A 72,089-nucleotide genomic window follows, 5' to 3' on the forward strand; every position below is an offset into this window, starting at 1 on the left:
TCGTACTCCCACCGCCGCCCCTCGCTCCTCCGATGCAGGGTGCGGACGCCCCTTAGAACAGCCGACGCCGTCGCCGCTGGTGGCCTCAGCGGTCACCTCTTCCCGTGGAGCAGCTCGCCCGGTCCCGGGCAGCAGCGCCTGCGGGGCGCGGTCGCGGCCGCTCGGCGGAGCGCGCCCCGGGGGCGCCCACGGGAGACGCTCCCACCCACGCGTGCCCGGGGCGCTCCCGCCCCTTCGCCTGCCGCCGCCTGGCGCAGCCGCGCGCACTTACACACCCGCACACTCACACTCACGCACACTCGCTCAGGCCGCCTGGGCTGCAGATCGCCGCTCCTCGCCCGCCCCGCCGGTTCGCCTCCGCTATGGCAAGCCCCGGCTCCGGCTTCTGGCCCTTCGGAGCCGAGGAGGGCTCCGCAGCCGCCGAGACTCCCGGCACAGGTAGGGGGACGCCGAGCGACCGGGCGGGACCGGCCCGACGGAGCCGCCGTGACAGCGCTGCCCGGTCGCCGGAGCCCCCTTTGTGACAGCTCGACCGGCGGGACGAAGCGGTGCGGGCGGCGGGGATCGACGGGGACCCGAACCCGGGCCAGCGCCGCGGGGCTCTGCGGGGCAGGGGGTTCCTGGGGAGCGGAGCCGGGGGTCGGGCGAGACGCCCCCAGCCCACGCCCGTCCCCACGGACCCTCCGCCCGATTTTCTCTTACAGCCAGAGCTTGGTGTCAGGTTGCCCAGAAGTTCACGGGAGGGATCGGAAACAAACTCTGCGGTAAGGGCAGGGAGGCCCCGGTAGCCCGCGGCGGGGGCGCGGCTGCGCGCCCGCGGAGCGCCGCGGGACCTGCCCCGGGCCGGGAGGGCGGGGGACGGGGGTCGTTGCCCCGGTAATGAGGCCGTGTGTCCGTGTCGCTGTCAAGCCCTGCTCTACGGAGATGCCGAGAAGCCCGTGGAAACCGGCGCCAGGGCAGCAGCCCCGGGGGTAGCGGAGCCGAGGCCGACCTGCACCTGCGACAAAAAACCCTGCGGTTGCCAAAAAGCGGACGTGAATTACGCCTTTCTGCACTCAACAGGTAACGGCGCTCCCGGGGCACGGTGCTTCTCTAAACCAAGAAAAAAACAGCGGTTCGGTCGGGAAATTGCCTTTGCCCGCGTTGCGCGGAGGCGTGGGGGGTCCGGCGATGTCTGGCGGTGCGCGGCAGAGCTCTGCGCCCTCAGCCCTGGCCCCCGCCGGACGAAAAATCACTCAAACAACAAAAAATCCCGAAAAGAAAAACCCAAAGCAGTAAAATCCCTCGTACTGGAGCCCGCAGCTTTTTCTTTCTATGAAGCACTGTCAGCGTCGACCTTTCGTTGAAGACCCTGCGATGTAATTAAGGTTGGAGGGGAGGAGGGAGATAGCGCTCTCCTACTCATTTGCTTTATTTCGAGATATTTTTGCACTTCATCTTTTCTGACCTTGGAGGTAGCGTCTCCGCCAGTGAGTAGATCCCAGCTCCCCGCCGACATGCGCTGGCCAGGAACTCTCCCGCTTGTTCGGCAGCCCGGGACCCCAAATTACGGGCTTCCTGTACAATCTGGCTTTGACTGAGCCATCGCTATTAAACAAAAGCTTTGTGTACACCGACAGCCCGTGCAGCATTGCCTCAGAAAAAGCCATTAAATTATCAACAAGTCACTTGCATAGGAGAGTCACCACGAAGGTATTTTATTGCAAGGCAAATGACAGTTTTTAGGGTGCTGCTTGTAGCAAATTTTGCTCAATCTTTATTTCCTACGAGATTTCTTTTCCCTTTTTTCTTGTTTCCCTGCTCTCGCTATCTTAAAAATTGATGTGAAATATACTGTGGACACAATTGGCCAATTTAGATAAGATATTAAATCTTGTGATTTCTCAGAACATTCTTCGAAATACAACCTTGCCAATTTGCTTATTAAATGAAAACAAAACTTTTTTCTATTGGCTACAGTGTAGAGATTTTTTAAAAATAAACGGGAGAACGCTTTGTTCAAAATCTGTGCATGTGGCCATAAAACGAAGTTAACTTTTACATTTCTCCATTCCCAGATCTTCTGCCGACATGCAATGGAGAAATAACTACTATGTCTTTCCTACAAGACGTTGTGGACATTTTACTTCAGTATGTGGTGAAAAGTTTTGATAGATCAACAAAAGTTATTGATTTCCATTACCCAAATGAGCTGCTCCAGGAATATAACTGGGAACTGGCAGACCAGCCACAGACCTTGGAAGAAATTTTATTGAACTGCAGAACAACTCTGAAGTATGCAATTAAAACAGGTAATAGCAATGCTCATTTTCCACCCTGTATGGTCTCATCCATTGATTAAAGGTGTCATTTCAATTTAGCTTGAAACGTTAAATATTGAAGCAGCAAGTGTATTTTGTCAGCTCCAAGCAATTTCTAGCAGAGACAGAAATCGTTTTCCAAAATGATAAAACACTCCAGCAGCTCCATCTCTGTAGCTGTCAGTGCAGCCTTGCACACCCTTTCCGATGTGAAATTAATGCGTCTGTGCCTAGGAGTTGCCGAGTGTGCCACCAAGCAGACTTTGCATCACCTTCACCACTTTCTGCCGTTCCTTTTCATCCATTTCACGTGTGATGCCCCGGCGATGGCCTCTTGCTCCCTGCAGAGCGGGGTGCGGCGGGCGCGGAGCTCGGGGCAGCGGGGAGCGGGGCAGAGGGGAGTCCCTGCACGGGGCCAAGCAGGGACCAGCCCATTTGACAGCCGAAATCGCAGTGGACGGCCTGTAAATTCGAGCTCTGAGCGGCCATTTGCCGTGTCTTTCACTTTGCCTGCAGGACATAAAATAAAAAGAGAATTTAGCAGAATCTTGCACAGAAATATCGAGGATTTTGTTTCAACTTTATGCTCAAGCAATAAAACCAAAGTCCCATTTGTTTTAACAGCCATTTGTTGTTTTCCCCTGGGGAAAGCAGGGATGGGTTGACTCCTGCCTGCTTGGGATCCCCCGTTAATCGTGCCTCCCTGTGGGCTTCGTGGAGGGAAGGCAGCATGGGGCTCGCCCAGGCGTGGGGAAGCGCCCTACTCCGCACCGGGGCCACCTTAAATAAACTGCGGCGGAGCAGGCAGAAAGCGGAGCCACAATTAGGCTGTCATTGAGAAATAATAGGGAGTCCGGGGAGCTCTTAGTGGGAATTTGAATTACTGAGAAATTGCTTAAAAATAAATGTGAAGCAATTACCGAAAGAGACAAAAGGCTGATTTGTGACTAGAGGTTGAGTGGAGAACAAAAAAAATTCTCAGGTTTTGAGAAGAGAACGGGGCAGACCGACCCCGGTAAATATTGTGAGGGGTCTGTGTAATCCTCCTCGTTTAGGGGTGGAAATGACCATCCGCATGTTTTGATGCATAGGTCGGGTGCTGTTAAGATGTTTGTAAAATATTGGATTAAATAGTTAGGTAAATGATTTTCAGAGGAACAAAGTCGATCAGTCCAGTGATGGGTGCGATGTGTCTGGATAGGGCATAGGAAACGTGTTTGCACAGAATGATTTAGAATGTGGGATCTGTGATTCTGGGAAATTAAAAAATAGGGTTTCTTAGGTGGTTTTCATTAATTGTTTTTCTTATAGCCTGTTTTCACATATTAGTCCCATTTAATTCTGTGCACCCAAAAAAAAAAAAAAACCTTTAGAGCAATGTTACCATTTTTCTTCCTCTCTGTAAATATCGGAGACTTTCCCATCTTGGCATTTTATAATTTGTTTTAATGAAAATAATGTTTTTGAAGCCTGAAAACGGCTGGGGGGGAGAGGGGGGTGTGAAATGTGGCTGCGTGGCGAGGTTCAGCCCAGGGGGTGCAGAGCCGCCTCGCTTGACTGCTGCTGCTTCTCAGCGCCCTGGGGTGACAGCCCCAGCCTGGGAGGGGGTTCACGAAATGCATGGGATTTACACCTAGAGTCCTTCGGCATGTGCTTCGGAGTAAAACACTGCAATTACCCTCAGAGGAAAGACAGTATGGTGCGGTTTCTGGCGGCAGCGTCTGCCTCCACTCCTGCCGCAGAAGCCCCTCGGACATGGCCCCTCCTGGGCAGCGTTTTGCTTTAGGGCCCGGGAGGCTGATTGAAAAATAAATTGTATTGCATAGATTAGCCTCACAGCTGGATACCCAGGTCAAGGGATTCGACGAGGCAGATGGCTGATTTTCCGGCCGAGGGGCAGGTGTGGGTTCCTTCCAGGTGTTGCCTGCATGCCACGGCTCACTGGGGTGCCCGGGGAAGCCACACTTTCTGCCCCCTTACCAGCAGAGACGGAATTCTTGCTGAGAGGATGTGAAAGGCAGTTGCTGCGAATGCAGGAAAAGATGGATGTGAAATTCAGTTACTGTGCGCAGTACAATTGAAAAGGGACAGGGGAATTGAAATACGAGCGTTTAAAAATGGCTTGGAAATTCCAGGAAGGGTGCGAGGAGCTGGTTCTGGCCCAGCCTCGCTCCCTGGCAGGCCCTGGTGCTGGTCGTGCACCCAGTGAGGCTGCAAGCACGGCCAGACTGGGTGCTGCCAGCCGTGCCGTTATCCGTGCTGTCTGGCCGTGCCCAGCCTTGCTCGTCGCCTCCCTGTGGGCGCTGTGGAGGCCGAGTGTTCACGCTGGGCGTGCCCGTGCCTCAAACCAGTGCAGCTGGGAATGTGTTTGGGAGGGTGTGTGGGGCAGAGGCACGCCCTCAGTAGGGAAAGCCAGGCCCCGGGTGTCCCTGTGCCTTGGCCCTGGTTCTTGGCCAGCATCTCCCGATTTACTCTGGGATATCTGTGAATTCATTGTGTATTGCTAAACAAACCATTAAGTAATAATCTCCTATTTTCACCTCGACCAATTCTTCACCCTGTCACAGTCTCTTTTCCAGTACCTCTTTGTTCCGAATCAACTTCAATAAAGGGTGTGTATTTCAGGAGAGGCACCTGGGTAGAGATTTTTGAGTACCTCTCACAAACTCTTCTTACCTGGCCAGTGGAGCCTGCATTCTAAGCAAAGACTCAGTTTTCCACGGCCATCCAGCCAAGGGAAGAGAGCTAGCTCACGTATTGGTGTCACATGGACGGACAAACCCCTGCAGCTGGGGCACGGGTGAGGTTGGGGCAGTACATTCCGTGCCCTTCCGTGTTACAGCCGTGCTGCAGAACGGGCGGGCACGGCGTGCAGCGGGCTGTGTCACAGGTGTGGGTCCTGGGGCCTCTCCCAGCAGCAGCAGCAGCTGCTCTCTCTGTCCTGACATCTCTCGATGCAGCGCTGCTCCCTCCACCTCACTCGTTCCAGGGTAGGGCTGCCCGACCCCCGCGTGTGCCCGAGCCTGTTCCTGCGGCGGCTCCCAAAGCAGGTGGTGTGCTGGGAGGTTGGCTTGAAGAAACAAGCAGTGACAACAGGGCTGTCGCCTGGGGCTGAGTGTGGGGCTGACAGAAAACCGCTGAGACACTGCAGCAGCAGACACAAATTCTGTTATTCCCGGGCTTTTCAGCGTGGATTTATTCCCGAAACAGGAATTTTTGTAACCTTGAGTCTTCCTGTAGCCCTGATCCTCTAAAGACTTCTAGCTACTAATTTTCTGTTGCTTTCAGGTGAAATTTTTCATCCAGCTGTGATACGGGACCTAAACTGTAAATATGGAAATCTCTGTCAAAATCCCTCCGTCAGGGGAGGTGCAGGCAGAGCTCCTGGAGCAGGATGGCTGAGGCTGAGGTGGTGGTGATGGGGTGCGCATGTGTCTTAGGTCCACCAGCCCCACTTAGGTGTGTGAAGAGCAGGGAGCAAGATGCAGTTCATTCTGCTGGATCTGAGCATCATTCCTCAGTGCTCAGGGGCTGTGGCTGCCTGTCTTTGGCGGCACAGACCAGGGAAAGGAGGCAGTTCCTGTCAGTGAGAGTGGGGAGCTGGGTGCAAAATGCAGTCAGGCTGGATGGCAGTAGCTCAGGGTTGGTCTCAGGTTGAGGGCACAGGCAAGTGGAATTTGCACGTGTGTCCCCTGCCCCTTATCCTCAGCTCTGGTCTGCCTGCTCAGCTTGATTACTCTGCCTTTGTGTGCTGCAGGGTGGGAGCTGGGGAGCAATTCCCCGTGCTGCTCTGCCAGCCATGTGTCCATGCCTGATAAGAGGCCACAGGAGACCGAAGATAAGTTTTCTCTCAGTGCTGGGTCTGCATTTCCTCAATCATCTTGCTCTATCTTTTGTTTTCTCTGAAGGCAATAACAGTACATCGTCTAAGGGTCAGGACAGGTGTTTTCCAAGCAGAGGCTGCCTTCCTTTGAGCTGGATGGCATTTAAGTAATTGTGGACCATCCATAATTTGTACCAGTAATTATGCCACTTATCAGGGGCTTGCGGGAAGGAACTAGTAAAAATGGAATTTTGATGCTTCCTGTGTTTGATGGCTCTAGGCATGTTTTTAAGGAAAATCTCTAGGAGGATTTTAGAAAAAAAAATCAGGAGCCAATTAGATTAACTGAGTAAAGAGTCTATCAGCTCACTGAATATAGTCCTGTGCATCATTCTGCTGTGGCAGCAGTGCTGGTTTTCATGGCATTTGATTAAAATCACAATTGCAAGTAGCCAGGCTATTTGTAATTGCACTCTGACAGTGAAGGAATGACAAGGACCACCACCTTCCCTGCCATCTTCATACAATCATCAGCCATTGAGTCATGTGCAAAGCAGTCACCGAAATACTCCATTTTCTCATTTTGCTCTGTCTATTACAATCATTAGCCATTCATCACTGATGTTATATGTCCTGGCAAGCTTTTCAGATGGTGTCTCATGTGTGCCTTTCAAACCTAGTCAGGCAAAACCATATCCAGTGACAACATGTGACACACAAACGGGAGCAAACAGCTATTTTTGTGAGGCAGCAATGTGCTAATTTTCAAGGCATATTGAAAGGATAATAGGGAATGTGTGGAATTCATTATTCTGCGTTGAGTATAATTACTCTGGTTTTACTGACTTTGGAATGAGAAAGAAGAGAAATTATCATGCCTTTTTCAAGAAATCTATTTACTGCCATTTGCTTTGTTTCATACCTTGAAAATGCTTCCTTTTCTATAGAAATATGGAGGTAAATATACTGTTCAGCACTGAATAGTTTCATTCAGAGTCATCAGCCTTTTGATAACATTTTCCATCTTATGCAGGGCACCCTAGATATTTTAATCAACTTTCAACTGGATTGGACATGGTTGGATTGGCAGCAGACTGGCTGACATCAGCAGCAAATACTAATATGTAAGTAGAAGGGGTTTTATTTAATATATAGGTATTTAATAGAATTTCACAGTTATGCTCCAAAATACTAGTTTCTCTATCTGAGTGAAAGAATAATTTTATGTTAAAATTGCTGGAGAAAAACTTACCTGCTTTTAAAATGGTTACAACAGTTATTTTTAGAAAGACGTTCAACGTTGTCCTGTAGCCTGTCATTTACAAAATTTCATCATCGTGATATGATGTTGTTCGTGCTACCTCCCAAAACACACAAAAAAATGTATATACAGGTTAACATTTTGCATGCATAAATATGTAAAATGAAAGGGGTGCTGAGTGAGCAGTTGCACCCCTCATTCATAGAGGGGTTATGTACAATCCATGCCTAGAGCCAGCAAAGCTATTGCTTTCTGTAAGAAAGTGATGCAGAATTTGAAGGGGGGGGGGGGGTTCACTTTGGGGTCAGGAAGCATTTTTGTGTACTTGCTTAGCTGCATGCACTGTCTGGCTGTTATGAATAGGATTGCTGACATGTGCCTCCAGACATGCACATAGGTTTGTGCAGGCAAAGGGCTCTGCTCAGCATCTCTTGGATAAAGGGCAAAGCCTTGAACCTGGGAGAGGTGGGCAAGATTTTATTCACTGAAGAGGGTGGAAATGGGTTCTCAAACGGTCCCTGCATTTCTTCTTCTAGACATTAGATGTCAAATCAGAAGGAAGACTGTGGCAAGTATTGTGAAACAGAACACTACCCACTATAAGATAGAGTATATTTTGGCTATAATGTAATGTAATATTGGAAAAATATGTGTTAGTGTTGTAGATGAAAGCATTAAATACGGACATTACTACATTTCAGGTTCACCTATGAAATTGCTCCAGTGTTTGTACTTTTGGAATATGTCACACTAAGGAAAATGAGAGAGATGGTTGGCTGGCCAGGAGGCTGTGGCGATGGGATATTTTCACCTGGTACATAACATTTCAAGCTTTCTCTATTTTTCAGACTGTGGTATATGCCATCCCCTGTAGCTAAAGAGTAAATATAATTAAATATGCATGTTTGAGAGGACACTTGCTAGTAAACACCGGTGGCCTCTTTGAGATAAAGTATTGCATGTTTATGAATTTCAGGGATGTGATTATGAGGGTCTGTTTGAGAAAATTGCACTGCATGATGAGCAGCTGTAATGGCACATGGGAAACATAATGAGAAGAGACATTTGCCTTGCAGTTTTGCTTTGCCCCCACTTTCTATGGATTCCATGAAATAGAAAGACTGTTGTATTAGGAACGGAGGGAAGAAACACAACAAAGCTCTCCATCACCACAGGGGAAACTGGAGCAAATAGGGAAAGGCGTAACATCCCTGCCAGCATTAATAGAGTCAGTAAGACCCTGCCAGCATTAGAGCATGCTGATAGCTTTCCATGTGAAGCTGACCTGTTTTTCTCAGTGGGGTACTTGGGTGGCTAGTTAATCTGAGTGCTTAAGGGCTTAGAAACCTGGTTCCTTCAGGGCAAGTCAATTTGGGAAAAAAGTTAGTGTAGAGAAATCATTGACAAACATTGTTAAGACTTCTTTATTTTTTTAATCATTTCACTTATTATTTTGATTTATACTTTTTGTCACCTCTTCTCTGACTCTGTAATTTCATTGCTCAAAAATTTTGGCCTCTCTATCTTAAAAAATTGCAAAATACTGAAAGAATTTACATTGGGTATAATATCTTGGCTAGTCAAAAGAGAATGGACTGTTAGCTGTTGAAGAAGAAACGTTTCTGGAAGGAAAGTCAGTCGACCTAATGGAGAAAGAAAGAGTGCACGCTTGAGTAGAGGAAAGGCCTCACTGGTAACAGCCTAGGACATTCAGCTCTCTGAGGCCATGAAGGTCAGGCAAGGCTCATCTTCAGCTTCTCACATCTGAATCCATACATGGGAAGTGGTATGGGAGTTTTATTCTAGTCCTTCCCACAGATGTAGACAAATAGGTGAGAACAATCAACATTGCTTTTTCATGAGTTCTTACTTAAAAAGCACTGGGAGCAAAAGCTCTGACAGCTTTTATTGTGGTGCTTAGAGATCCCCCTGAAAATATTGGCCTCCATCACACCAGGCATCTAAGTGTGTATCATGAGTCCAGGACCAAAGTGAAAGCTTTTGGAAACTGAACAGTGGTTGGTTACCAACCCTGAGCTGACTCTGTACAGCTGCTCTTAGTTCCTCACCTTCCCACTGTGCTGGTGAGGGACCTGCAGCATGAGAGAAGAGCAATAGCAAGGTGCCCACCCAGCTCTGGAGGGCAGAGCTGGGCATGGCAGCAGGCTGGGTGAAAGGCTCAAGTGCGTGTGCCAGATCTGCTCAAGTCTGCCAAATCGGGTAGAGACAGTGTCAGTCAGGAAAGGTGTGTGCCTCAGGAGGAGCTGCTGGCACCGCAGGGCTGCGGAAGGTGCTGCCTGGCAAGGGGACAGAGTATTGCTGGTGTGTGAGAGCTCAGTTCATTGAGCTGAAACCTGTGTGGGGACAGGCTCTCTGGCAGGCATGTACCTGCCCTGGCATTTACAGGGTTGCCCGCTTTCATTCTTTCTTTCTCTGCAATTCTGGTTTGTGCAACGTGCATCTTTCTAATTTTCTCTCTTAAGGCAGCAATACTCAGTTCTGAAAAAGCAGGTTCTGCTTTTTTAGGCAATAATCAAAATAGTTTCTATGCAGTTTTCTTACTTTATGGCTTTAGCTGAAGACCTTACTGTTGCAATGAAAAAGTTCTTTCTCTCTGCATTCTCTGGAATGAAATATACAGTATCAATACATGTGAAGCATAAAAGCCTGACTATTTTCTCCAAATTCTATAGGTCTGTTTCATTAGCTGCAGTTAACTGTGAACACAACTATGAAATTAAAAGCAGAATGCAGGCTTTATACACTTTTATAACCTTAATACACTTAAGGTTATATGAGTAATTAATACTAATAGGAAATCCTGGTACTGAAGAAACTTAATATTTCAGTCTTGATTCTTTTGACACTGAGCCAGTTACTTTGGACAAGATAGGCCAAATTGCTTCAATCTAGTTCAGTCACCTAAATCATCAATAGCAGCTCTTGCATGACATCTGCATTTTTTAGGGACAAGTACCTGAGCATTTCCTCTTAATCTCTCCATTTCTTGTTTTGTCATTTCAAAGAAGAGGTGTAGAAATACATTCATATCTCTCAAGATAGTTGAAAGCGGAAGAAAAACCTGAGCGTGTACTGCCCCATATGCCAGCAATGCCATTTTTCTGTGGCATTTTCCCTTGGATTCAACAGGAGGGCCAGTGAGGTCAGGGGAAGCCCACAGCAGGGCAGCAGGGCAGCCTCACTGCAAGAGCAGAGATAGGATTCTGATTAGAAATGAAGGGCACAGCCTGTGTGGGCTGTGGAACAGTATATATCTCCAGTGAGATTAAAACAAATCTTGCAAAAGTCAAAACAATGTTAAATTTGCCAGCATAGATACCCAACAGTGCTTCCTTCATCTGCTCAAAGGGTGGATTTTATCTCAATTTGGCTGTCCAAGCATTGGGTGTCTACCCTGGGCTAGTTACAGCAGCTCCTGTGTATTCGAGGGAGAGTGGGGCATGTGTCTGCAGGGCAAATTCCACCTACTACAGACACCTGCCATAGGATGAGCTGAACCATCCTCTGGAGGTGCATATCTTGTGGTCTTTACTCCATTTTTAGATGGATGAATGTTGCAATAGTTGAAGTCTTCCTCACTGGCATTTCAACCTGTTCATTTAAAACCTTTGCTTTATATAAATACATGTGCATAAACATGGATACATAATCAATCTCTGTATATATATATATATACAGGATAAACCTGATGGATTTCATGTATACGTGTCTCTGTGTGTGTCTGTGTGTGTGTGTGTGCATACAAATGTAAAAGTTCTCAGCTTCTGCCTCAGGTACTGCATTATATTCCCATTGTGCTCATGCAGCATTAATGTAAAGCCAAGCATTGCTTCACTGTAGACACAGAGATTCAGTTTGTAAAAAATCTCAAAAAGGAAAAACAGACCACTGCCGAGCTGTAGATCTGATACCCATCTTGAAGTGGATTAAACAGCCATCTGGAAATAGCTATTTTAAGTGAATGTGTATGCCAGTGATTTTAAGGCAAGCGTTAGGCAATTTAACCTTTTCTCCTTGTTCCCATCAGAGGACAATTAAAATGAAAAATATTTGTTAGAATGACCCATTTTCCCTTCTCTTCCCTCCTCCCACTCCAGTTATCCAGAAGATAGTGGCTGTTGGGTCTCAGTGGGTGGGTTTGCTCAAAGCTGGGGCATGAAACACCACCCTGATTTTGGGCAGGGCGAGCACAGATTAGGTGGCACTTGGAAATCCCCTAGGCAGTTGCCTTGTGGGGACATCTGCTTAGGAGATGGAATAGAGTGGGGATTATGTGTTGATGGCACATGGAAAGCTAAGACTGGGAACTGATTGAGAGATGGTAGTTAGAATGAGTGTGAAAGGAAGCGTCATTTTTTGCAATGGTACTTTTTGAATAAGTTGTTATTTGTGTGTAGTAGATCCTTTTATTACACAGCCCAGCTGTAAGGACCATCAGGAAAAGGAATCTGTGTTTCTGCCACGAGGCAGAGACATTAGCATTAGAGTTAAAAAAACTATAGCAAGACTTGTTTGTTCTGAAATGATATTACAATGAATAGAAAAAGTAACAGTATATTACTGTGGACTCCAGGTGGTGCCATATCTAACATGTATGCTATGTTGATTGCACGTTTCAAGATGTTCCCAGAAGTTAAAGAAAAAGGAATGGCAGCTATTCCCAGACTGGTTGCCTTTACATCAGAACATGTATGTGTTTCAGTTTTTTTCTATCTGTTACATCTGCTTGTATGAATTTATGATGAAGAAAATAGCTGAACAGGAATTTGTTGACAACTGTCTTCATTTCTGTTATTCCTTCACTGGGAATAAAAGCATGGGAAGAGGCTGGCTTTTTGATCTATAGAAGGATGATCTCTCTACTTCTCTGTGGCTGAAATCCAGGCAGAGCAGTCTCTGCAAACCACTGCCAATTCTTTGCTCTCACTTGTGTCTGTATAAATGTTGATGTGGGTGGTAAGGACCACATCAAATGAGGGGAGATCGTCATTGGGCTTCAGCACTTTCTGCCAGGAATGTCATCTCTTTGGGTCACTCTGGGGCAACAGAAAATCCTTTTGAGTCAAAATCTTTCCATCTGAAACCACTCCTGCTGTTATTTAATGAGAAGGTGATAACATACATGAAGACAGTCATATGGCATTGCTCTGTGTGTGTACAGCAGAGCAGCTCCAGTATTTGTTAGGCAACTGGGCTGCGCTGTGAGTTTCTGCCTGTGAGCAAAAGCTTCAGCACACAGGGGTTCCTCACAGGCACTGTTGGGACCTGGCCGTGCCAGAGGCAAGGGGAGGTGGGAACAAGAGAAACAGGAGTAGTTTTCGTGAGAGAGTTCTTCACTCTTTGTACAGCCATATGGAAGCCTCTGTTGGGAGTGTTGTTTTTGGGTTTACGACCATTTGAAACTCCTTGCAGCTTAGAGTGGAGAATGTGGGTGCAGGAGGAAAGAAAAGAGGAATGGAAAGATAGCCCAGGAGGGGCTGTGGTCTGGTTTCAGGCTTCATTGTCCACTTCTAAATTTTTCTCCAGCTGTGTGGGCTCAGGCAGAAAGGACTCATTTGTGGCCAAGGCTCAGTAGGATACTGTCCATGTTGGGTAACAATGTCCTCCCGGTGCCTATTTTGACTTACCATAGAATGTGCTTCCACTCTGTGCAAGTGTGAAGAACAAAATCCCCTAAAAATTGATCACAAAAGTGCAGGAGGAAATCTCTCCAAGGATGCCTTTCATAGCAGTAGGATGGGATGAGATGCAATACACAGCTGTGGGCTCCACACTGCAAGATTACTGTTCCCATAGCAGTTAAAGAGGACAGTCTACAGATGAGTAGCAACTTTCCAAGACTGGATGTACAGCTAAAGACACATTATTCATATGGAAGCAACAAGCCTAAGTCCTGCAAATAAGGTTCAGTGTGATTATTTAAAGTAACAAATCCTATTAATCATTAGAGAATTTAATTGTTTTCATAGCGATGGAGTGTTAAACAATGACCCAAATTGTGCTATCAGTCACGAAATAATGAAATGAGCTCTAATAATTGTGTTTTCATGCCAGGGAAGAAGCAGTTACCTTAGCAAATTAAACATTCAAAAGTCAAATATACTAGAGAATTCATAGGATGGCATCTGAAACCCATTGCATTTTAAAAGTTTCTTGAAATTGCAGTTTTGTCCCTTCTTCAATCAAGCTTTATAAAAAAATATATTCTTATCTTCCAGAGAAGTTAAGAAACTGCACTGTGTGAAGACAGGTCACTTTAACCCTTAATTGCCCAAGGGATATGGGATCATGGTTTAACCCTCAAAACAGCAGAAGCTGTTACAGAAATTACAGAGGCCTAGAAGTACAATCCTTTTTAAGATAGGAAGTGTCATGCAGGAACCCGAACAGACACTTAAGATATGCAAATGTAATTTATCTCATTTATCACATCATGCAGATGATCTACCTACTTTTAGCCTCCTTGGCCTGACTGAGGTTTCTCCCTGCCACAGTTGGATGCTCTTGAAAGACAATGGCCTTGGAATAAGCAGACTGTAGAATCATGTAACACCCTGATTAGGTAGGGATCCATCAACTCCAATTCCTGGCCCTGTGCAAGACACCCCAAGAATCACACCATGTGCCTGACAGCATTGTCCAGAAGCTTCTTGAACTTTGTCAGGCTTGATGCTAGTGATCATCTTACTGGAGAGCCTGTTACAGTGCTCAACCACTTTCTGGGTGAAGAATCTATTCCAGATATTAAACTTAAACCTCCCTTGATTCAGTTTCGTGCCTTCCCTAGTGGCCTGTCACTGATCACGAGAATGAAGAGGTTAGTACCTGCCCCTCTGCCTCCCCTGATGAGGTTGTTGAAGACCACAGCGAGGTCTCCACTCAGTCTCCTCCAGGCTGAACAGACCAAGTGACCTCAGCCACTCCTCATACGGCTTCTCCTGCAGACCCTTCACCATGTTCAGGGGCTCTCCTTGGGCACCCTCCAACAGCTCAATGTCTTTTTGATTGTGGCACCCAAAACTGCACATAATATCAAAGGTGAGGCTGCCCCAGCTCAGAGCAGAGCAGGACAATCCCCTCCCTTGCCCAGCTGTGCCTGATGCCCCCCCGGACAGGGTTGGCCCTCCTGGCTGCCAGGGCACTGCTGGCTCATGTTCAACTTGCCATGGACCAGGACCCCCAGGTCCCTTTACGTGGCACTGCTTTCCAGCCTCTGATTCCCCAGTCTCTACACACAACCAGGGTTGCCCCATCCCAGGTGCAGAATGCTGCACTTGTCCTGGTTGAAATTCATATGGCTGGCAATTGCCCAGTCCTCTTAATTTATCGAGGTATCTCTACAGGCCCTCTCTGCCCTTGAGGGAGTCAATAGCTCTCCCCAGTTTAATGTCATCAGCAAACTTACCTAGCATCCCTTCTAGTCCTCTGTCCAAGTCATGAATGAAGGTGTCAAAGAGTCCTGTCGGAACCCCAGGTGTGATAGGTCACCAGTCTGATGTCACCCCATTCACTGTAACCCTTTGTGCCCAACCCATGATCCAGTTGCTCATCCATCGTGTAACAGGGCTGTCCAGCTGTGAGCTGGATGCTTTGTGCAGGACACTGTGAGAGACAGTATCAAAGCTTTGCTGAAGTCCAAAATGGTTACATCTACTGGCTTTCCCAGATCAGCTCGGTGGGTTACCCTGTTGTAGAAGGAAATCAGGTTTGATAAGCAGGACTTTCATGAAGCCATGCTGGCTCTGACCAATGACTGTGTTGTGCTCCAGGTGTTGTGCTTCAGTAATTCCCAGAATACTCTTTCCTGTGAATTTACCAGCTACTGAAGTGAAACTAAAAGGCCTATAGTTTCTGGGGTCTTTCTTCTTTTCCTTCTTGGAAATTGGGATGGTGTTCTTCAGCTTCCAGTCATCTGGGACCTCTTTGGATTCTCAAGACCACTCAAAAAATCACCAAGAGAGGCTTTGTGATGACTTCAGCCAGCTCTTTGAGATTTCAGACCCAATAGATTTGTAGGGATAAGGCCCCATAGATTTGTAGGGATCTAGCTGGAGCAGTAAATCCATAATACCATTTCCCTGTGCACTACATGCATGGTGTGAAAGTAAACAAAGCGTAAAGTAACTGTATGTGTTAAGAAATTCTGAGATTTTGGTTTTGAAATTTTCAGTCAGATGCAAAGATTTCAATATCAGCAATTCTCAGCGAAGAATTTCAGCATCCCAGATGAGACTCTGTTTTCATTACCACCAGTCTAGAGCTTCCTATACTATAAATGAATGAAGTTGTGTCACAGTTGCCACCACTACTACTGTAATCAGAATCTGTCTCAGTCTGATGCTATGATAGGTTCAGCTGCAGTGTGGGAGAAGGGAAGGGAGGAATAATTCACAGCTTTTAAGTAATGACCTCCCTAATTTAGGAGTGCAACATGTTCCAAAATTAGGAGCCTCACTCTCTGCACAACCAGTGAAGAGAAGCACCTCTGGAGAGAAACTCAGAGCATCCAAATTAGGAACCTAAATATTCCTTCATTTAAATGTTCAAAATCACCTTTGGGAGGGCTTCACCTACTTCTGTGCAGTAACCATAAAGAGCCTCCTCATATACACAACCTACATTTGGTGCCTAAAATAGGTCATGTGATTATTCCAACTATGCACATTCCCAGCCAGCAAATCTTACCCAAGCCACAACTTAGCACACTCTGCTTCTGTTAGTTTCTGTTTCACCAGTGATGGTTAAGTACCCTGGAAAGTACCCTGAGTTTTCACTGAGATGCACTTGTACTCAGGATTTAATTCAGTCCTCTGTATTCATCAGGACATCATCAGTCTTCTTTCATTTGCACTAGTGCAGGAGCAGTGATGTCCTTCAGGGCAACTGTTCTGGACTGCACATGATGCACGAGACCTTGACTCAGAGGGGAAAAAGTGATGGATGCTAGTTGTAAAAACCTATTTCAGTCTATCGTTTCAAACACAATGAAAAATCTGAAGTGAAGGCCTTCTCCTGTGTTCCAGCATATCAGCTTTAGGCTGCTGTAGCTGTTCAGAGTCCATCCCTTTTTCAGCATGAGGAAAGCTGCTGAAAGGGATAGCCACCTTCTCAGAATATTTTAATTGATCCATTTGTCTATGAGGCAAGGGCTGTTAAAATTTAACCCATTCCCTATTGTGATTTTGACCTGCCTAACCACCACTGTCTTAAAGAGTATGCAGTAGTAGCTGGAAATAGTATGGAGCAGGGATTACACCTAGCAGGCAAAAGGGCAGAGTCATGCTGCCCTGAGGAGGAAAAGTGTGCCAAGGGGCAGTTTAGCTGTAGGGAACTAGGTGTGTTCAAGTCACAAAACAGCCTTTGGCACTCTTTGTTGATAGTAAGAAAATAGCTTAAAGAGACTTGCAGAATTTCTGTGGACTTGATTAATTAGGGACTGTGTAGGCTTAATCCACCATTCAAAGAATGAAAAAAGCGCTGGTCATAATTGGAAATATGATGCTGTTGTACACCACGACAACACAGGGCTCCAGAAGGCTGAAAATGACTCCTTTATTTTTGGGATGTGTCTCCCTTATATACTTCTTTACAGAGACATATTTGATTGGTGACAAGAAGACAAACCTCTTCAATCACATTGGTCACACCAGAGGGACATCAAGAAGAAGTCCCTCCCAGAGAAGAATGAAAACAAAGTACAGTTTACAAAAACACTTCTCTTGTTTACAGAAAATTCCCTGGGAAAAGAATTTCAGAAAACCAAAACATCTAAGGCATGAACCAGGGCTACAGAAAGACAGAAATTTTTTCATCTTCTCTGTTCTCCAACCCAGCAAGACTGTTCTCATGTAGCTCACAACAGCTTTCTTACTTTCCTACTCATCTAGAAGCCCCCTAAGAAGAAACATCTTGTCAGGTGTTCAGCGAGGGAATAGCGACACCATTCCTTATTATAGGTTTAGAAAACAAAATGCAGAGTTAAGAACTGGCAGCTGATTGATTCTGATCTGGCAGTAAGGGACCTCTTCACCCCGTTAGAGACCACAGAGGACACAGAAGAGGTTCTCCTTGCCTCTGGCATCTCTCCATCTGCACTGCTCTTGTGCTGAAATAGCTGCTGCTGAAGACTTCACTAGGAGTGCAGCTCTGGCATGTAGCAACTGAAGGGGAGGGTCTATTGGCTCTCCAGGTATCAGCTGTGTAGATAGCTGGACACACTTGGAGGGACCTCATCCTCTGGGTGAGGACTGGGAGAGGTGTCTTGTCTGGGGTGGTGGGGGAGCACCCTCCCAGCAGTAGCGCACTCAGCATCCACACAGCAGCTAGATCAGAGGAGGCGCTTAGCAATAAATCACCTCTTCAGCTTCATGCATGCCATTTTCCCTTTGAGGACAAGCCCCATTAGTTGCAGGGAATGTGTCAAACGATTCCAGTATCTGTGGGAAAAGAGAGGCTTTGGGAAGTTTTTATCTGAACAGTTTCAGAAGCCTACTATGAAGCTTCTTGGTGCTGATGCAGAAGGAAATTTAAAAATTACTTCTGTGTCTGTAGCTTGATAGACCATTTCACACAAGATATAGAAGATTTTGGGTTGGGTTCTGTGTAGAATGAATGCAAATCTGATCTCTAGTCAACCACTTCCATGATATGTAGTGTCGCCCTCTGTCCCTGCAACTTAGGAGATGCTTTGCAGAACTGCCACCTGCCAGAAGCAGTCCAAGGGGTGTTGTATGAGGTGCTGTTTCAAGAGAAAGATTTGAGGAGCCCGGAAGTCCTGTTTTCTAGTTGGTAGCATAGATTACAAAACTGTGAATTACACTCTGGGCATACAGAGGAAGTAGGAATTAGATTTCTTTCCACCTAAGGAAACTTAAAATCAAACTGATGGATTCTCACATTTTTTTCTTTGCATTACTTTCTGCATTATAAATAGAAAATTATTTTTATAGTATTTGAAGCCAGGGGGAAGCAGTGAAAATTTGATCTTATTTGAGGAACAGCTTAATTCAGGTAACACCATTCAAATCAAAGTAAAAGCATTTTCTAGAAAAGTAGTGCTCTAGTGCACTGAAGGAGAAAATCGTCATTTGAGTCTAATCCTTCATCTGGTCAATACCTTGTGGTTTTACACGGCCACAGTATCCTCCTGAATTCAGCACAACATTTCTTATCACATACAGTGCTGCAAAACTATCTGCACTAGAAAAAAAACAGATGAGGCTTTCTGATTAGAAAAGCAGCATGAAGTTGTGTGTTTCAAAAATGCCAGAGATGTATACACTAGTATGTTCAGAAGTATTAATATCCTCATTTCTCTAACAAGGAACTTTAAAAACTGAACAGCAATAGTAAATGAAAACATAACAAATATATCTCTCATTACAGTGTATTTAAAATTTGGATAGGACACAGTATGCTCTTTCTGTAGGTAATTGAAGGAGAAACTGTAGCTTGAAATTAGATGATAAAGATAGGATTCATGTTGCTTAATGTTAATCACTTAAAGTGTAAACATTTAATCTGAGTTAGTCTATATACTTTTTATGGCCGGTAAAAAAGAGCAAGATCTGCAGAAGACAACTCACCTTAAGTCTAAAACAGATGCCAAAGCCTTAGAAATCAGCGTGCCTTCTGGAGGTACCATTTTCCCCCCCACTTTTGTGGGAGCCCAAACAACAAGCCTGGGCTAGCCACACATTTATAGATTATTAAGAGAGAAACAGCCCAGCCTACGTATCCAGGAATTGCACAATGCTCAAAGTCCAGGAGAGGTGAAGAGGAAAGTGTGTTCACCACCTTTGCTGGTGAATAGGTGATGGGGTGAGCCTGGGAGTCCAGATCTCCTGGGCACCAGGCTGCCAGTGACTGACCTCAGGGGAGTTTCAGCTGCAGGATGTCTTAGCTTGCTCAGCATTTGGGAACTGATTACTGATAAGCCACCTCCACAAAGCTCATGCCACTCTGAATTTATGTAAGCAAGGAGAAACAGCAGTCTGAAAAAACAGCCATGCCCTGTGGGGCTCATAGCATTAGGATGGTTCTTTGTGACAGCTTCAACCATGCCAGATGATGAGCAAGTAATTTAGCAAGCTATAAAAATAGAGGCATCTCTATATTGAAGCACTTTAGATAACAATGCTGTACTTTTCAGCATCATAGCATTTTTAATTATTCTAATTCTTCCATTTTCCAGAGGGCCTATTAATTATTGCACATGTAATACATTTCCACTGTCTCTAGCTTACAAAACTAACCATGTAAAAATGACTCTCTGGGGAACAAACCTGTACCTAACAGCATTTGAAATTTTAGATAAAGGGAAAATTCCCCTGGCTCAGAATCACCAAAATTTTTTTCTGACCATCAATTTTTGTCTGACCACTCTTACTCGATATCTTTTCCTTCACCACTGAATTTTACCACATTCTTTCTGTACAGAAATTAGGTTCCTCTCTATTGGGGATGTATTTGCAGTATTCCATGCACCCTTTGCAGTGCATGAAGAGAGGGAAGGAGGAAGCCAGGAAGCCAAAGTGACAGCCCATTCCCAGCTGTGTGTCCTCCTCTATCTGAAACTCCAGGACACTGGTGAAACTCCAGACGTTCCAGCTTTTCCAAACCTGGCTTTTTCTTCAGGGCTGGCATCAGGCAGCCTGCACCTGTCCTCCCTTTGTTCCCTGGTTCTCCCACCATAAGGCTTCAGATCTGTGTAACTCTTACACAGCTGTGTTGTGAAAGATGGTGTTCAAGCTCCCTTCTTGGCATGTCTGAAAAGTCTGTAGTCCTGGTTTTTTCAAAGGGGTCACATTTAGTGCCCTTCCTTGTAAGTCCAGTTAAATCATCTGTGAATAGTCCTGTCATCAGGTTTATTTCTGCAAACCTTTTCATCTCTTCGACCTTTATAGTTTTCTGTGTTTACTATTATATTACACAGGCAACCAACTTTCAGCACTGTCACAGGAATATTAAAGCAAAGTTTAATACTTATCATTGTGAAAGTTTTCTTTGGTACTACAACTATTTTTTTTCTATTTTGCTTTCATCCTTGGTCTTTCAGAGCCTCTCAAGCACTCGGAGTAATTCCTGTGGTGTTGCCCTAAAACCTGAAAACATTACAGCAGTCATATACCTGTGACTGTATACACAGATTGAGCCATTTCATATTTAGAGTTTGTCTAGAAATTGTAATTGCATTTGCCCTTCTGTGCACAGACTTCTGTATTTCTTCCCAATTTATGTGTAAACCAGTTTTGGTTCCTGACCACTGAATTCCCTTCAGTCTGTAAAAAGCCTTCAGGCGACTGAGCTATCAGCGCTACATTCATTTTTTTTTCCCCAGTGCTCTTTTAGCAGTGCCATGAGACTTCTTAGCAAGGCAGCTGAGCTTGGCCATATTCCAGTAGATGCCTTTGAGCGCATGGGCTTAATTTCCTTCCTCATAGTAGACCATTTAAATCTGTCTTTTCTTTTTTAAGGTACTTTGAACAGTTCTGTTTTTCAGTAGAAAAACAAATTGCAACAATAAGTATTTTTTAACTAGTGTGGGGTAAGGAGCAAAATTAATGAATGTATGTCATGGGCTCAAACCCCAGTGAAATATTTCTGTGACTATTCACTCCTAAATATCTACCTGCATTTATATATTTGTGCCACCCAGTATTTGCACATCAGTTTCTGTAATACCTGAATGACAAACAGATTAAAATTTTTAAGTATATGAATTCAATTCTGTCTTCATATGGCATATCAGTGAACTGTCATTATGCTGGCAATATTTTTTCTCTGTTTTCAATTTTTGCAAAGTTCCAATATACTTTCCTACACTTGGGAATTTTTTCTAAGCCTCCTCCTGCCAATGGCCATGTCATGGCCTCTCCTCCTCTCCACTCTCAGAAAGTTGCACTGCTGCCCCATAGAGGCGCACTCTGCTCGCTCCCTGCCACCAGGGCTCAGGGCCGTCCACAGTGCTGGGAACAGACTTTTGTATTTGATATTTTGAGGTGTGTGGATTGGTCACAATCCAAGCCTTCATCTACAGTTCGTTTGTGCTGGGGAAAAGCCCACTGAATTCAGTGAAGCTGATGAAACTCATGGAAATGCATTTGTTCAAAAATTCAGTTTTTTGAAGTAAATAATATGCCATGAAAAATGTCGGTGTGGTGGCTGACCACTGATGTTCAGTGTTTAAATACCTCCTAGCATTTTGTGACTCCCAGCTAGAAAAACAACAGAGCAAATTTCAAGATGAACGTACCAATGACCAGTGGCTTTAATAGGCTGGTTGATGTCTGGGTGTTAAACATCTGTAGTGTCTGGAGCACTGATGGCTGCAGATGTTGTACACTTCCCATTCTCACAGGGGGTATCACAGGACTTTGTTCAGAGAGAAGGGGTAGGAACTTCTTCACCTGATATTGTTCAGCACCCACTCCAAACCAGCCACCTTACGCTGGGTGAATCTTTGCCTGGAGGTGCCTGTTCCCCACAGAATGCTGTGGAAGCCTACTTGATGATGCCAGCTTGGTTAGGCTACCTGCAAGGAACCGAGCCTAGCACAGCAGAGCACTTAAGCACAGGCACAAATCCCCTGTGGCCCATCTAGCTGATGGGTATGTGTTTAATTTATCATCAGTTCATGCCAGAGTCAGACCCAATGTGTGCATGCTTGCATTTCGGAGTGTGCTTAGTTCAGGGACTAGGGTGGTTTGCTGTACTAGGACTTCAAAAACTGATTTTACATCTAGCCAATGTGTTCAGTGGCTGCTCAATACACATTGTACACTGCAGCCATATTCCACAGGTAAAAGCCGAACCAACTCAGTGCATTTAAGAAATAAATGTAGCATTAAAACTATTTACTTGAGGAAGCATTTTCAAATTGTCCATGTATCACTGGTGAAACATGACTTAAGAGCTGTCTGAACTTCTTCAAAATCTCTGGATATTGAAAAAGTCAACAGACACCATGAAAACGTTAAGAATTTCAGCCAAAATGGTGAGAATACGGGCATATTAAAAAAGGAATTTGTACTGGAAACTCTTAACCATAGCAATCTTAACCATAGCAGTCAAGACTCAATAAAAACTATTCCCTGATAAATTTTTAAAACACAGAGGTTTTTTACTTCTTCAGTTGGATGTACATGTTGCAGTTCTACTACTCTTCTTCCTCTTTCATTAAGTTGGTTTAGAATTACTGTAATTTTCAAAGTGTTCATTATGTATAGAGCCCTTTAGCATGCAGTAAATCTGTGCCCTCATGGCCTTTAAGTGAAGTCCATTGTGCCAGTCTCTTCCCTCAACTCTCTGCTGTTTGCAAATACTCCCTTGACAAAGCAGTAGTGATTACTTCTTTCCTTTGTGATCTGCAGACTAGATCTTCCTTTCTTCTTTAACTTTCTGGACACTTAAAAAGCCTTGTTAGGTCTTTATCTTCTGGATCTTTTTTGTAGTGTTACATCCTTAGCTAATGGTACTGTAGTATCTGAAGAATTTCCATTTTTTATTGTTTCATAATCTGTAGTTAAAATTACTGTGGACAGTATTGTTAAGAGGCTGGGTTTGAATTAATACAAAATCAGATTCTTGGCGCTATAATTTGATATAAAACTGTTGCATTATCATAATCACTGGGGTTTAATTTAGAGTTATACACCCACACTGGCTCGGGAACTAAGTCCTATGAGCACGAGAAAATGAGGCCAACATGCACTCCAGTATGCAACTTCCACATTTTATTTTGTACATACACATTAACTAATAATCTTACTTAATAACCCTGTTCTGATTTTAAACTTCAGTAGGTCTGTTTATTATTAGGAGTTACTACTGGCTTTCACTGGCATGAGATCACAATTAGGCTTCCTATATTCATTTCTCTCAGTGTATTATTTGGGCAGAAGATACATTGTAGCACATTACTCTGAACATCACAAACTAAATGAATTCTCTAGGTAAGACTATTTTGTTTCAGTAAATCAAGCTCATAGCTGAATCTCTACAAGCAATAGAAGCTGCAGGTATGCATCAAGGTTCAGCATTGACAACAATCGTGTGTGTAATATTCCAGGAGTAAACCCAGTTTAGCATGATTGCTGTTTCTCCACTTGATGGAATTGACCTGCTTTGAAGCCTCAAATTACAGTGATCGGTTTCCAAAAGGGCTCTGAATGTAATTATTGCCTCCTGGGACTTCTTGCTGAAGGGTTTGCAAGAGGGTAGTGTTTTATATTAAATTCAATAATAAACGATAAAACCAATAAATAATAATAAATATATTTTTTCAGAGTCACTTTTCTGTGAAGAAAGGAGCTGCAGCCTTGGGTATTGGTACAGATAGTGTGATTTTGATTAGATGTGATGAAAGGTAAGTAAAGATGTCACATACAGCTTTTTTTATGGTACATAACAGAGGATCATCAGGTGCTCGTATCAGAGAGAGTGTAGGATGTGGTCAGCAGCTGGTATAATCTGTCATAGTACTGTCATCTTCAGCAGCTTTACACTAATTTATCCCATTCGAGGAACTGGCTCTGTTAGTAGCTTCTTTATGGGTCCATTTTTGGAGATCATAAAAAATCTTAAAATTTCCTTTCGTCAGAAGTTTCTGATATTTTTTCTCCTTCATTCTGATGTGAAACAGGATATCAAACTAATATAATTCTTTACATTTGGTGCTAAGAAACCAGGAGGAAGCCTTTTTTGACCAAATCAGACTCTCAGTTTTGATGCATTAAAATGAGCTGAAGTGGGCCTTTTATAGGAATAAAATATTTAGGAGCATTTGCTAATATAATTCTATTACTTCATGCCCCCACCATCCTTCTCAGCTGGATTGCATTTCTCTCAGTGCCCTTGACAGGGACATGTTTGTGATAGGATGTGAAGAGAAGGATCTTGGCAGCATTGTGGGAAGCATAGGCTGAGGATGGTGGTCCGTGGAAACCAACAGCACAGGAGGCAGCTAATCTGCAGCTCACCCAGGCTCTGAAAAAGGGTGGTAGATAACTTCTTGCTTAACTCACCCAACTAAGAGGTTTCAATTCTCTGTGAAAACCCATTTTAAGAAGAAGATATATTAACAAAATCAACATGTTATGATAAAAATTTTCTAGTTTAGGGAAAACATTTTCTATGGGACAAACAATTATTAGAACAATTCCTGTTGGTTCTATTGAGTCTTTCCAATAGAAAATGCTATTTTAGTCCCTCATTGTTATAAGGTATTGAATCAATTATGTTTCTAACAGAAATGGAAGACTTTGCTACTATCAAAATACTCTGCTCCCACATTAAAAACCAAGCATCAAATAAGCAATTTACAGTGCTAATCACAGTGCCTGCATATTGACTTATGGTCCTATTATCTCTTTATTAACAAAAGACTGAACACACCTTGAAGAAGATTTAATGACGTCAGAACAACCAAAAACATATCAAAATAAATCCCCAGTTGTTTCTATTCACCAGAGATGGATGTGGATCAATGAAGCCGTGTCTTCTTTTTCTTCTCGTGCAAATTCAGTGTGATGGTTTTCTGTGAAGACCACAATGCTTGGCCTGCCCACGCTGAAGTAAACAGCAGGATTCCTCTGTGTCTCTCAGACAGCACAGGGACAGAGCAGATTTTTTGCACAGGATGTGGTTTGATGTGGTTGAGAGGACCCTCTGTGAAAACGTGGGCCTGTGGAAGGGTGAAGGAGCACACTGATAACTTTTTGATGTTTCCAGTATGACAAAGCATACTTCCTGGTGGCTCTTCCCCATTCTGACCCACACCTGCCACGTTTGCCTTGTTTGGCTGGTAAAACGTGACATTGCTTGGGTATTGCACTCTCTGGCCATGAATACCTGCAACTCTTTGATGAGACATGGGACTGGATAATCACTTGCTTTGGTAAAAAAATTTGGGCAGTGAAAACATCGGCCCTGTTCTGTGTACATTTCTATGCACAAGCTTATTAAATCAGAAACTATTAAAGATCAACATCTAAATTATGTTTTGAGGAGGAACTCATTGCTCTCCTTTGACATGGTTTTATTTTCTTTATTCCTCAAGTGATCCCAGGAACTTCTTTTGAGGATAAGACTACTACTGCTTTTCTCTGAACATATACATGTATCTGGGGGGAGCTCACAAGGAGCTGAATACTCTTTAGACCTTCCTTGCAATTCTGCAGGAAAAATCAGGGTTAATTTTTAGATTTTTGGAGCTTTTTAATTTTTGTTATTCTGTCAGTATTTTAGTGTTTTGAATATGCAGGGGAGATTTTGCAAAAACCCTCAGTAGTACAAACCCGTTTCTACTGAAATAAATACCATCTGCTTGTAAGCTATGTGAGGATGGAAAACTTTCAGAGCCAATAGCATCTTACTACAATAAATTAATAATTTTTAAAAAAGGACATGCATCCAAATGTCATGAAAACAGTTCAAGGGTTTTTATGCAAAATGAAACTAAAACTGATGGGTTTATTAGTTTCCACGTAACTTCATTTGAAGCTTTAATTAGGGTTCTTTTTTTAATAGCAGCAGGAAATGAGGGCCATGGGAAAGAAAAAATATGAAAAAAATCTTTAAAAATTTATATCAGTTTAAATATACAACATTCAAAGCCGGTGAAGACTTTATTTCTGTAACATGGGAGTCTATCATGTTTGTATTGCTGGTAGTTGTACTGCCTCTTCTTTTATAGACTTGCTTGTGTCTAAAGCAAAGAAAACCATAGCCTTAATATTCAGTATCAGCACTGTTTTGTGTTGCACCTAGTTTATTTACAGGATTTCCTAAATTAGCCTTCAAACCTTACATGACTGAGTCTGAATCTGAAATAGATGGTTCATACTGGAGGTGTTGCAAATACAGTCAGTACAAAGAGCCTGACAGGGCATTTAGCGAGTCTAGACTGGCAGCTTCTCACACCCTGCTCCCAGCAAATGCAAACATGTAATGCACTAAACCGTGGAAAAGTCACCCTGGAACGCATTCATCCCCCAAAGGGAACACAGAGACAACTGCTGACAGCACAGCTGAGTTGCCCTGCTCAAGGCCGTGCAGCTTGGCAGGCATTTTCTGTGCCTGCTGAGAGAGGACCGTGGGATTTGGCACCCAGTGAACTTCTTGGGGTGCTGGGCTGAGCCTCTCCCTGGAAGGCCTATCCCCAGGACTGTAACGTCAGACAGGACCGTAACTTCAGACAGGACCAAGAGGCTCCAAGGAGCAGCATCAGTCTTTAATGGGGTGGCCACAAGACAATTCCTCTGTTACCATCACCATATTGATGCAAATGTCTTGACTAAATAATTGGGGTAAAATCTCAGACTAATGGACAGAGTCTTTCTGCGCTCTTCAATGCAGCACAACCCTTGGGCAAAAGAGTCACTTTGCTCCTTCTTTGGGTTTCCTATTAAGTGAAGAAATAACAGTAAAATTGATTTCAAGGTCAAGTTACTGATACAACTCTCTCTTGCTCCAGAGGGAAAATGATCCCATCAGACCTTGAAAGAAGAATTGTTGAAGCCAAACAAAAAGTAAGTTTACCAGCTTTTCTGCTTCCAAAGAAGGGAAAAAACCAAAGAATGGTAAAGCCAGTTGTTTGGTTTCCTTGGTAAAACAACATAGGCTTGCCCATTAAGTTTTGATTTATTTCTTAGAAATGTAGCCTGCCAATTAGTGAGGCAAGAGTTGCTGAGAAAATAGGTTTAGAGTTACTTTATAATATCCATGAGCTATTTGGCTTTCATTTTATATGATGTTTTTCATAACATCCTCCTTTTTTAAATATAAAAGCCTATGATGCAGCTTCTCAGCTGAGTATCATCAAAACCAGAGTAATCATTTTGGGGAATTTGTTTTATTCCAGTGCATTGAAAATACTTTCCATAGACTCACCAAATCAGTTGAAGGTAAACTAAAATCCATGTATCTCTAAAAATGCACACACTTTTGTATTTGTTCTAAGAAAAACAAGAATTAAAACAGAATAAAGTGTGCAATGAACTCAGCCCTGTGCTTTCGGCATTTATATTCACTAGACACACAGCAGCAAAAGCTGATTAATAACACAAATCTTCATTAAAAGCACATTTTTTCCAAGAAAATCAATACAGTAGATAAAAAAATAAGGCAAAATGACAATAGGTGCCACTCAGACCTACTGACTACTGTAGGAAATTTGGACTTGTTTGATGGTTTGAACCCCAGTTCTGCAAAAAAAAAGTACCCACTCTTGACCTCTAAGTACTCCTTATGAAATCAGTGTAACTAAAAATGATATTAAAATGAAACACTGGTATAAATTCTAGCAGACCCCTGATCGCATGGTACAGAAGTGATGGCTGGTGAGTGCTCTGCTGTGAGGCACAGCATTTCGCAGAGGGAATCCAAGAGATGGACCCTGGCCTCTGTGGGGGCTGCTGCTTTTACCTTTGAAGAGCTGTCTCCCAGCTCTGCATGAGGGATGGGGCTGGCAGTGAGCCCCACACCTCCCCTGCCCAATGCCCCAGGAGACACCCTCAGACACGATGTTCCCGCTGACAAAACTGGGGCACCACATGGCCAGACACTCACGGGGATAATTGCAATGCAGCCCAGGGCACAGTCCACCAGAAATGCTTCTCTCACTGTGGTGCCTGGTTGAAGTTTGTTTATGTGACATCCTGCAGTGCAGACTTTTTTGTTTCAGGCAGGTGGTGTGAAGCAGAATTGTTCTGCTGAGCCCTTACCTGTCTCATGCATCCTAATAAATGGAGGATTTGGAACTGGTTTGGAAGTTTGCTGCCACCTTAAGGTAGAAACTATAATACCGCTGGCATCGAAACGTGGAGAAAACCAGTGGAACATAGCAGGGATGTCCTCTGGGAGACACTTGTGGGGTCACTGTGGGGACAGCACCAGGGGAGCTGGGACTGCCGCGGGATGAGGGGGCTGCAGCACTCTGACCATGCATAACGTCTCTCTGCTTTCTTGCAGGGATTTGTTCCTTTTCTGGTGAGTGCCACAGCCGGGACAACAGTGTATGGGGCATTTGATCCTCTCATAGCTATTGCAGACATCTGCAAGAAATACAAAGTCTGGATGCACGTGGATGTAAGTACCATCATACGTGGAGGGCTGGATTACAAGGTGTATCAACATCAATTTATTCTTTTTGGAGAGTGTCATCTTGTACAAAACTCATTGTATTTAGTTCCTGTAATTAAGTCTAACATCCAAGCACTTCCCACTCCTCTGAAAGGCTCAGATCGGGGGGATATTTTAGGAGCTGTGACTGTACTTGTACTTTTACAACTGGGACACTTAAGATGACCTAGTTTGAGTGCTTTTGGCTTTCAGCTTTATCTTTAAATGCCATTAGTAAAGAAATACGTAAGAAGCATACTGAGCACTGGCTCAGCTTCTGCAGCAGCTGCAAAACAAATACATAAGGAAAAGCATACATTTGTCTGGGATAAAGTACTGAAAATTGCTGATGAGGTTAATGCTAGTGCTAGGGAAATTTATCAGATTGGCTACTTAGCTTTATCCAGGCTCTTGCCAAGAAATCCTTCTGAAGGATCATCTTTCAGCCCTAGAATATCTTCTATGTCAGTTTTGCAAATCCTTTCTCCAAAAAGGCTTGGTAATTGACTTCCCATAGGTTTGGGAGTCTCGATTTTGCATTACTGTGTCATCCTAAATCAGTCCATTCAAAGGAAGAATTTGTATTTACCTTAAATACTTCTCAGTTGCGTGAAATGCCTGCTTCTCCGAGATCTCTGTGAGGAAGGCAAATGAGTAGAGGGCAAGCAGTAGTGGGTCCAATATATGATGGAAATCCCCCAGAGCAGCTGAGATCCCAGTCTGGTTTGTTATTGTAACTTAGTGACTACAAAAGAAAAGGCAGCTGACCCAGGAGCAGAGCTGCAAGTCGTTAATTTGCGCACGGGGCAGCCCGATGTGCCGATGTCAGAGGGACAAGTGAGGGGTTTGCAGATGATAAGAGTGAGTGCCCAGATTAGGGGCTGTTAACCACTGCTTCCAAGCTACTGAAAGAAAATTGTCAGCACAGCTCATGCCTCAGGCCCCATCTGCCTGGTCATTTTGGTATGTGCCACATCAGTGAGATAAAAAGGGTCCCAAACGGATGGGAACACACAGCTGTCACCACGGAGGAAAGCAGAGCTCTCATTAAGATAATGTGTCTTGCCTTCCAGGGAGCATGGGGCGGTGGGCTCCTGATGTCCAGGAAACACAAATGGAAATTAAATGGCATTGAAAGGTATGATTTATTAATATCAATAAAAGACATTTATTACATGTATTTTATCATACTTGTGATTACCATAGCAATTCCTGTAAAAATTAAGAATCAATGTTATCTCTGAGATACAGTTGGGAGAAATCATATAAACTGTCCTTCCAGTTGAAGCAGCATTGTAGAGTGCCTTTGTGCTACAGTACTGTGGCAATTTGTTTTGAAGTATAAACAGCTGACATGCCATGCTTGTTTCTCTGTTCTCCCACCATACATTCACAGGTCCAGAGCAGTTTCTGCAGCATTCTCTGTTTCAGCATTCAACATGAACTAGCAATTTCATTCCTCTAAGATGTGAATCTTGTAGGTCATGTACACTGAAGTACAAAACTTTAAGTATAAAATGTGGGTGCACCTGCAGTTAGGACAGATGTCTTGCTCTGTCACTTCTGGAGAGAATAGCTCTCTCCAGACTGTGTTATTGATGTCTTCAGTAAATCTGTGCCTGGATATATACACAGTTGTAGTCATGGGCTCATAAACATTGGAGATAATGCAGATGAACATAAGTGATGCTAGTCCAGGCTGGAAAGACTGAGCTTAAACTAAAAAACAGCTGCTTATTCAGAAACATTTAGCTAAGATATGGAAATCCTTTCTATATGATGTTGAGGTTTATCTACATTCAAGGAAAGACAAAAACCTTTCAGAATTTCTGTGAGCCACAAATGAGTGGAAGCTCAGAGAGTATTCAGAGAAAGTTCATAGGTGCTTGCCCTGATTTGTATTCTTCCCAGTCACCTATTTATTCCACTTTGTAGAGGCAATATATTGGGCTAGATGGAGTCACTCGCATTTCTGTACTTACTGAAGCTCATGATGTTTGAGAGTAAATCATTACTCCCTTCCTCCTTCTTTATCACTAAATCAAATTGCTGTTCCTCGCCAATTAAAATTACAAACAACTTCCGCATCCTGATCCTGGAGATAAGGATGATACCTTGATGATTCAGTTCTTTTCTCTATATCTCTCATGCAAAATTTGGAAAGCAGCCAATGATTCTATGAATTTCATTTAGTTAAGACTGCCTACAGCACTCCAGACTTACATATAAGGCATTAAAAGGACATATACCCAAATATCCAGCAAGCAAAAATCTACCTTGTTGCCTGTGAGAGCAGAGCATGAAACAAAGGGTTTGCCTCCCAAATTGCTGTCCAAATTGTGCTGGAATGAGAAGTTCAGGTTAAATCTACTTTGGAACATTTTCCACATAATAGGCTTTAGATCCAGAACTCCACTGGATTTTATTAAGTGCTTTGATAAGCATCATGTCAATATGAGGCGGTGAATTAGGGAAATTTGTTACTTTGCGTGCTGTTCCTCTGCTTGCTGAACACAGCGGCTCATTTCAGTTTGTCCAGATCTCAGGTGTGGGAACCTTTAGAGCAGACCTTTTATGGACTTTTCTGTTTCATGGTAGATAATGGAGTTATCACAGGTCTGAATAGAAGAGAACTGAAGCTGTTACTCACATTTGGAGGGAACATTTCCTGCAGCACGCTGTCCTCTGAGTACTCACATCCTTCTGGTAACAGTCAGTCCAGCAGAAATACTCGTGTCACAGGAGGACGAGTTGCAGGACTGTCCTTACCATGCCCTCCAGTCTCCCCATGGCAGATTTCAAGGTGCTGGAAGGTGCCCTGAAGCAAGCACGAGCCCCAGTGTGTGGAGCAGAAGGGTCTGGCCAACATCAGGAGTTCCAGCCTGGTGTTCCCCATCCAGAGGCTCAGGCAGGGGGTGACAGCTACGTGAGAAAAGCATGTGTGCAGTGAGTGAATGCTCCCACAGAGGGTCTGGGCATCCTTCCGGGCCTGTGCCCGGTCAGTGATTGCATCAGTCTGTATTTAATGATGGCTCAGGACCAAATTCTGCCAGTCATGAATCTCTCCTGTCATACATTTGAAATCTGTAAAGGAAAAACATTTATTTTTTTTTAATCTTTGACCCACAGCCAAAAAATCACATAGGTTCTTGGTGCTCAGTTATTTAGGCAAACATGATATGCTTTTGGAAAATATCTGTGGATTCCTGTACGTTTTTTTACCTCACTGTTTGCCTTGGTCAGCAATTTCCTCAAACACATACTGATGACAGAAGCCCAAAATAACGAGTAACAAAGGTAAAGTGGTAGATTTTTTTTAATTTTACATAATTAATTATTTTTCTGTGTGAAATTGGTATCTAATTAGGTAAATAAGTGACCATAGAGTAAATTAGATCTTTTAGACAGATAATTCACAGCTGGCTGTTGTCAGTAAGTAACCCTTCTGCTTGAGAAAATGCATACCTCTATTGTTATTTAGAGGTCTCTTAAAGAATTTCTGGCTGATTTTGCATAGGCACAAATAAAATTAAAAAGTATCATATCAAGGGAAATTCATAGACCTGAGTGTATGTTCAGAACCATTATCTTTGGTGTTGTAATCAGATGACTGACTGAGCTGATTAAATACTGAGCTGCCAAATACTCAAAAAGCCAAGCCAAGTGGCCAGATGTTGCCTGTGGAAGACTGTTCTCTATAGATATGCATCAGGCACTTACACAGTCCCATTTAAATAGAAGCAAAAAAGAAAGCACAAAAGTACTGCCTGATGTCCATGTGAATTTTGAAGTTGCTTGCTTTGAAGGAGTGGAAGCGATTTGGCAGGAGGTGCATAAACCTGTAGCACTGTCTACAAGTCCTACAAAGGAAATCACTGCTAAATTCCAACATGCTCACTTCTGTTCACATCAGTGTTACCTGCAAGTGTGTCCTGGATCCTTTGAGTTTTTTCACATGCCTCCGTTGACTGATTTATACCACCAAAATACAAATCACTGCACTAGATGAAATCATGTGCACAGTGTGTCCTTGATAGCTTGCCAGATAGGATGCAAATATATACATTTATCAGCTAATTCATCATACGTAACAATAGTAATTATAAAATAGCCAGTTAAGCACAACACAGAATTAAAATCATAAACAACGGGACAATCTTCCATTCAGCCCTTCCCACAGTCACAAATGCCTCCTCTCTAGACCATACTGTGTCAGCTCTCTGTTTGTTCCCAAAACCTAGGCTGACAGCAGTTTTTCCAGCACATGTATCCTGAAGAGAGGCAGGATCAGACTCTTCTGGCAGTCCCGTGCTTCTTACTGTAGTTGTTGAAATGCTATAGCCAAGCAAAAATTAAGGAGGTATGAAAATTTGCCATCATCAGAGCAACAAGAAAAATTACTTTGGGCCAGGTTTTCCAGGTTACTCAGAGACTTAGTGATCCCCAGAAGAATTTCAAGGAATTTTTTAAAACGCCTGTGTGAGGTAATTACTAAAATCTTGCTGAAACTGGAATCAGAGGGAGGGAGATCTGCTAGGTTGCCAGCTTCCTATCCGTGTCTTTTTTTGACTGTGCAATTTTAGAAAGTTCATCAGTCAAGTGTGTTTTTAGGAAGTTTGCCCTATGTTTGTAAAGTATAGATGACTCCCCAGAAAGTTTAATACTGATTAAATTTAGTGGATAGAGCAATTATGCTGTGGTAAATTGCCAGGATTGTCATCCAAAAGCCTACTGGAGCGGATTAGATCCCCTGTGAAGGCATTGCTTTCCTAATATCAGCCATGATTATTTTCAGCTTTGCTTGCTCAGAAAAAGAAAAAAGTGAGTATTTCTACATGCTCAGTGTTATTCTAATTACTTCTAAATGCCTCTGGGGTTTCATCACATAGTAAAATGTCTGACTTTCATTTGGTTTTCTGTCCCAGGGCTAACTCAGTAACCTGGAACCCTCACAAGATGATGGGCGTCCCACTGCAGTGTTCAGCCCTGCTAGTAAGAGAAGAGGTATGTTACAATATACGTGCTTCTCTGCTTCTTTCTGGCATTTTACTTCTGAAAATCCTGGATGTTTTCTTCATAACTGTGCCATAGCTAATACTTGCTAATGTGATGAGGATTCTAACAGGAAGTGAGAAAAGACCTCTATTTACATGCTTCAGCTGTGACTGCAAAAGGAATTAAAGCAAATGTCTAGCAAAAATGAGGTAATCAATGGCAATATCTGTACAGATTTTTGTGACTTTCCATTGTAAATGTCCATGGTTAAGTTGTGGCTGCAAAGCTGTGTAACCCCACTAGTTGTAGTGTAGCGTAAGATGTAACTGCAAGCAAACTCTGGTCCTCTTGGGTTGAAAGTCATGGTTTACATGCAGCACAACATTTGGTCCAGAACTGAGGCATCATTACACTTTCTAGACTTTTATGATATTCCTGCCCAACTTTGATCTATATATCCACTTGGGGGCACATGGAAGTAAAAATGGAACAGTAAGTGCACTTGGAATAAAAAGTAGACGTTTCATTTAGTGCTAGAATTTGAATTACCCTTCAAGCCTGTAATTTTCATATAACCATCACTTACTGGGACAGCTGCCGTACAGCCACCACTTAATAGACCAGCCATCAAAAAGCTGGTTGCTGTTTTGCTAACAGCTGTACAACAGATTGTATTTAAAGTGATTGCACTTGGGAAGAGAGAAACTGGCTTTTGTTCGCCCTCTGGGTCAGTTCCCCAAGACAAAGCCTGCCCAGCTGAAGTCAGTACCATCCTTGACTTCTAGTGAGAACAGATGGTTCAGATTAGGAGAAAGTCAATTCTTTTCTCCCCCTCTCATTTTGTTATCTCAGTTTTGAGTTACACATAAAGATTAGACTTCCTGATAAACAGCCATGTTATGATTCTTCTTGGACTGGAAATTGTCATTTTAGGCAACAGCCCTAAGGTATACCATAAACTTGGTTGAGATCTTAACTAGAGCCCGAACGTGGCTCTCTGCATTTTACTTAAAAAGCTGAAAAGGAAAATTCATGCTTTCATGAGCCAGGTTTCCTCACCTCGTTGGCTTCTGTCCCTCCCACAAAGTTACCTCTTGGAACGGTGTGTTGCTGCTCAAAAATAGATCTAGCTGGGTTTTTAAAGGCCATATGCTCTTCTGTCTGTTGAAAGCTTTCTATACCACTTAAGCATCCAATCTACAGCTGAGGGCTTTGCAGAAAAGAGCTCTTCCTGCAAAGAAAGAAAACAATAAAAATCAGAATTCGGAGACCAAAGCAATTGAAAACTGCTGTGATGTTCTGTAGATTAGTCACCAATTGTCTTGGTCTGACTCAGAAAAGAAGCCTTAAAAAGAAAGGAGGAAAAGGAATCAGAACAAACTAAACCAGACAAGATCCAAAAATGAAGTTAAGCATAAGAATGCCAGGAAGCACAATGTCCAGCTTTTTAAAAAAATTATTTGGATCTGAGAGTGGATTACATGTTGCTGGATCAAGTACCAAGGCGTCTTCGGCACTGATAGGGATTAGTCCACTGAGCAACTAAGTCTAGTTTTGAACTTTTTTTTTTTTTTTTTTTTTTTTTTATAATCTTCCTTTTGCACTTGGACAAATATTCGATTGAATTTGGGTGTTTGTAATTTTTCACCCAAAGCAACCCTCAAAGCAGTAGTCAAATCTGTGCTGACATCCCTGTGCTTGTGTCTTTGTGTCCATAAGGGATTGATGCAGAGTTGCAATCAAATGCATGCTTCCTACCTCTTTCAACAAGACAAGCACTACGACCTGTCCTACGACACGGGAGACAAGGCTCTGCAGTGTGGGCGGCATGTTGATGTCTTCAAGCTATGGCTGATGTGGAGGGCAAAGGTAGGACTGCCTGCTACACATTTGTTTGTATTAAAATAATGCACACCAGATACACTTGAGGGTTTGGGGTTTTTTTTTTTTCTGTAATCATCATTTTAGAAAATACCTGACCTGAATTTCACATATATAACATGAAAGAAAGAACATTATTATTTTTTGGGGGGTTTATGCTTTTTACGATGGAGCTTCAAAGCAGCACACATGATTTTGAAACTTGAACTGTGTGGCTTTGCATAGCATTTGCCTTGTGTAACTGTAGGAGTCTAACAGCATAAATCATATACCTAAGAATGTTGTTAAAAGATTTCTGAAAATAAAAAGATGTTTTAATTACATTCAGAAATTAAACATGGCAAATCAAGACTAGAATACCTAATTTCATTGCATGCAGTAGATGTGAAGTAATCTTCTGAAGGAGTAGAGGAAAACTCACCAAAAACTCTTCACTAGGAAATCTGTAAACACCAGCTGTAATGATTGCTTTATCGACATTGCTAAATAAGTTCTTGCGTGTATTTATTTAATCTATTATGTCAGGTTGCCTAAGGTTGGTTCAGAAGAGATGACATCACTGTTTTCATTTCCAGAAAGCCTTAAAGATTCTCATGTGCTTCATTAAACCTCTGAGGAGGTGTGGGAGTTTGTAAAGAAGGATGCAATAGCTGTTGTTCTAACTGGGGTCTGCAGTGTGGCAGGCGATTTTAGCCACGTCTCTTTTACTCCAAGCCTTTCTCCCAGGGCTACCTCTACTCTATTTTGAAATCTCTATACACAGAGGGATAATGACATGGGCTTTTAAGTCAGTTCTGCACTGCCAAAACAGATTTAGCAGGGACATGCATCTGTTACTCAGAGACATTTATCCTAAAGCCCATTTTTTCAATATGCCTTGTGCTGCTTTTTCTCTTCTCACACTCTGCTTGTAATAATAACATTACAAAATAGGATGCGTGTTTCTTAAAGAGTTTATCTATTCCAGCTGTTTATTCCCCTTCCTCCCTCTTGAAGCTGCATCCTTTGTTTGAGGCATCACAGTTGGTGATTGCAGGAACAATTATGATGTCACAGAGAGGATTATGACTTCTGCCAGAGAAGAAAAAGCAGGCTTTTCTGCAGCTCTTAAAAACACAGCTTCTGAGTTTGTATGGCATCTGTTAGAAAAGGGGAGAAGAAGACTACAGAGGCAGGGTAGTATCTAAACAAATTGTGCATTTTCACAGGCATCAGACTGGACTCTAGAGGTGTTATCTATCTACCCATTCTGTGCTTAACTAAAAAAAAAAGAAAAAATTATTCTTGGAAAGTCCCCAGCTTATCATTCCTGGAAGATTAAAATCCCCTATCTTGGAAATAGCAGGAGACTCCTGCTATTTTGGAACTCAACACCTCCTGAAGACCCCTCTCTCTGCCAGTCCATGCTATCCAAAACCATCCTCAGCCTCTGCAAAAACTACCAAAGTTACCCTTTGAGGTGCTATTCAGGTTCTCAGCAAAATATTCTTGAGGACCAAGCAAGTACCTGATGCTTATTTTGCAGAGTTGGCTATAGGGGTGTCAGTGGCAAGAGCTGGAGACAAACGAGCTCTGCTTATCAAAGTGCCTTTCATCACATGGAATCAGATCCTTAGCTGATCTCACAGAGACTTCTGAGAGGCGACATGTGCTGATGTGTTGGCAATTATTGCATGGTCCTTTTGCCATTTTAATTCATAGAACAGATATTTACATGACCTGTTTTCTTCATCTCTCTGTAAAGGGAACCACAGGATTTGAAGCACAAATTGATAAGTGCTTGGAACTTGCTGAATACCTATACAATAAAATAAAGAACAGAGAAGGGTATGAAATGGTGTTTGATGGTAAGGTATGTACTGCAACTTATTTTTCTCAGTTGGTCAACAGTGTTTGCTTCATTACCTATTGGGATGCTACCCACTGATCAAATCAAACAGCATGAGACAGAAAGTAGGGACCCTTGCAGTAAAACTTCTTGTGGCAGAGGTTCCTCTCTTCTTCATGGAATGCAGGGATGAGGGAGATGAGGCAGCTGTGCTTTAGTGTTCAGTTTGCTCAGTTTAACCCTGCTGAAACAAAACACCAGTATCTCAGCCTAACACAACACACAGAGGCACAATGAGAACCAGCTCTTATGTTAAAAAAACAAGTTTCAGTTTCCTGATAGCAGGGTCTGTTAGGAGTAGGGGTACAGTACCCCACACAGCTGTGAAAGGACATTTGTGCAGAGCAGTTCTATCAGCATTCTTAGGTGGGCAGTCACAGGGGACCTGGGGTGTCCTGGAGGGACCATCTGCACCGAGGCCCCTGCTGTGCTGGGGTGCAGTCAGCAGGGCAGAGGCTAGTGTTACTTGGGAGCCCAGCTGGCACCCAGAGGTAGCACCACTGCCTGGGGTACAGATGGCACCAGGCATTGGAGAGACTCCAGCTGGGATGGGAGCCCTGGATACCAGGATCTTGGCTGGAGCACAGTGCCCAGGGCAAGGCAGTGCAGCCTAATTTGGGTGGCTGGACCTCTGCTGTGCCTGGCCACTGCTGTGTGGGCAACCTCTCCAGCCGTGAGGGCTCGGGGCAGGCCTGGTAGAAACCTCCATTACAAAGTTAGCTGGTGTTCTGTCTGTGAAAGAGAACAAGGATGAACATCAGTACGTTTCTTCAGAGATTACAGGCTCGTGTCCACATACCACTATGGAATTTATTTCCTCCACCTGCCAACTCATGACTGAATTTGGTCCACTGGATCTATGATGAGTAAAGGAACTGGCAGCAGGAGGAGTTGCTGTAACACATATTTAGTATCCAGCAAAGAGGAACATAGCAAGGCAGGCAACTGTTGGGAGATTGGAAAAATGCACAAGATGTCAACCAGTTCTTACTTTATGCCTTTCTGCTTAATGCTCCCATAGATGTTAAATGAGCTAAGATGCTGTGGTGTATGCATATTAATACAGCAGCTAGCTGAATCAAATTGAGAAGTAATAAATTTCATTAAATGTAAGAAAATCTCAGAGTGTCTTATGCACCACCTGTGGCTCTTGTTTACAGAATCAGATTCTATATTATTCTGTCATGTAATAAAAGTAAACTACACGGTCCTCACCTCTAAATTATCTGTAATAGACTCTTGCCTTAGCCACACAAGCCCCTGGAGGGGACAGGAGCTGCAAAATCCAGATGCCTTTCAGAAAGGCATAAATATATTTGCCCAGTTGGATGATGCGTTTCTGCATCTGACACCCTGGAAATAAATTGCTTAAAATTATCTTTTCTGCATTAATAATGATGATGACTCTCAGTGGACTACAATAATGAAAACCATTGACTGCTGTCACAAGATGATGTATGAGAGGGAGGAAAGGCATGAACTTAATTGCAATTGAGATATTATGAGCATTTCTTACAATGTAAACTATTATTATTCTGTGCTTAGCCTCAGCACACAAATGTCTGCTTCTGGTACATACCTCCCAGCCTGCGTGGAATGGAGGACAGCGAAGAGAGAACGAGCCGCCTGATGAAGGTGAGCACTGAAACCCTTGCAGGCAGGCAATCCCCAGGGTGATCTCCCAGGGCACAGGGCAAGGTGAGGTTCTGGCAAATGACACCTCTATGGTCATTTTACTGCGGGTCCGGCTGGCACCATCTTGCTCTGGTACCCAGGTGTGGTATCCCCTGGCTTTGTCTGATCTCCAGAGCATGTATTTGCTCTAGTTTTATGGACTGAAGCTGCTGTGAACTGCAGTCACTAAACCCAGCAAGGGCAGCAAAAGCTCAACACTACTACAGCACTCCAGCATATGAAAACAATTGTAGCCATGTTATGAACAGTACAGAAAACAGCTACTGTGTCCCTGTCAGCAATATAGAGGAAGAAGCAGAGGGAAATTTCCCCAGTCATTTAAAGAGCAGGGCAAAGAAACTGGATAAATTGAATGCCTTTTCAGTGTGACATTTATTCCTTACTGGGGGTTAATGTTTTTATTAATACTGGATGTAATTTCATTTCAGCTGATTGTAGCTCTCCATCCCCTATAAAAAAAGGAAGTATTCTCTGTTTTAATAATAATGAGGGTGATGTTAATAATGAAAATAATGATAACAATGACAATAATAATAGTCATCATCATCCCCTACTTTTTGTTTCTCTGCAGGTGGCACCAGTGATAAAGGCCAGAATGATGGAGTATGGCACAACCATGGTGAGCTATCAGCCCCTGGGAGACAAAGTGAACTTCTTCCGGATGGTGATCTCCAACCCTGCGGCCACTCACCAAGACATTGATTTCCTGATTGATGAAATAGAACGTCTGGGACAAGATTTATAATAACTGGGTGTGAAAGTCTGTTCCTGGACCTCTAAGTAGACAATTAAGTTGTCACAAACTGTGCGAATGTATTTGTAGTTTGTTCCAAAGTAAATCTATTTCTATATCGTGGCGTTGGAGTAGAGTACAGTTTAAAATCAAGAAACATGGCTCCTTTAAAGTCCTTTCCTGAGTTTAGAATGCCTCCTTAATAATTAGCTGCACAAAAAAGCTTCATTGAAACAAATAAGGAAGACCAGAAGATACTTAAAATTTTACCCCGTATTTTAACACAGTAATCATTTTAAATTAACAGCAATCAGACTGAATGATGCCAAAGTTGCCCAAAATTATGACAAAATCAGATTGGGGGAAGTGGGAGGGGGTGGTGAGATGCAGAATATACATGCTGTATGTTTAAAAATGAAAGGATTTTGCCTTTTTCGTAGTATTAGAACAGAATTTCTAATTTACCTATAGCAACATTTCAAATGTATTTAAATAAATATAGTTTTACAAAAGGAAATATATATATATATATAAAAAATCCTATTTTGTAAACTATATATTTTTATTTTATATGGGTTATAAAACTGCAAGGACAGAAGCTGAAAATTAACAGGGATTCTTTTTCTTTTGATGGAGGTGCCTCAAATATTTATTACTGATTATTTTAAAAGACAAGCCCACGTAATGCATTCTTTCTCCATGTCATATGGATTGTACATCTCCAGGGTTGGTTACTGAAAAACCTCAAGAGGACTGCAGCTCTTACAACCACTTAATAAGATCAATTACAGTACAACAATAGGATGCTATTATTCCTAATTATGTTTCCCACATGGCCTGAGCAGACGCACAATCAATATACAGTGCTAACCAAGACTGAAATAAGGTTGTATTTGGATGGTTTCTATGTTCTGTTTAAAAAGCCTATTAAAAAAAAAAAAAAGTCACATCAGAGTAAATTCTCATCTCAAAACTATTTCTGCTGTGAGCAGTCCCAAGCTACATTGAAACCCTCACAGCTGCATTAAGAAGGTGAAGACTTCTTACAGATGTACAGGTCTGCAAGACAAGGTCTAAATTAAATGTGACTGTAATCTGAGTGACGGGGATGGGGTCTGTCTAAGTACAAACTGTTATGTCAAAGGATTTTCACAGTGCTGGATTCCATCCTTGTCTGCAGTGAAGTCAAGATATGGCTTCATCTGCCAAAGAACATCCCCTACAGAGCCTCACAACCTTTTTAGAAACCATGGGCACATCTCTTGCAGAAATTATTTGCTGCATCATTCCTTAGCTTTAGAGGTGTCTCTGGCCTGGAAACTTAAATTTATCCTTTCTCCCCCCAGCATCGGGAAGTGTTGGTAAGAGTTCTGCAGCTTAGACCTGTCTACTTATAACCCTACTAAAGTTTTGGTTTTAACTTTGCCTAAAGGGCCAACTTGTGTTTGTAAAGCAATATGGTTTTGCTGTCTCTAAAATACTTGAAGACAAAATAAGAAATGCAATGTGGGTTTAATTTCATCTAAAATAGATAAATGGAGTATTGATTCAATGTAATATGAGGACATGAAGTAAGAGGAAATAAATAGTGTCTGTAATTGTGTTGCCTTTATTATATTGATAGTACTGTTTTGTCACCTCAGATTGAGGCTGTGCACTTTAGATTTAAACTGTACAATGTTGCAAATCAACATGTGTTGCTGTATAAGCTTGTACAATATATTATTGATATGTCATTATTTGTGTGGTAGTAGTATTGACTCTTGATATTGTAAGAACTGCATTCACGCCTGTCCCTCTACTGTATCTTTGCTTGGTGTTAACCTCTCCTCGGCAGCTTCTGGGCACGCCCCTCACCACACTTCAGTGGACTTCCATTGCTACCTGCATAGTGTTTCAAGCCAAGCTGTAGAGGAGATACCCATTCTGTCAGGAAGGCCTCAATATGACCTCTGCTAAACGTGTCAAAATCAGCAGATTAATCACTGAAATACTGAGTAGAGCAGCAAATTTTATTCTTTTTTCTTGCTGGGAAAAAGGCAAGCAAAGAAGTTACAAAGTAAAAATAGGACAGGGACAACGACGAAGGTGATCAGTAGCCCGGTTACATCTTGCATGTGCAATTACGTTTTAAAGTGCTAAGTGCAAACAGCGTATTTATTAGATGTATGTGCCAATCCAAGATTTACATTTGGTGTTCCAGGAGAACCAGCAGATTTTTTTTTTACACATTACTGTACTTAATGCAGCCAGGAAGGAGCGGCATAGCAATCTGTTCTTGTGTTTGACCAAAGTATCTTATCTGTGGTGTTGATCTAAATCCAAATAAAAGTGTAACATGTGACTCTGGGTCTTTTCATTAGCAGCACTGATGAGCACACTAAGTGTTTATCACTTGCATTTTTGGAGCAAGGCCCCAATAAAGAGAATGTTTAATTGGAACTTTTTATGTCTCCTGGATTTTTTTCATTTTTTCATTACAAGATGCATTCTGTTCACTACTGTAACATAAAAACACCAACTCCACCACCAGACCGTTTCTGAGTCAGTACTCCAGACCTTTTTTGGAGGCAATACTCAGCACCAGCATACAAAAGGGTAAATCTGCCATCTGGTATTTCTGCACCTTATCTTTACAAGATGGATTTAGTTGCTTTTTTCTCCTCAGACAGCCTCAATTTTTCTATGCTCTGTTTTGTCTTTTTATTTCACAAGTACTTATCCCCAAATTAACCATAGAGTCATATCAGCCTTCAGGACAGCAGTGAAAGAAGTCGGGGCACTTGCCAGGACAGCACAGACTATACAATGGCAACAATTTAAAACAGCTATGAAGTAAAAAAGACAAAACAACCAATACAAAAACTTAAGATTTTTATCTTATATGTCTCTCCTGGCCCAAGGCCACCTCCCTTTAAAATCTGCCACTAATCTGCTCTATTTCTCTTCCACACGCTGCAGTGCTGCCCAGTGCAATACCAGCAGCAGAGAAATAAAACTATGCTGTTAAAGCCACAGCAGTCTGAAAGCTCATGCCTGAAATGAGATTTTTTTCTATCATTTCTTTAAGTCTAGCAGAATTTAAGATTAACACCTGTGCTGAATTCCTGCACAGAGCCAGGTGGGAGATCTGTAAGGAAACAGAGGGAGAACTTGTGGGGATAAGTTAACTGTCCTTATCTCAGTGAAGTTCTCCATTTGGCACTGGGGAGAGAAAGCACTGGTTTAGCCTTTTTGAGCGCTACCCTCACAGGAGTGGATGGAGCTTGGGCTTGTAAAAGTGACTGACTTTCCTCAATACCCAGTAGTTAATAGCTGCTGGGGGGTCAATGCAGAAAAAAACAGTGTAGGTGGGCTCTTGTGCAGCTTCTGCAAATTCTGGCCCTGGTGCCACATTGTAGCCATGAGAGTGGCTGAGGGGCAGATGAGAGGCTGAAGAAGTTGTCATCCTGGCCGAGTTGTTAGTCTGATAACACAAGATGGACCACACAAGGACATGGCTGACGTGGTCATTGGCCCTTGATGACTTTGGCTCTTTGTGGATGCTGCTCCTTTAGCAAATAGCCTCCAGGCTGGACCCAGAGAGAAACCCTCACCTACCCAACAGCCTACATCTCCAAGGAAGGCAGGTTTAATTCCTTAGCATGGCTAAGGAATGGACAAAGCAAGTCAGAGCTCAAGAAAATGTGTATCTTTTATCTGACTTAGTCAGGCTAACTGCCAAGGAGAAATTCATTCTAGGTAGAAAGTGAGCCCCATACAAAACCACAAAACTCTGTCTTTACTGTGCTAATGTCCGAGTCCCCCAGTGTCTGAACCATCCTGTTTCTACCTGGCCAACCTAACTAAAGGGACTAATTCAACCATCAAGGGAAAGCTAAGTGCTGCAGCTGGAAGAATTACAGACCTGACTTTCCTTTTCACTGAAAAGACAGAACACCTACAGGTCATGGCACTGTTCATTACTGCACTGTAGGATGCAGGTGTATAGATTTTACGCTGTACTTTGGAGCAAGAAATTGGGTCTGAGATTAGAAGAAAAGGAATATCTACCTCTTTTTGTAATAGAATAAAAGCCTTGCTGCTGAAATTCTTGCATTGCAAGTGAAGATGAAAAGACCCTGTTCTATAAATTCCTATTTCATGAACAGAGTAAAGGCTGTTTTCTCCAGGCACAGAAAAGTCACAAGTCAAGCAAGGATGGAAACCTCCCATTCTCCAACTACTCTGCAACAGCTCTTCCTGTGCACATTCTCACTCCAGCTGATAGCTGATGCTGAGAATTCCAAAAGCATTCAAATATCTAACTTCCATGATGTTAACCCAGATGGCTTAATCCCAGTCCTCTAGAGTACTCACTTTTAGCCTGTGATCCATAATTCCCTAGGAATAATTTTCCATAGGTCTGTGACCAATGATCAGGAAAGGCAAGTTCAAAGCACTGCTCTGCAGTATGTGAAATTTCTAAAGGAGTCCTTGCCTTCCATAGAAAGGAATTATTTCTAAAACAGTAGATTTTGCATTACAAATAACAGGATCTAGTGTGTTACTGACATCTGACCTGCACAGGACAGTAAAACCATGTCAGATTTTAATTATATAGCAACAGAAAGATACAAACATTAAACTAACAAGTGGGACAGGGAGTGTAAGAGTAGGTGTACCTAATTTGTCCCATTACCCTGGAAAATTTTATTATTTTATATAAACCTCTATCAGCACATTTCCATTTTCTCCCACTTCTACACTCCCTATATGACAGACTTCTGTTTTCCTACCCATCTTCTGTCGCAGTAATGAAAGTGGTTCTGGAAGAAGAGGTGTTTGGGACTTGATGCAAACATGTTTTTGTTGCTCTAAGAAGAAATGAGTTATGAATTCCCATCCCTTATCCTGGGGTTATTGGCTCTTGCACCAACAGTTTGGGCTGCTACTGCCGATAAGTCTATCTATGTTAAATCTGGGAGGTCGAGAATTAAACTGTATTAATAGTGAAACTAATGAGCAGGACATTAATAAAATTCAGAGTGCCATAAGTAAGATCCTACAACTCAGTGAGATTCATGACAGTTCTGGATAGATGCTTTAATAAAAATTTTTAGACTAGAAGTTTATCATTGTGTTATTTTCTGTAATGACTTTGGATTCAAGAAATTGTTTCCTGTTTTAAGACTACAGGAATTAATAAGCTGCCTCAGGAATTCATATCCAACAGTAAATGACAAATGGCAGCGTTATGATGTAGTGCAGGTTCCTCCATATCTCACTCTGTCCTTTTACCTTTAGTACAAATGAGTTGCAATACTGACTACTACAGAGGTGTTTTCCTTGCTTAACCAAACAGATTACATCTCGCATTTACTAAAATTTCAATAGATGTCTGTAGTTGAAAGAAATAATCATATTGAAGTGAAATACAAAAATATGTACAATTTATGGTAGTGGTCAAAATTGTCAGTTCAGGCACACACTTAGGGCCTTGTTTGTGCATATCACAGTTCAGTTTGTGTTGATTCATTTCTCCCTTTGTCATTTCTCTTATTTCGTGTTTTTATGAGCTGGTGTTGCAGAAAAAATCTACAAGCAAATCATGTATTGTTGAAATGACACTGGCACCCAAGAGGTATGCATGGATCATCTCACCACTTTGCCATTGGCACTGAAACAGCCTGCCCTTTTTTGGCCACTGTGACAGACTTTGTCTTCTATAGATGACAATTTGCAATCACTTTCTCCTTTTCTTCTGCTAGTTTAGCTACAGTCATTATGAAAGAAGAGATAAAAATAATCTAACTCAAAGAGCCTTCCAGTGATTGGAGCTGATTGTAGATGCCTTGGTTGTAACACAGCTGAAATTACTGATGTATTACAGTGCTTGAAAGCAATTTAATGGCAGTAACTCTTAAATAAATTGCAGCTATTGATCACTAGCCTTCATATTTCCTGCACAGAAAGCCTCCAGTTTGCACACATTGTAGGCAGCCTCACTTGCTCCCAGGCTTGTTTTTAGAGTGAACCAACTAAACCACTTGTATAGAAAACTGGACACATTTGGCAGGATAGGTAATAACAATCCAAGCAGACAGCACCAATGCTGCACCAAGTTTGACTTCAGCATCACAGAGGACATTGCAATTAAAAAAATACTCCTGCTCTCTCTCTGGTACACAAAAAACACCCTGGAGTCATGCACAAAGACATCATTCTGCAGGCTGTAACAGAGCCCTCTTGTTACTCATAGAATCATAGAATCCGTTTGATTGGAAAAGACCTCTAAGATCATTTATTCCAACCATTCACCTAACACTGCCAAGTCCATCACTAAACCATGACCCCAAGACACAGCAGTGGACTGTGTTGTCCATTATCCTCTGCTGTATTCCTGCATAGTCACTGAACGTGAACTAACTTAAAGTTGATGCTCATGAAGGACTGCTACAAGAAGAGAAGAAGAAGAAAAAATAGTCTGAAGATCAAGAAAGGCTCACAGAGAAGGTATCCTCTCTCATTCAGTGTTTTGCTTGGGACTTTCAAAAATAACATCATGAGGTCTCAGGCCCAAACCTAATTTTGTCAAATGAGATCTGAACCCACACCAGCGCTCCAATAAAATGCTCAGTGGTGCATATAGGGGTAAGAAATTCTCTTAATCCTTTCTGTGGACATGTAATCTGAGTGAAACTGTGATGTGGTTGGCACAAAACTGGTTAATAAATGTACCCAGAGAGTTTTATATAGGTGGCACAGAGAACAGCTCTGCATATGTCTGACCCAGACCTGATTCCGTCCAGCTCCTCACTCAAGACTCAGACGGTGAAATACAGACTCTGTCTATCAAGTAACTTGAAGTTGTGGTGCAAGGAGGGGCAGAAGCCTGGGAAGAGCAGAGGAAAGGCAACAGCTGAATTCAAACCAATCTTGACAACCTGGAAAAACAGGATGAAAATATAGGATGAGTTTCAGTAAACGCAAGTGAAGATTGTCACTTCAAGCAGGACTGTGGTGAGTTGACCCTGGCTGGACACTGGACATCAAAGCCACTCTAGCACTCCCCTCCTCAGCTGGGCAGGGGAGAAAAAATTTAACAAAAGGCTCATGGGCTGAGATAAGGATGGGGAGAGATCACTCACCAGTTACATCACTGGCAAAACAGGCACACCTTGGCAAAAATTACCTTAATTATTACAAATCAAATCAGAATAGGATAATGAGAAAATAAAAACTAAATCTTAAAACACCTTTACCTCCTCCCTCCCTTCTTTCTGGGTTTAACTGCACTTCAGATTTGCTCTACCATCTCCTTGCAGTAGCACAGTAGGGTGGGGAACTTCGGTCAGTTCATCTTGTTGTCTCTGCCATTCCTTCCTCCTCGGGGGAGAATTCCTCTACTCTCTTCCCCAGCTCCACTGTGGGGGTGGCACTCACAGGAAACAATCCTCCACCAGCTTCTCCAATTTGAGTCCTTCTCACACACTAAAGTTCTTCATGAAGTGCTCCAGTGTGGGTCCCTACTGTGAGGGCCAGTCCTCCGGGAGCAGGCTGCACCAGGGTGAGTGCCCCACAGGATCATAAATCCTGCCAGCCAACTTGCTCCACTGTGGGCTCCTCTCCACGAGTCAACAGATTCTTGTAGGAGCCTGACCCAGCACAGGCTTCCCACAGGGTCACAGCCTCCTTCAGGTGCATCCACCAGATCCAGGGTGGGGTTCTCCACAGGCTGTGGGGGGATCTCTGCTCCCCTGTGGCCCTCCATGGCTGCAGGGGCACAGCTGCTTCATTATGGTCTCACCATGGGGCAGGGGAATCTCTCCTCTGGCTCCTGCACCACCTGCTGCCCCTCCTTCAGCACTGACCTTGGTGTCTGCAGAGTTGTTGCTCTCACATATTCTCACTCCTCTCTCCACCATTGTTTTTCCCCTTCTTAAATATTTTATCCCAGAGGCTCTGCCACCATCACTGATGGTCTCAGACTTGGGCAGTGGTGGGTTCCTCTTGGAGCCAGCTGGCATTGTTTTTGTAGGACATGGGGAAGCTTCTGTGAGCTTCTCACAGATGCCACCCCTGTAGCTTCCCCCCCCCCCCCCCCGCTACCAAAACCTTGCCAGTAATCACAGTCATAAATTGAAGGTGCTTTATGTAACAGCCTTTCAAAAAAGGGTCTCAATTATTGCTGAACAATGTTTTATCAGAGAGAAAAAGTACACAGTCAGGCTGGAATATATGAGTGGGAAAATGGCTTGCACCACAGACTGAGTCATCCCCCAGACCTAGTCAACAGTGAGGTACAGCCTCAACAAGGACATAATATTCAGTTTTAGGCATCACACTTCCAGGAAGATACTAAGAAGAGAGCAAAAATTATTAGCAATCTAAAACAATATAATCTTCAAGGAAATAGTAAAAGTTGACCTGTCTGTCTAAAAAAAATGTCAAATTTATGATGAAAGTCCTCTAATATCTAGAAGACTACTGTAGGGAGGGGGGGGGTTTATTTCTCTGTGGTCATGAAGGCTCAGAAAAGGAACATCGTGTACAAACTCCAGCAGGAAAGATGCAAATCAATATTAGAAACAGCTTTTCATTGTTAAAGCAAATAAAGCCTCAAAACAGATTACCTTGGAAAACCATGGGATGTTGGGGATCTTCAGAACAGGGTGGACAAATGTTAAGCAAGAAACAGATGATCCTGCATGGAGCAGAGGAATGGACCAGGGATGTTCCTTGAGACCCTCCTGCTGTATTTTTCTGTGCCTCAAGGCAGCAGCCCTGGGTTGATCTGTGATTACCTGCAATGCCTTTCAGTGACAGTTTTCAAGACTGTCTGTGCTGTGGATCAGCATGAAGTTAATTTTTAGGAAATCCACTGTAGCAAGAAAGCTGTAATTTGTTTCTTCTAAATTGGGAAAAGGGTAGGGGGTGAAGATGTCTAATTTTCTGCAGGTGTCTTCCACTGACTCTTTTTGAGAATTTGGCTAAAGGAGTAGAAGGAACAAAAGCTCATATTGCATAAAAAATGTTGCAATATCACATTATGCTGAGGTCACTCACTTACCATGGAAGAAAAAAAGGCCTCCCCTCACAACTGCAGACTGTAAAGCATTTCTGAATTGTGCACTGAGACAAAAGGCAGCATTGCCATGTGTTTGCAGCACTTGGGTGCAGAGGGAAATAAAAGGTGTCATGTGCTGGCACTTCTGAGCTTGATGGGTGTTTCTCTATGGAAAGGACAATGTTTCCAGACTACGTAGTTGTTTTCTACATCACGCAATTGTGATATGGTTCTTCTCACAAGAAGAAGGCCTTCAGTGAGTGGCAGGTTTGACTGCTTAATAGAAGCCTGAATTTGGCAGGAAAAGGGACAGAAAGCAGATGTAAACACCAGACATCAATAATGCAGAGCTCCGCTCGCCTAGATGACCTGAAGGATTTACCTAACACACTGGTACCCATGCTGGAGGGCCACTAAATGTGACATCTTTAAGAATATGGATTCCTCTCTTAGTCTTTCCTGTAATTTCTCTGTAAGAAAACTCTGTATTTCTGTTGCATTCAGGAGACCTTAGAGTTTTGCCATGGTGAATCATTTAACAACATGAAATTATTTGTTTCATTCTCACTTTCAATGTCATAATTTCTAAAAGAGACAAGCTGATGCAGGACTGTGCAATTAAATGGTTTAATTTGTAAGCAGACTAATAATATATTGGTAGTAGTTGAGATGTACTTCACCCTTCATTGCTAGCGATCTGGAGAGATTTGCTGGTACAATAAAACACTATTTTATATATGATTACAGTGATTCCTGATTTTGTTCCTAGTCACATTTTCATGTAAGCATTTTAATAACTAATATATATAAACTCATTAAATAAAACTGTTCCTCTCATCTTGTTTTCTTACATTTCTAAGGCATGAATATGCATCTGTTCTCAGTACCTGATTTTCTTGCATTTCTTTTTCCTCCCATGTTTATGCTTATATCATACTTCATCCAAATTTTACCACCATATGTCTATAACAATAATGTTTTCATCAGTGAGGTACACTGCAGAGATGAATAGCAATATGGAATTAAACATAGCAAGCTGTTAATAAAAAAACACCTTAGCTGTACTTCACAGTTAACTTTCTACCCAGAAACATTTTCTTTTCTGTAGAAGATACTTTACATAATGAAGATGAAAAAAGAAAAGCTCAAAGCATAGGTACGTGGACTGGTTTGAGGACGAGTGAGTCAGAGAGATTAAGGCAGTGCATGAAGTCAGGCTTTCACATATCAGGCATTAACTGGCTGCTAAGAAGGAGTGGCTGAAGCGTAGGAGGAGTGTTAATTTTGGCGGAGACCAACAAAGAGAAGAGAAATTTCTTATCCTTTTATTTCTCAGTCCTGATCCAATATAAATTAAGCTGGTGAGAAGGTTTTTTAGAAGTCAGGGCAAGCTGATGTGAAGATGCTGTGCTGGAATGAGGAGAGTGCAGCCCCACCACCTCCAGCCAAGCCTTCTGCAGCAAGTACCACAGGCAGCCAAGTGGGGCTGGGCTGCAGCACAGTAGAGCATCCCAGCATACCACAGAGCTCTCTGTTAGAGCAATGCTTTCCTCTAGATCAAGACAGTGTATGTCAGAAGATGATGCTAAAATTAAAAGTTGCAAGTATAGGAGGTGTTTTCAAGCTAAGTCCAGACAAGTCAGTTCCTAGAACTTGTCTAATTTGATTGGTGGTTGAAATCCTGGCTATGTTGAAGTCTTCTGCTGACTCTAGAAGTCCCAGGACCCCAATGGCCAATCTCTGCTGCTTGGTGGCCCCAGAGCTGGTTGGGTCTGATGGTGTTTTGACGTGGTCACAAGCCCCAGTGCCAGAGCAGCTGCATTGGCAGTGGGTAATGTGGAAACCAACCCTGATCCTGTACTTATCAAGAGGACAGGCTTGCTACAGGCTGGCAATTTGGCTTTTTAAAACTCAACTTTAAAGCCACCCTGGGCATGCACAAAGGATAGGAAGGACCTGAGGCTGTAAAATTAGCTGCTTCCAACCTGCTGCTCCCAGGCAGAGTGATGGGTGGAAACCTGCAGGCAAGCACAGCGATGGGCAGATTGGAGGTCCATTGTCTATGGCTAAGGCTGAGAGGACTGCCAGTCACTTTCCAAAAAGCTGGATGTTATTCTCCAAGGAAGACAAAGAGAAACAAGAATTTGAACTGTATAAGTTCACCCAGCTCCTGGACAGCACAGTGAGCTGTTACCCCTTATTGTGGGTGGACTGTACTGTGACAAAATAATTCTTCACCAGAAATTAAACAAGGAAGCTTGTGTTTCTGAATATGAGTAGAGTGCATGAAATGGCTTTCAATTACTTACAAAATGATGACTCTGTAATGTTTTAAAAAGCATTTAGAAAATTTAGTAAATACAGAAGCACTGTATTTCTGTATATAGAAGAAACTATTCAAAATAGAATAGAAACTGGAGCATGCATTGCAGACTGTGGGGTCCTGCCTGTGTTTTCTGAAGCCTCCTAAGGGCCTCTGTGGCCAGGATTACATTCTCTGTTAATGCTGCAGGGTAGTTTATTTCCTATAAAATTCCATAATGCAAGGGTAACAGAAGCCTTTTGAAAATGTTTCATGAATAGGTAACAGAACTGCTCAGAGCCTAATATATATATAAATATATATATATATATATATATATATATATATATATATATATATGGAAATCAAGTGTTTGTTGAAAGTAAATGGAAGTAAAGTAACTCTGCCAGGGTCAATGAAGCACTGTCTTTCATTCATTACCCTAAGCTGATGTTTACTATCAGAAGAGCTTTAGGTGGAATATGCCTGAGATGTCTTAAGCAGAAGGACAGGGATCAAGAGAAGATTAACTAGGGTGATGAAAACCTCAGAGCACACATTAGCCCATGTGTCTTCATGTATAGAAAACAGTGGATAATTCATGTACACCCTATTACTTAACAGGCATTAATGATTGTTAGCATTTAAACAAGCTCCTGTAAGTCAGTTACATTTCATGGCAAGTGACTGATCTGCTATTTTCTCTGTATCGAAATTATCTTGGAAAGTGCTTTAAAGTATGTTGTAGATTTCTTCCTCTTTCTCTTTATATTAGCTTATGAGCTACTGAGACTACAATGACATCACTGTGTTTTCTAAGTGTGAATTAAAAGAACAAGGATTTTTTTTCTAGCTGCTACTTTCCTTAAAAAAGAAATAAACACAGCTGTCTGTAGTCATAATATTTAGTAAGCAACAGGCCATACTACACAGAGATTGAATGGGGAAAAAAGCCAAACAAACAAACAAAAACAAGAATGTAGTTTTAACTACCTCCCAGCTCCAACATTCTGAAAAAACCCCACGTGTTTCAGTTTTAAAATGGTGGTTTTAAACTCATTATATAAACTCAGTGAAGACAAAGATATTTCTGAAGTGGTCATGACAGTTTTCAGATTACTATAAAAATTACAAGGATTTGGCTGCATGTGCAGTTACAAATGTAAACTATTTTGTTAGTCTGATTCTAGTATGGGCAATTACTTTCTTAGACATATGCTTGGGGTTTTTTAATAGATTTCAGTTTGTTTAATCTTCTCGGTAAACTAAACTAAACTATTTTGAAACGGTACAAGAGAAGTATTTACTTTCAGATCCACACCTCTCTTACAACATACCCTACTGTATTTTCCCCCTACTTCTTCTTTGAATCAAGTGCCAGAAACAAAATCTTGCAAAACTCAACACTTGAGTAATCATGTGACCATTAGAGTATTTGGTATATAATGCTTACTGTGTTCAGAGCACCCACCAGTCCTCATTTTCTATCTGGTGCTTCATAGTTTTTCATATTCTTCAAACAGGAAGCAAATAACTTCTGCTTTCCTTTCAGTACAAGTGGCCTAATGTTTAAATGACAACATACAGCACCATACCACAACTTGAAGCAAAACACTATTGATGCTTCTCCCAGCTTTCCTCTGCCAAACCCTAAAACCACAACACACTGAACATTAAATTAAATGGGACATTTTAATACACAGCAAGAAATTATACAGCATTAACTCAGTCTTTGTGTCTGGAGCTCATCCTGGGTATTGCTGCAGTGTCTGTGGACGCCCTAAAAGATGCCGCGGTGGCCTATGATCAGGGGTGTGTTCCCTCTCTCAGCCTTGCATAGTCACCACCACTGTTGCTCATTTCAGGATACCAACCAGAAAAGCTATTTCTTCTCAAAAGAACAGGCTTTCCTGTTGAAAAAAATGTCCCTTATGATCTGGGCACAGACGTGGAGCAGTGAGCAAGAAAAGCAATATCTGGGAACAGCCAAGGACTGGAATGAGGCCAGGCTGGACCATCTTAATGCTCCCTGGAATGCCACCCTGCTGGGCATGAAGAGCCACAGGGTTGAGCAGCCCTGTTATCCCTGCTGCGCTGCAGTAAGGTATGGCCGTGTTTTATCCTCTGTGCCACAGGTTTGGGTCCCCATTCCCTGAGGATCTCCTTGTGGAAGGAGGAACTGCTACTGTCCACTAAAAGAGCCACAGGAGATTTAGCACAAAGCCAGACACCTCTACCCTCCATCATTCACGGTGCGCTATAAGGTCTGTTTCCATCACGTGCAATACAAAACCATGAGCATTCTGTCCCTGGCTCTTGAGTTATTCCTCTATTGCATTACAAATGTTTACCTAAGGGGCCTATCTTCTGTTTCTGTGTCTAAAGATATCCCCCTGTCATTAAACATCACTCTCAAGCAGTTTTACCCCTACTGTGATTTTCACTCACGTATTTTCCTGCAAATGAAAGTGTCGAATTGCAGTGAGCTGGATACCAGCTTTTTTCCACTGGAAAAAAATTTGACCCTTTCTAAATTTCAATTTCTTACTATTCTTTTTTAAGCAATGGTCAAGCCTCTCCCCTCTACCCAAACCATTTAATCATGTGACTTTTTTTTTTTCTTGCGTTTCTTGTTTCCCTTATAAAGATCCTTAAACATACAGAGAAAAGTAGTGGAGCTTGAATGCTGCAGTAGCTCATTCGCAGATTTTCAGTGTCTTTCCATAAAGGTGTGATCAACCAACAAAAGAATTGCTTTGCAGACCTCAGAATCTTCCAGTTATTTTCTCCCACTAATTGCTGAAGTCAACTACTAAAGCCAGGTTTACTTCATCGTGGGCTATTTCAGTGTTAGAACAAAAGACACTTAGAAAAATGCAGTTGCCAGTTTTACCAAATCATTCTGTCAGACCTGTATAAAGTCACCCTACCTATAAATTTAATGAGAATGAACTAAATAGCTTTCTAGTGATGCAAAAGGCTTATATTTCCAGACAGAACAAGGAACTTTGTCATACTGCACTACTGGCAAGCGTCTGCTTTTGTCTGTCATTTTCCTTCTCCAGACTGATTTTATTATCATACTGCTGTAATGAAAAGCACAAATCATCTGGACAGCAATGGCAAGGAGCTGTATCTCACTGTTCTGATGTCACCAAATGACTGTATTTCAGGGCTCCGTCATTTCCAGCTTCTGTGGAAAATGCTGACTGCTTTGAAGACTAACATGCAAATGCACAGGAGCTGGCTCCATGGGTCCCCTCTGAGTCAGTCACACAGATATTTCAGCCCTGTCTTTGCCTGTGCCCTTCACCCCTGGCTGGCTGCAGCAGCTCCCTGTGCAGCAGCCCCCGATGGACCTTTCTGCCATCCTCGGTGAGGATCAGGGCCAGGGCTCGGGAATTCCTCAAGGGAAAAGTCAAACATTACAGCACAGCTGGGAGAGTTCTGTTTTCCCCGTAGCTTCACAACACTTGAACAAGTGTTTCTTTGCTGTTGCTTTATTCGTCATCCAATTACTTCATGCAACGATCTCTCTCACCTGACAGCAGGAAAATGTGCTTTCTGAATTGCACACATTTATTGTGAGTTGCATGCAAAATTCCCACTGGAAAAATCACGCTGTGATATTGTAGCTTCTTTTCAGGTTTAATTCCCTTTCCTTTAATTTAAAGACGACACTGGACTGGAGCACTAACTCAACACTGTTTTCACTTTCTGTAGATACTCAAATCTCCTCCCATCAAACTACACCCACTCACATGCTTAATAGCTGCGTGCAAGCCTTACTTGGGTCTTTGTGTAAAAAGTCACAGAATGGAGATTGAATCAGGAGAAACTGAATGACCTTGCTTTAAAAGGCAGATAAACTTTATTGTCTTTAGATGAAACGTACTAGAGAGACATAGTGATTGAACTATGTAATGCGATATCTAGAAAACTGACCCCAATTTCTGCTTACTGACCCTCATCTTACCTGCTACTGCTGTAGAAAGCTCAAGTAGCTGTGCAAGGCAAGTGTGAACATACTCAGACTCTGCCCAAGGCAATGATACATTTCTACCAACAAAAAGAATTACCTGGAGAAAAACTGATGGGTTTTGGTTTGGAAAATTTTGCAAGTAATTGTTTCTTAAAAGAAATTAATCCAAAATTATACAAAGAATCCAAGGTGATTATTCACTGCAAACTCTTCTTAAATATACTATTATGAAAATTATATTTTGGGCTGAGATTTTTCTTCTTCCATGTTGTTACTGGTGTAGAAGGACATTGCTGCTTGTGTTGCTGTTCTGCTTCAGCAGCAAGACGGAATCAGAGGGGCACCAAGAAATTCTCACCAGTGAAAAAATGTAGGATAAGAAAATCTGCGAGGAAGGGCAACATAAAACATTCTGGTTTCTCACCAGAAGCTGTATTAAGCTTATTCCAGGGCTCTGTGCATCCACAAGGTGTGTACAAGCCTGCCAGCAACAGCTGTTAACCTGTGCCTTTCTTCAAGGGTGTATCTTGGATAATCACTGCAAAACCATATTGTTCTTATGGCTTATAAAGCAAAAACCTATCATGTCCAGACATTTATGACATGGTAAGAACTCTAAGAAGTGGGGTTTTTTGTGAAAAGTGACAGTGGTATTTGTATATTTAGTTGTTGTAACAACTATTAGCATCTGAAATTTTTGTATCTCAAAACACCAGTGTGATTCCTAATGTGTAGATAGTTTAACAGAAATACTTTTTGTGGGCAGTTCAGGAGCAAGTAAGAGGCTTGATTTGGACTGAAGCATGGGATAAAAACAACTAGATCAAATCACTAATAAAGCCTCAAAATCTGCAACCCCACCTTGAGACATATGAGACATTGAGGCACACAGGTCCTCATTGTGACCAGTCTGGAGGAGCTACCAGGTGGTGTCCTGAGCATGGTTTGAAAGAGCTGCACGTTGATGTGGCTCTGCAGGGGAGAGTTTAGCTCAGTGCAGTTCTTTCTGGACAACAGACTGGATTTCTTACTATCTCTTCCACAGACTCATCCCACAGATTTCCTTCACATGCAAAAGCCAGACATAGTCTTGGAGATGCTGTTCAGTCTTCTATCCAGGCATCCCCCATCAGAGATGGGGCAACAGGATTCCATTCTCTCCTCTTCCTCAATTAATTCAATCTCATACCTCAAGGAAAAATACATTGCGCTATCATTTTTAGGTGCCTAGTGTTGAACCTTTTTTTTTTTTTCCCCTGGGGAAAAAAAAAAGGGTTTTGAGTAAAAGAATGTTAGTGAGCCTCACTTCAGAAAGGTGTATTTATGCTGGGGAAAAATATGCTTTCTTCTAGCTCAGAGTGATTGGTAGGACTGTGCCCATTTCCTAAAGATAATTAGCAAATGCTTATGTCTTTTCATTCACATGTTATTTTAATACACACAAACACACGCACACTGCATCTCTACACACACCTGCACATACAGCTGGTACTGTATTGAATAGATACATGTATTGACAGCCTCCTTTCATTCACTTACCCATGTTACTCTTTGGAGTACAACAAATAGAAACAGTAGCAGGATTGGTTACTCAATTTTATTGAACAATTTGGATATTTGAGTCATTATCCACAAAGAACTTTGAGAAAATATAATTTAATCTGATTCTCCTTTGAGCAGAGTAAATTACATGTAATCTTTTCTTGTTGGTTCTTAATTAAGTGCAAGAAGTATTGAGTTTCTTAGTTCCTGAATGTTGTAGACCTATTATGGGGCTGTTTTTGTGTTCATTATATTCACTGAAAAACTCTTAGCCTTTAGAAGACAGAAGGTCAAGTACCCAATGTCAGATTCTGCCCCAGTGTAGTCAGTGGGAACCTTGCCATTGGTTTTGTCGGAAGCAGAATTAAATTTTTATGTGTTGCACCATCTTGCTTGTGAACGACTAATTATCAATTTGTTTTAGCACCTCTTCAAAAACTTATTGAAGAAAACTAAAATGTTTTTTATAAAAACAAATCTCTCATCATGGTACTTTAAGAGTCCATGAAGCTACCACCATCCACTACTTTCCAAAGCTACCCTGAGGAAGTTTTGGGAAGTAGAAAATGCAAGTGTGAGGTGAATGGCAGGCAAACACAATGCGATGCCTCTGAGGCATGTTTCTCTCCTGTGGGTTTGACTGAAAAGGACCAGTCAGAAGCAAAGGCAGGTGGAAACACAGGACTATCCACAATGCAAATCTTCAGACTCAGAGATTTCAATAGTTCTTTTACGTATCTTCTGTGCCCTGATGCAGTTGCTTTTTAGGCAAATGAAGATGGTTGCCTCTACCTGAACTTAAGAAGAATTAGACTACAAAGGATAAGTACAAATCCATAAATACAAGAAAAGTGTAACTTGTGTGGTTAAAAAAAAAAAAAAAAAGTTTAAATAATATGCTGTGTATTCCCGTAATACCATAGAATCTGGACATTTTCCAGCAGTGAATCAAGTCATGCAGGTAATATTTTGGGTATTTTGCTTTCTCCCCTGTTACCACTCTTGTTACGGCTCTGTATGTTTGTATCTGTGAATGTCTGTGTCCTGTACTGTTAGGGATGCTACATGATCGGGCACTTAACCTCCTTACTGCTCTGTGCCAAATTTAGATGAATTGATTGAAGAAACATCCAGACTGAAACTCTTCATGAGTGTCATTTTTCAGACTTGTCTGCAGGAAAGCTCAATCCTTGTCTTCAATGAATACAATGAGTATTTACACTCCTCCCAATTAAATTTTTAGGGTACTTCTTCAGGGACAGTTTCAAACAGTGCAAATACAATGAATATTTTGGAGGTCTGGCTTCGGTGAAGCATAAAGCATTGTTTGTGTGTTAAATACACACAGACACTCCAATTCAGCCCAAGAAAGCTCCTATTGCACTTGGTTTGTTTCAAACAAAATTTTAGTGTCATCTTCTTCTGATGCCTGATGGTCACAGCCCAAATAGTAAACGTCTGGTTTTAATCTCTTTAAGGCAGAAAAGCACTGTCCTTTAGTGAAAGCAGATGGGTAAGGCTGGGATTCCAGGCATTTACCCACACCGAGTGATCCAGGAATAGAGCAGCTGATGATGTTAAACTCTTTCAGCCCACGGGAATGGATGAGCCCTCCTTAAGAATAGACTCAAAGGAATAATATTTTTCAAATTGACAGATTATAACACTTGACAGTCACTGAAAAAGAAGATGAACTTTTGGTAAACATAAGCTGAAGGCAATACCTCTTGGTATGTGGTTAAATTTCCATTCTCCGTGTGCCTGTGATGACCCAACACTGTAATCAGGCACACCTACAGTGACCTGAACAGCCCATATCTCACCTTCATCACACCCAGTGAAGTCTCTTGCACACATGAAGTGGTTTGTAGCCTCACCAGCAGCAAAGCACCTGTGTTACCACAGCATTATTGCACCTTTTAAAAATAAGTTCTGGTCCACATTACAAGATAATGCCCACACACAGAGACTGAACATTGTGTCTTACGGCATGTCCCCACTGAGATTGAACTAAGTGATTCTTGTTCTGAAGGAGGATAGAGATTTTTAACTTCCATGCTCCAGATCTGCTTTAGGGGCAGGAAATCAAGTGAGAATGTCCCAAAGCTGCTTCCAGTGTACATTTCTAAGAGCTTGGCAAAACCTGCAAAATCAGAGGCCTGGACACTATGACTATATTCCTTAATCCTACAGAAGCATTTGAAGGCTGCCAGCAAGGAGGCTGCTATTCCAGATTACTGTTTAGAAGATGCTGAAATCATAGGTCAAAGTATAAGTCAATGTATTAAAGATCACTGCTGGATTTGCAAGAAGGCAGTTTTCTGAAAGAAGAATCATTGGTGTCCATATAAGATTCCACATCTGTTTTTAAGCCACTCCTTCTCGAAATAATTGCCAAAGTCTATCAGCAGAAGGGTGGGGAGGAGCTGGGATGAAATGAAACACCTTTAGAGATGTAAAGGCGTTTTAAATTTGCTGGTTCTTCTTAATTTTAAATAAATTGAAAGAATAATTTTAATTTATTAAAGTATAATTTAATTCATTAAAATACCTTTTAATAAAAATTAGCCATTCCATTTAGTCAGAAATAGTCAGAAAAAAGCATGCCGAGAATAATCACATAAGGGCTTTTCCTAACAGCAGTTCTAAAAGTCAAGATGAAATTCTGAAACAACTGGAGGTTGCTACAAAATCTGTAGCTCTCAATAATGTGGTGTGATCAGATGTGCTGCATAAACTAAACCAAGGTCTGAATGCTGCTCCTTTTCCTCTTTGCAGCTGTACCCAGTAGCTGCTCACCATACAGCTGGAAGGCAAGGGTAGACTGTACTCTTCATTCTTTATGTGCTTTCATGGATTTCCATGTTTCTTTCGTGGACTTGCATTCAACGATGACATTTATTGCGTAGTTTTGCAGTGCTAGTCGTGATGACAAAGTTGCCTTCAAAACCATCTGCTCTGGAGCTTCTGGTGACTATTTTAAATATTTCAGTGACCTGGTTTGCAGCATGGCCTCAAAACCAGCCATAACTTCCCACCTTGGAGGTGGTAAACTTAGGTACAGCATTACAATTCTTGTTTAAGGCTGTTATGAATAAAGAAAGGAGTTTCTTAAACCAGCTTTCCCACTGAAGGCAGCACACAGACTTGACTTGATTCCCTGCAGAAATGCAGTCCATTAGGCACTTGCACACAATCAAGAGGCCTGGGTTTTTCTTTGATTTGAGGCAATCTAGAAGTCCAATCAATGTGAAATGTGGTTCACAACTATAATATGAACTATAATACGAAAGGGTGTGCTTCCTTGGTTCTCACAGTTTTGCCATGACCTAAATATAATGGTCTAATTGCTTTTTATTGAATTTAGGACTCTGTTTCTTGTTAGAGGCAAGTCTACATTTGCTTTGTTAATCCCTTACATCCCTTGCCTACTGAATCCTGAAGTTTATTTTCACTGAGATTTCTGTCACACTTGAGCCTTTTTCCCAGTACAGGGAATTACTCTGTTCCCCCATATGGCTCCCATTTTTCTGGGTGTATTTTTGTCTGCATGTATATATATATACACACATATGTATATGAATATATGTTCTCCTACCCTGCCCCTCATTAAGCATATATACCATAAAATCTCTTTGTCACATAGCCAACGCTTTCTTGCTACCTACTCAAATGCAAAGAACATTCTCCTTTTCTCTGTACATTTCCTATAGTGCAGCTCTGCTGCTGTGTCCATGCTCAGCAATTTAAAATACCTGCTGGGAAAATGCTCAAATCTTTTAATAATTTTCAGAGAAATAGAACATCCTAACAAAAATCAGTACACCTGATTGCATGAAATAGTAAGAAGTGGGGTGATGTTCCATTTCTTCCAGAAATTTGAATTCTTCCAGGAGAGCTGCAGAAAGGGACTACTCTGACGGAATTAGACATCTATGTCAGTGCTTTCTCACAAACACACAAAAGGAGATTTCTGATTTTACCCAGCAGCCTGCTTAGGATGTTTTAGAAGACTTGATTTCAGAGGAGTCCTACAGCTAAAGGAGATTTCAATCAAATCTGGCCAAAAGGCCTAAATCTCTGTTATTTTTTACCTCCTCTTCATATGTAGATGCTATATGTGTATCTATGTTTATGTAAAAACAAAGGCAATTAATTTACTTGCACAAAATACACTGAAGGAAAAGCTCATTAGAATCAAGGTAAATGATGTTTTGTAGGGTATTGGCAGCATGTAAATTCAGAACTGATTTATATCAACATTAAAGTACGTACATTTAATTAGCATTGATTTTAAAATGGAAAATGGTCTCCCAGGACACTGTAGAGCAATTTCTTATGTCTTAATTTGCAGCAGATATTGCTCTTGAAAACAGATTTTAGTAGAGACCAACCTATTTTAGGCGAAAGGAGATGTATAAACATTAACCTGTAAGGAGGAATAGTTAGGATAATCCTCCTAGATCTCACAGAGAAAAGTCTCCTTCATCTGTCTTCAGTTCTTGCCAGAAATAGGGAAGATTCTTATTTCTTTTGTATCTATTCACATTCCAGCTTTTAGAAAATGGATGGAGGTCTCACTCACACTAAAGATATAATTGTGGTAATATCATGCTCAGATAAGCACTGAATGACTGGGCAGATTTACAGAACAGGCTTTGTGGCCCACATTCTGTGCTTCCTTTTCCATTTCTTAACCAGAAATTGATTCTTATGTTCAGTCTTGCAACACCTTAACTCTTTTGTTAGGCATTTTTTCATGGTACATTACCCAGCACAAATGCACAGAGCTGGAAACCTGTTCATGAGCAGAAGTGAAGGCAAGTGAAGTAGCGCTCAGAGCAATGGATCCCAGTGAAATTGAGTGGAAGAGATGCAGGTGCTGAGAATAAGCAGAGCACGAGAATTTGAACTTAGGTGTGCTTTCAACACTTCTTTTTTTTCCTATATTTTCCATACATCTTTACATGGTAATTGGGCTAGACTGACAGAGAGAAGAACCGAAACCCTAAAACCTGAAGTTTTTGTTTTGAATTGGTGACAATTATTTAAACATTACATATTTGCCTTTCTCCATATGTAGGATTGCATCTTTGGCAGCCAGCACTCAACACACAGCAGCTGGAAGGAGGACACAGGCACCGGTTGCAGTAGGAGGATGAGGCTGCACAGTTTCCAGGCTGTGGTGAGCACCTCCTTACACGAGCAGTCCTTGGGCTTCCCTGGGATATAAACTCTTGCTGGTCTGAAAACATTGACTGCACACAGCTCAGAGCTACAGATCTCTGTGATATCTGTTCTATGTGAAAGCATTCATACAACCATAACATGCCAGGATAAAACTGTGAGATAATATCACATATCTCTACATTGCTAAAAGGAAGAGATTTAATGGATAACGTAAGTGGAATACACACAGCTCTCTCCAAGAAAGCGAACACGAGGTTATCACGTACATCTGCTGACAGTAACAGCTGGCAGCACTAATTGTTGTTCAGAAAGTTCATCTTGTTTTAATTTCCTCAAGGGCAGTGCATGGACATGTACATGATGTGTTTCCATATTACCCTATTTATGCACTGCTTAGAGAAGTGCTGCTGCTTCCCACCAAAGGTGGAGTGACCTCGAGGCTTCTGCTGTAAGCATAGGAGAGGGCTAAACTGAGGAAAAGGGGGGCTGGAGGGAAAGAGGTGCAGGGAGACAGGGAAGGGAGAGGGAGGAATAGGCCTGCAACATTCAGAGTTCACAGTGTCAAAGTAACAAACAGATTTTTTTTAACAGCAGAATACAAATAGAGCAAAATGTGAGCACTCCCAAACCAAGACAAGCACGATTCAATAATGATGCTTGATATTTCCACATCCAGTGGAGAGCAGCTACAATGGTACAGATGCAGAGGGGTTGCCAAGGAAACAGACGTGTTTTGCTTCAGATGTGCAGTGAAGCACATACTCCAGACATCCATATAGCCTCATTATCACTGCATCTGAATACCTCACAGCCATTAGGAATGAATTTTACCCGCATAACACCCCTGTAGCAGTGCAATGGTGCTTTATCCCATTTTAAAAGTAGCAAAAGAAAAAAGATTGAGTCACCTGCCCAGTCACACCAGCAGTCTGCGGTAAGCTCCCTGAAATCTGAACAAGATCAGGGCATTTGTACCCATGAACCAGCCAGTGCAGTGACTTTGATATGGGTAAACAATAAACTGCTAGGGGAAGAATGCAAATGTAACAAAACCCCAGCTTGTGATACAGGCCACCAGACCACTGCCAGGGAACGGTTCCATGTTCATTTCCAAGGATATGCAACACTTCTGTCTCAGAATGTAGCAGGGAAATACAGATGTAGTTCAAGGCTCTGTACTTCAGAATCAAATAACAGTATATGAAAAATCTCATCTGCATATCAATAGTTTTATTACAAAATTCAATGGAAAGGCAGAGATAAGGAAATGAGCAGACATTACCCATAAAAGTCTGACATTTTATCAAGCTCTGTTCACTTCTGCCTTCAAATCAGCACAGCTTCCTGTAAGCTTGGAAGAGAAGAAAGGGGAATAGTCTTCTCAGTTTAGGGAAGATGAAGGAATGGCCGAATTATATGCAAATGGGCCATCTGATAACCACCCAGTGGTCAGGCTGTATTTTCCTTGCTCTGTGTTTCAATTTTCTTTTCTAGTCTATCACATGCCCAGCAAATTTTGCTCTCTTTAAAACAAAGAAACAATTAGAACTCATTACTCTTATAGTAGAAATTGCTATGCTGAGACGTGTTTTTGAGATTCCTAAAGAAGAAAGAGCATAGGACTCTCAGAGCAAGCTGTGGATGACAGGAAATGTGGATGACACTGAAAACACAGGCTGTGGTAATGGGCTTTCAGTCCTTTTTAAGAAATGTAGAGATAATTACAAAGAGCACCAATAAGAGCTAAATAATCATCCACAGTGCATGGAGTAGTCCATAGTGATTTCAGGCTGTATGTATGATGGTTTGAGTGCCCCTGTTCCAAGCTCTGAGTGTCAGAGCCTGTTCTGAAAACCTCCAAAAGCTTGGCAACAGCCCTTCTCCAAAACAGGGGGCTCTCTCATCTGCGGTTCAAAGGCACAAGTTGAGGAGGGGGAAGGGGGAATGGCACCTCCTGTCCTGCCAGTTTTGTCTGGGTTGTCAAAGGTTCTGTTTCCTTTTTGACTGTCTGGTCTGACAAAATAGGTAGGTGGCCATTAATTCATTTAGATGTTTGAAGAAGACACATTTGTCTTTATTGATACAGACCTAGTTTCAATAGTTCTCAAAAAGGGAAAAATACAAGTGTACTAAAAAAAAAATCTTTAAAGAACTCTACTGCCTGCTTTTCCTTTAAGGAACTCCTTCTTCTGCTCATGAGAAATATTTTTCTCAATTTTTTCTCAAATTTTAAATATTGACAAGCTGCAAAAAGAAATCAAAGTAAGTAAGTGTCAAAAGAAATTAAAGTAAGTAAGTGTCAAGAGTACAGAATCCCATCCTATTTGCCTTTAGAAACACTCTTAAATATTTCTACCATTAAAACTTAAGTCTAAAAACATTTCCAAGATCTTTGATGTAGGAATTCCCAGATTTCTTCCCCCACAAACTCTTTTTGTTTCTAATAAAGTAACCAACACATCCTGTTGTATCAAATAAAGTTTAGGATTTAGATGGAATCCACAGAAAATGAGGGAAGGGAGTGGCTGTGACCTTCTGTTTTCATTCTAATAGCCTCTGCCCTGGGTATTTTCTTTTGTCAGATTAATTCAGTCTTTGAAGACTTCAGTGTTGACCTCAGGGCACCTAAGGCATATTAGCATAGATATTCACATTAAGAAATAGACTCAAGCCCCAAAAATACTTACCTGAAACATTACATTTATTTTTACAATTATTTGCTTGTTCAGAAATATGAGAGGAAAAATGTAACAAACTTGTACTGCTCAAAACGTTATAGAAGGCAAGGTGCAGACTGTTTGTTTCCTTTTGAAAGGGACTGTATGGGGGTTTAACACTCAATTACCACTCACCTAAATCTGCACAGAAATTTTTAACAAATGGTTACAGTTAATACCAGCTGATACTTATTGTTACACACTTAAAGAAATAGAAAAGACAGAAATTTGTAAAAGAAAGGATTAAATCTGTCATTAACAGATTGCAAATCAGGAGCCCATGTAACTTGCAGCAAAACAGTTTGAGGCAAAGATCTGTCACCAATATACCTGCTTAATGCATGTCACCAAAATCAAGAAACATCCTTTTCTTTATGCTAGAGAGTTCACTCATCCCTCACTCGCTGGTGTCTTTCAAAGAAAAATGAGTTAGCTATGAAGGAAAAGATGCCAATGGCAGATAAAGAGGTTGCTGTAATGACCTCAACTACGCCTACAGTAATTTCTCTCATTTACCTGTAGCATTACCTGCATGCAACTGATGGGCCCATCCGTCTCCAAGCCAGCAACACCTCCAATCTAGTGAGCAGCCATTTGTCAAAACCTCCCCCAGGGCTGGAGACCTGCCTTTTTCCTGCTCTTATCAACTAACTATTATTGCCACTTTTATGACTGCTCAGCCAAGGCAGTGAAAAATTAGACCTTGCCCTGTTCAGAGTCTTACACTGAAACAAAAAAAAAATCCTCTCTAGCATACAACCTCTACTGGCAGCCTTGAAGGGCACAGAAACACCTCTAGGGCAGCATGAACACCATCGGCATTTAGTGGCCCTGAACCAGAAAAATTCTTTCTTGTCTCTGATCCTCAACAAGCTCCTGCAGCCCCCATCCACAGCCTTTCCTACCTACGGGGAACCCCACAAGGTGGACACAGGCTGCAGCCAGGGCAGGGTTTGTTTACAAGGATGTGAAGTTTGGAGGGATGTTCCTGCACATGGGCTGGGGCTGCTGTAGCAGAGGAAATGTCAGCGTTGAGTGTGTGAGTTTTTGCTTTCGAATGGGGACACCAGGTGTTCTGGGGTGGGGATGGGCCTGGAGCATCCTCCTGATGTAGCAACAGCCACCGCCACTGCTCAGCTCCAAAGACAATGCTGTTAACAGGGCTACATTGCTACTTTGGTGATGGGTAAGGGTATCCTAGTCTTAAAGTCTGGACAGAGAGTTTGAATACAGATTGAGTATCTGCTCCCTGAAGCAATGATCCAGACCTCAGTGATGTATCTTGTCAATAACTGTAGCACTGCTGAAGTAAGGATTTTCAGTTTACCAAAAATAGTGTAATTCAAAACCCTGCTTCACAGTGGTTATTTATTAGAAAAGAGCAGGTCCATGCAGATCTTTAGATAGCTGGAAGGAATGATTGCAGAGGAGATTTTACATTTCACTCCATAAATCCAGATACATGTTGAGAGCCCTCCACACTTCACCATCAGTGTCAAGTTCAGTGAATTTGTATCTGTTGGTTTCCTGGGAGACACTGTGATATGGATACAGATGAGGTGAACTACAGCACAGGCAGAATGAAGTCTTCTTTGAGTTATGTCAGAAACAGTTTTTATTTATCAGCTGAGAACTACCCATAAGAATACCCCAATGCCTAATACAGACCTTAGCCTGGGTACTTGCATTGGGTTTAGCATGTTATGAAAGAACAAAACTAAGAGTATCTGTTACAGTTCCAGCCTAAGTCTCTATTATCAAGTGGCGTGTCCTGTGCCCCTACCGATTTGTGAAAACTCAGCCCATTTCATGAAGTCTTCCATCCCTCATCATCTGCAGTTTCTAGGCATTTTGTTCAAATATTCAAACCAGGATGGGCTTCTGGAACAAATTTCTCTAAAGCTGCTGTTAGATACTGAATACAGGCAACCTTCCAAGGAAAGCATTATTTACTCATAGGAGTACAGCAACGAGCAACAAAAATGCTGCAACAGCAAAATAACCTCAACACACCCCAGCCATTCCTAAACCTTGGCATGTCATGGAGACTGCTCGGGTCCCATAAACTCCTGCATCTGTGAGGGCCAGGCTGCAGCAGGACCCTCAGTCATGTCAACTCCTGAGTTTCAGCAGGGGACCCTCTCCCAGAGCCACCCTGGTCTATTTAATCAGTATTTCCATGTGCTCTCCAACCTGTTTCTCATTAAAGAATATTGTGCCCAACCTGGGGAGAAACAATTCTTCAAAGACTTTGATACCTGCATCGTAATTTAAATATGCCTGCAGAACTGGCCAGATTCTGAGATTAATATCAATTCTGAAATGTATTTTATCCATAGCACACCAATAATACTGTAGGTATTTATTATCTTATACACAAGGTAGGAAACACACTTTGTGTTCTGGCTTCTGGAAACCAAATGCCAGGAAGACTGGATAAAAGCAGATCTTTCCCATACAGTTGGCTTTGGGAGTAATTGCAAAGGTAAGACAAAAAGAGGTATTCCCTCTCCTCTCAGGATATAAATGAAATCCCAAGTGCATGTGCAAACACAGAACCTAAAAGAATTTTTCAAGGACATCAATACTTCAAGAGCAAGGGGTGATCCCAAAAGGCGTGAAATGCTGCAAGAGCACGGTCATGGAAACAGGACATCTCTGGGTACGAAAATGCCACCTCCCTCTCTCCTAGGGCTGTACAAGTCCAAACAGGAAAAATCGCCTTTGTTTATTCAGTATCTGAGCTTTCATAGGTATGTGGTGTTTATGTGGTGCTTCACAGATGAGTATGAGAGAGAAGCCTGTCGACAACAAACCAAGAACTGAAACCCCTGTCACACATCAAAACCTGAGAGAACAGAAGTACAGGTGCACATCAAGGTTGGAGATGTGGGAACAGTGGATTTTTGGCCTTATGGCTAACCATGAAAAGAGGATGAAAGGCAGAATGGATAAAATAAGAGGGAAACCCCCTCCAAATTTATTGCACATCAAACTCAAGTATTTACAACTTCCCACCCAATACAGCTGTCACTGCACACCTTTAGCAGGGCCAAAAGGTGGGAGAAAGCTTGACCACCTCAGGACAAGGGCTTCAGGAGGCTGAAGCAGCTGAGGATAAAAACTGCTGCCTCAGACAGGATCACAGAGCTTGTACCTGTTGGGAGACTTGCAGTATTAGACACTATTTTTCAAGGACTGATCAGTGGTGTTTGAAATGTATTATGTTTGTCTGGCACATGGAGGAAAAAATATCCTAAAAGGTTTAAGCACAAATCAAGCCTGTATTAAAGTTATTGGTGTGGCAGTAGTTTGAAGCAAAGGTTTAAGCAAATCTAGGTATATATTCAAGAAGAAATGAAATATAGAGCATTTTCAGGCATAAAGGCATCTTAAGCAATTTGTCTTCTCTGCTTGGTATAAAGCACATATTTTCATTCTTCTCTCCTACTAAAACAAACAAATGTACTTCTCCTTCAAAAAACAGTATATTTTACAGTATATACTAAATATTTTTATTTTTTTGACCTCCTGAGTAGAATATGAGGCTTTTATTTGAATTTGATGTAAAGCACCTTTGGCTCTTTACTCAAGACACCTGCATTTAATCTGTGAGTATTATCAGAAGTTTTTTTATAGTCTGCAAGAGAAGGCTGCAATCATGGAACTCAGATGTGATTACCAGTCTAAATCACTCACCAGGCCAAGCTTGCTTTGAAAGCCCACATCTATCAAATGGACTTCTGAACTGAATACAACTTGTGATTTAAAACAATGGAGCAAGTCAGGAAAAACCAACTCTGACCAGGACACTCTGTCAACATTCCACATGCACAGAGCTCCTAAAGACATTTAGTATATGTCTAGATTATTGACTACAATATAATAAAAAAATACCCAAAGGAGAATTAAAGGAGCCATTAGCAGTCCAGTGATGATAACGTGGAGCTCAGAGAAGGCTCATTTATCTAATGAGAAGCAGTTCCCAATATAAACATAGTTAAGAAGTAATGATGAAATCTGAGTTTTGCATGCCAAAACCCACAAATATATCCAGAGAATTCCCAATACAAGCTGGTATTTAATTAACCAAATTACCCAACTTAATGTTCCAGCTGAGCAAAGTACTTTAGCATATTCGGGATACTCTAATACTAGTTTAGTTTACAAAAGTTGGTGGGTGGGAATTGCTTTAAAGAAGAGACAGAAATAAAGCCAAATGTGATCGAATTTTCAGTCAAACAAATGTTTAAATACAACTTACTGAAAGCCCAAGAAGTTCTGACAAAAACTAGGTTAAATTCCAATACCTAAACACTGGAGATTGCTTTTTCCTTCTTCTACTTTTCTTCCCTTCTATGTCCATTCCCCCAGTCTTCTCTTTTTAATTTCCCTTTCATTCCTCTGCATTTCCAGTGAAAAAACAGCAAGGGGGAGGGCAACTTGAAGACATTGATTTTATGAGAAGATGCAGGAACTTTTAAAAATGCCTTTTCCACAGTACTTATTTTAGAGAAAATGCTATTTAGCCAAGACCAGGGAGATTATGCAAGTATATACATGTATGTATGTATGTATGTATGTAGGTAGGTAGGTAGGTATGTATATAACCCTGACAGGCTTTTACTTTAAGGTTCTGCTAAAGTCAGGCATTAACACCCGCCTAGTGAGGAAACCACATCCATCCTTTTAAGGCTACTTTCAAGAGATTCCATTTAACTGGAGTGCACTAGAAAGTCTGGAGAGCAGCTCGTTTCCCTTTGAAGAGACTGTAAACAAAAGATGCAATCCGGCAGGTCACAATGTGCCTGCAGAGCTCCAACGAAGGGCTGAGGAAAGCTTTGCAAACTGCAGCTGGACAAGAAACTCTGTTTTAGCAATAGCAATTCTATTATTTAACGCAAATGAGTTTCTTGGACCCCTCTTTTACTCAGGTATTTTGGGGCCCACTCACTACTTATATCTGTCAGGCAGCACAGCAAACGCAGCACAGGCACTGCCACTAAAACAGTTAATGCCTTTGGGGCCATACTGTAAGGCAAACTCTCCAAGCAGAGGAAGGGGCACCAGGCTCGTGGCACAGTGTGCTTGTAGACCTGTACATGTGGCTGCTGTACAAGGGAATGTCAGACTCCTGAAGAGAAATGTAAGGTGACCCTGAGAAAACCATCATAGGGTGCAGACAAACATCAAGATGGTTTGGAATGTTAGGGAAGGGCATAAACAGTGTCCGCTGCTGAAGGCCAGAAGAGAAGAGGCAGTTTTGATCCAGCCTGGAGGAGGATGGTCCTACCTTCAACTGTATTTCACAAATACTTCTTACAAATACTTCTTTTCTCCTTCCTACCCAAGGAATTTTATCCTTGGGTAATTTAGAGTATGTTAATGATGTCTGTAATCACTTTTTGACAGCAACTCTCTTTCTGTTCACATACAATAAACAATAACATCCCCCAAAAGAAGAAACAGATGTATACTCTAAAATACTTGTAAAGTTTCTATTGAGAATACATGAGTTTTAACTTGGCCAGACACTGACAGAAGCATAGCTGTACTACTGCAACAGCCCCATCTGTTAAAAGCTTTCACATACAACAGAGAGCCTATGAAGCACCAAGGCAGGACAAATCTCTTTTTTCTCTGTGTTTGTGGGGCACTATCCATGACCAGGATAAAATCTACTGCTCTTATGATGGTTTTCATCTTCTCAGATCTGCTGTTTCAACCATGGGAACAGAAGGCAGGCAGATCTCTAGAAATGTCCACTGTTACTGCTCCAGGTTAGTGCCACTTCAGCAGGCACAGGTGACTAACTCAGATAACATCTGTGAAATGCTGACCCCAGAGGAGTCAGTGGTAAAAAACACAAGAGCCACCATTAGTCTTCCTCAGAACAGAACAAGAATACCAACAAAGTTTTATCATTTTATTTATCTCAGTAAAGATCTCCTAAAACATATTACAGTATAATATTAACAGAAGCAAGTGTCTAAACAGTATTTTTAAAACAAGGTAATATTTTGAAGTAGGAAATTTCATAAAAAACACCACTAGAAAATGGTATCATTTTCACAGTGTACTGCAATCTGCAGAGACCACAGAACAGAGGAATATCCATAATATTAAAATAGACTTCACGTGTTCTCCCCAGTTTTGACTTGACAGAGAGCATAAAAAATTTGCATAGGTAATAAATATATTCAGGTAAAAGCTTTGAACTTGCAAAATGTTTCCCAATACAAATCAATGCAGGTTTTGCAAGTCAAATCTTTTTTTCTTTTGTATGAGCAGCACTATACAACCTGAATTATTTTCCTCCTGTAATGTTTTCTATAACAACAAGTTGCCAACTATCTTCATAACACAGTGAAATTACCACCTGCTTTCCTGGATGTATTAACTTAAACTAACTCTGTACAGGTAGATTCTATCAGCCTCATACTTACTCTGTTACTTTGTGAATCCTTCCTTTGGAAACAGTCTCTGGCAGAAAAGATTGAAGGGCGTGTCTGCAGCTATTTTAACCATTCATGGATGTGGTATCAAAAGATGCAAAATAAAAGTTTTTAAATGAATTCCATACTTCACAGTGTTATATTGTACTATTTATAGAAAAAAAAATATGGAAAAAATAATAAAAACGTTCAAAATTTGTAAATATCATTAAAAAGATACTTGTCAATAAAACATGCAATTTATTACAGCAAATGGGATAAGTGCCATAAGATTAGCATTCATTGTGCATCAATTCCTCTTGAACTTTATCTTATTCAGGATCATAGTGCACCACTTAATGTTGCATGGCATGAGGCAATATATATCATTTTCATAGATGCAAAGGCTATATACTACGCCATGAATTAGGCTATCATAAATCTATATTGATTCCAACACACTCAAATTTCTGTTGTTATAACCAAGGTCAGTGAGTGCCCTGAATGACAGATCAGGCTTTTCTTTTTTTGAAAGGGAGAGATTCAAAAGAGGCTCAATGATCAGCCTTTTCTTGTTTGAAATAAAGCTAATCTTGCTGTAGATTGCAATTAATAATACATATTGAATAAGACTTTTTTTTTCACTCTCTGAGCGCCTTATCACAGATGACATGAGTAAAACATTATAAGATGCATTATCAATACCAGATGGCTGCAAACTACTGTGTTTCTGCCACTGCGCATCTAAAAACTTATTCTGAATTTAAGGGAAATTATAGGCACTTCCCACAGAATCTTCCAAAAAAAGTTTTATTACCATGAAGAATTTATACTCTGGAACTTCTCTCAGTTGTAATAGTGCTCACTTGCACCTTCCTTGTAGCTTATGTGTCCTTTAATAATGGTGCACTTAAATGCAAGTGCCACCAGCATGCATAATACAGGATTGTAGCACCATTCTCTGCTCTGTTTAACTCCACTAATCTCACAATCTCACTCAAAAAAAGCATACTCATACAAATCATGCCATTAGATTTGCTATATGCCACATATAGACAAATGTTTATTATATTCAAGTAGCATCTGCACCTTGCTAAAGATGTACCAGATTATTTCTAACACCAGGTTCTGATCTCTGCTACACAGGTTTCAATCT

General features: G+C 41.9%; 1 protein-coding gene across 1 annotated transcript; it reads left to right on the forward strand.

Moving 5' to 3' along the window:
• Nucleotides 1-313: 313 nt before the first annotated feature.
• On the forward strand, nucleotides 314-42,153 carry GAD2 (glutamate decarboxylase 2). The gene is made up of 16 exons (XM_066199227.1): nucleotides 314-438; nucleotides 705-764; nucleotides 910-1,062; nucleotides 2,058-2,291; nucleotides 7,157-7,247; nucleotides 8,086-8,198; nucleotides 11,979-12,094; nucleotides 23,692-23,771; nucleotides 26,880-26,934; nucleotides 28,376-28,492; nucleotides 29,599-29,663; nucleotides 33,451-33,529; nucleotides 35,240-35,389; nucleotides 37,146-37,253; nucleotides 38,835-38,924; nucleotides 39,556-42,153. The coding sequence occupies exons 1-16, from the start codon at nucleotides 363-365 to the stop codon at nucleotides 39,727-39,729; spliced, it is 1,761 nt and encodes a 586-aa protein (XP_066055324.1). The 5' UTR covers nucleotides 314-362; the 3' UTR covers nucleotides 39,730-42,153.
• The last annotated feature ends 29,936 nt before the right edge of the window (nucleotides 42,154-72,089 follow it).

Source organism: Chamaea fasciata, unplaced genomic scaffold (genome assembly GCF_029207755.1).
Source record: "Chamaea fasciata isolate MVZ Bird 193981 ecotype frontalis unplaced genomic scaffold, bChaFas1.0.hap1 SCAF_1, whole genome shotgun sequence".
In the NCBI taxonomy this organism is placed as follows: domain Eukaryota; kingdom Metazoa; phylum Chordata; class Aves; order Passeriformes; family Sylviidae; genus Chamaea; species Chamaea fasciata.

What these genes read in the sequence shown, in the direction of transcription:
- GAD2 (XM_066199227.1), top strand. Translation starts at nt 363, where the DNA reads ATGGCAAGCCCCGGCTCCGGCTTCTGGCCCTTCGGAGCCGAGGAGGGC. An exon ending in CGCCGAGACTCCCGGCACAG is followed by an intron (nt 439 to 704) that starts GTAGGGGGACGC and finishes TTTCTCTTACAG; the next exon opens with CCAGAGCTTGGTGTCAGGTT. An exon ending in CGATGGGATATTTTCACCTG is followed by an intron (nt 8,199 to 11,978) that starts GTACATAACATT and finishes TGTGGACTCCAG; the next exon opens with GTGGTGCCATATCTAACATG.